Source organism: Prinia subflava, chromosome 3, assembly GCF_021018805.1.
Source record: "Prinia subflava isolate CZ2003 ecotype Zambia chromosome 3, Cam_Psub_1.2, whole genome shotgun sequence".
Classification (NCBI taxonomy): Eukaryota; Metazoa; Chordata; class Aves; order Passeriformes; family Cisticolidae; genus Prinia; species Prinia subflava.
Genome location: NC_086249.1, coordinates 45618837 through 45670524, shown reverse-complemented (window position 1 = coordinate 45670524; position 51688 = coordinate 45618837). Strand labels below are relative to the sequence as shown.

Here is a 51688-nt window from a genome sequence, read left to right as displayed (position 1 = left end):
TTAGCTCATCAGAAAACACGAGACATAACATGAAAAACTGCTGGTGTCAAGAAAAATAAAATTGGATCACATGGAGTCAGACCATAGGGGAAGTGAGATACAGCTCGGATTCAGATAAAATGGAAAAAATGACATTTTGGGGGATGGTCATGCTCTTCTCAGAATATACAATCCTGTGAGAAGAAATATCTTGGCTTATATTATTTTACAGGTATCAGGGATTTCTAATTAAAACAAAGGACTTGCCATGCAGTATGCTTCAGAAATAACCAGGCATTTTGTGTGCTTCTCATATATGTGAATGAAAAGCTCTTCCCAGTTTATATAAAGTAGCTATTGATTAAATATTTAAGACTAGCCTTTAAAAATAAATGTGAAAAACAATAACATGATCTCTAATTATAACATTTTTAACCTAAGTAATATATAAATGGGATGGAAACTAGGCACCACTCCTGAAAACAGATCTGTAGAGAAGAACCCTGGCATCTGTGCAGCTTCACTGACTTCTGTCAACAACCTCAGGCCCCAGGAGCTGCTGTAAAAAAATAGAATGCAGAAATTTTACAATTTTTTTACAGATGAGCACAGTAGAATAAAGTTGTAGCATGGAAAAACAATGCTGTCCCTATGATTGAGATAAAGAGACCAAATCAAGTTTGGGGGTTTTTTCCATCTAGATTCTTCTGTAACTCTGTAGGAGTATCTAAATAGGTAAAACTCCTCAATATTCACATAGTCAATGAAGCAAGCAAAGAGAAAGAAAATAAATCCAAAATGATGTTTGAGAGAAATGGTAAGTAATTTGAATATTCATTTTGTTAGAATACTGTCATGCTGTACTTATCTTCATTATGCAATATTAAATTAAAAGGAGTAACAATAATATATTAAAAGTAATACCTTTCTATCGGTATGAAAAATAGTAAAGAAAACTCAGTTAAAGAAGTATGGTTGAAAAGTCAGATAATATAATATCCCTTGATATAATTAAGCCCTGCTGAATATTATTTGGAAAGTCTGGTAAAATCTGTTTAGGTATGATACAGTTCCAGTCTGGCACTGCCCAAAGAGATGTAAATATTTCTGGCTCACTACCAGAACTGTGATTCAATGATTTAAACAATTTTTTAAATTATAGAAAAACCTTTTTTCCGGAATCAAAGTTCTGCTGTGCTGGCTCATATTCTAGTACACATATTACTGATGAATGCTATTTAGAGATTGTGTATTTATATAGTAAACATGATGGGAATCTAAGAGCTCGCAGTAAAGTTTGTTTAAGGATCATTTATTCAAATGTAACTATCATACCTCAAAGATATTTATACAGCAGCATGCCCATTGATCAGCAAGCAACCCCTCAGCAATGGTACTTCCTTCGTCTTGGTGGGTGAAATTGTTTTTTGCTTCAAAGTGTGAGATTGAGACTGAAGAGCAGAAGCCCTGGGCTGAGGAAAAAGGCAGTGTTTTGTGGTGTTACTGTCTTTTTCCTCACAGGGGAGTGTGGAAAGTGGGGCTGTAACAAAAAGAGGTTGTTGACTGAAAAAGCAGCAGAAATGTCATGGAGGGTGGACTGTGCCCACCTGAGAGCTGGAAGCTGTCAGGCACTGTGGCTGAGGGCAGGAAAGTCAAAGAGATAAGCCAATGGTCCCAGCTTTCTTTGAGAGCAGAACTGTAGCAGAGAGATATAAAGAGTGACTTCTCCCTCAGCAGGTCCCAAGAAATGAGCCTCCCTTGTTAAGGGAACAGAGCATCAACATTGTGGAGCTAAAGAGACTGAGTGAAGGATAATTTACCAAGTATTTATTTGCTGATAAAAATGTTGATAACTAAATGACTGCTCTCTGCAGTGCTGTTCAGAAACAGGGAGTAGCTCAGGATCCAATGGTCCTCAAAAATTAGGTCTTTGGAGATAGCCCTGGTGGCAAAGCCCTGAGCCCAGTTCCAGTGTGAGGTGTATGAAATGAACCTTTGACACAGTGTTCATACTTGGTTTCCATGGCACAGTTTTGGCAACGAGGGGGCTAAAGGAGTATCTTCCACGAGAAGCTGCCAGAAGCTTCCCCCATGTCTGACAGATCCAATGCCAGCCAGCTCCAGGATGGACCCACTGCTGGCCAAGGCCAAGCCCTTCAGTAATTGTGGTAGCTCCTGACCCACAGCCCACATTCCCTGTCCTCCTGCACCACTGAGGGGAAGATGGCAGAAAAATCAGGAGTGAAGTTAAGCCCAGGAAGAAGGGAGGGATGGGGAGAAGATGCTTTAAGATTTTGAGGTTTTTCTTATTACCCCGCACTGGTTCAATTGGTAATAAATTCAGTTCATTTCCTCAAGTCAAATTTTGCCTGTGATGGTAACTGGTGGTCTTTCTGTCCTTACTTCAACCCACAAACCTTTTGTTGTATTTTCTCCCCCCTGCCCAGCTGAGGGGAATGACAGAGTGACTTTGCTGGGTACCTGGCATCCAGCCAAGGTCACCCACCCTGGTGATGTGGGACACTAGGGCTCAGTGCCAGCAGTTGCATTAAGGATATCGAAATTTGGCAGAAAATTAAGCCCTTTGCACTCCAGCTGGTCTTCAGAGAGAGAGGGGCTGGGTGTGGCTGGGTTTAATTTCTGATCATAGCTAATTAGGCACTATCAGCCTCATCAAATTCAGTAAGAACTTTCACAATCCAGGTCCAAAACCAGTGCAGTTTATTGGAGCAAATGGAAAGCAGGTTCAGAATTTCTGATAAATTTATCAGAAATTTATCACCTGCATTGGTGATAAATGCACTAACCACAGAATGTTAGCGTATGTCATTACCAAAGGTCCAGTAACAGAGACATATATATATTACATCTATGTATAATAGGTAGTCGAAGGTGCAAAGCCCACCTAAGCATCCCTTCAGGGGCAGAAGAGAGACACAGTTTTGACAAATCCAAAGCAGGAAGAGGGATTCAGCCCCCCCAGCCCCAAACTTCTTTTTTTTATCTTTTTCTTCTGGTCCTGGAACTCCTCTTGCCTGTACTATGACTTTTGGCTCTTCTCAGTGAGGTGGAGGAATCACAGGTTATAGATGGGCTTTTGGTGACTGCAGTCATAAATATAAGGCATGTTCACTTTCCTTTTCATTTGCATTATTAGGGGAGCAAAAGTTTATATGCAAGTAGGGCTAATGAGGGTGTTTGTTACTTTCAGTCGGAATTTACAGTTGCCACCAGAGGTAAAAAGGACACTTTGATCATCCTCCACCTGCTGAGGCAGCTGTAGAGGCTGTCTGACCTCTGTCAGAGGTCACATCAGGCATGGTTTCATTGTCAGCCCATGTTTGAGCCAGGCTCTAGGTAAGCAAGGGACCCAGCTCAAGTTTGTCTCAACCAGCGTCATCAGCTGTTCATAGACTTAAAGCATAACTGAGAATTTAGTGCATTATCCACCTCATGACCACAGTCATGCAAACAACACCCATAAAATCATAAGAAATTCCCTGAAGCTGCTGTGACTGAAGTTCTGTGAAGTATCCGATCCTACAGTCACTGTTGAGACAATTTCTAGAAGCTGATTCCCTTGTTCCTTTCCCAATTCCCTGTTCCTTGACCACGACTGACCTCACTTTTGCCATCACACTTGAAACACAACCCTTCTATGGGCATTTGCCTGATTTGCCTTTCCATTCAGTAGGATTTGCATGAAGTTTAGGTGATACATGGAACACTGTGGAGCGTAAGGGGAGGAAAACACCCACCAAAGGAGCCCCATCTACTCAGATGAAAGATCTTATTGCACTGGCACATGGCACCCTGCAAATGGATTCAGGATCCCTAAATAGGGACTTGCCAGTGATACAAACAGCCATATTTCACACACAGGGGAACAAACACTGCTCATTCATTCTTCATTAAACTCACAAGGTACCTCTGAAAACCTGTCTTTTCTGTCCTGCTTCTGAGCCAGCTCTTCTAATGGATACAACACATCATTCAGTGTGTAGGAGAACTCCACTTGTGTTGAAAAAAAAGACTAACATATCTTGTGATTGGCAGCACTGAGATGCTTGGTCTTAATTGTTGGTGCATTTTCTCTGAACAAGAAAAATGCATATAGGGCATGGAGAATTTGTCACATGATCTTCTTGTCACAAAGGATGCCAGAGGATTCCTCTTTACAAATGTCTTTTTTTCTCTTGTCTTCAGCAGGAAGGCTTTTTGAAAAAAATATCCAGCTAGAGCAGTAAAGAGTACACATAATGAAAATGGAAAAGAAGGGTCTGGCAGTGCTCAAGGACTAGTCAGGCAAACAGACACTTCCCTCAACAACAAGCACATATTCCACAGTCCCTTCAAAATGCAATGTAAAGATACAGCCCAGACTGTTCATCAAATTTGCTGCGGTCAAGTACAAATCCAACTCAAAGGACCCCTTCTTCAGACCCAGCTGGAGCCTGGCAATGCACAGCCTGTTTGACCCCATTTATTCTTGCCTTATATGCTTCCAACAGAGATATGTCTGTCTCCTTAGCTAAGATAATATCCATGGGCAAATATACTTGCAGCCCAGAACTACAGGTTTGCATGAATTAACAAGAGGTTTGATTCCCTCCCAAGCAAGTTTCCCAACAGAGCAGAATGATGATAGATACTTCCCAGATCTACAGTCCTGGAGGTTGGTCTTTGCCAGTTATAGCTGCAAGCATTCCTGTCTACTCAGGTAGCAAAATGCCAAATCAACTACTTTGAATGGCGCTGACGTAACTTGGGTTGAATTACAATTTCTCAATAGGCGCAGTGCTGGGCAAGTGCCATGAAAATTATGCAGGATGCATCAGCAAGAAGATGAGACACAGTAAAAGTACAGAGGAAATGGCAAAAGGGGGTGAGATGAAAGAAGAAACAAACAATGGAAAATTTAAGGCAAGGGTACAACAGAAAAAAACCCATGTAAATCAGTTATCCGCATGGCTACTCAAATATTAAATTTTAAATCACTAATATTTAGGTTTAAATCATTCTAAGCGCTTCATTTTCAAGCAGTGGTAGGGTAAGAAATACAAGATCATTTTTCTGTCAATGAGGTTACAATTCCAAAAGATACTTTAAACGAAAGCTGTTGTTGACTCTCAAACACAGCAAAATGAGCAATGCACCTTTAAGGAATATACCCTGAAGGCTAAAAGCAATTTTCTGCTACAAGAAGCAACCCAACACTTCCATTTGGGACCTAGACATCAGTTTTTCCTCAGACTGTCTTGTCCATACTACATCTCTTGAATGTTTCACAGCTACCAGTGAGAATGCCTCCATTGGATTTTCATTTTTGCTGGAAATGTTTTTCCTCTTTACAATCACATGTAGATTTTTGTTTACACAAACAAGGATTTTCATTTGGGTTTTTAGTTGTAATGAAATACAGACAATGCTTTCTTCCTCTGACTATAGTTAACTGTTACTGTCTGTTACTACACTGGGAAATCTTCAGCACTGAAGCATTGTTTTCCTTGCAAAGCAGATGCCAGGGATCTAAGAAAATTATGAACTCCAATGCAGGATATAATTTCTCTTTCATTATAGTAGTCTTCATTATTTACACTCATCTATGTATTTATTAGAACCCTTTGATTTTGTCATATTTATTGGAACTCTTAGATTTGTATTTGATAATTTTACAGGGATTAACAGGTAGTGTACATTGCATAGATACACTTTATTGTGTATCTGTTGTGACTAAGTTCTGGTTTCTACTGAACTAGATGACAGATTATATATATTAAAGTGTATTTGAAATTATACAGGGCAATAGTTAAATATTATCTCAGGATCTATGTAGTTTGAGACAGCATATATAACAATAAAAATAAGAATGCAGAATCAGTGTTCTCCTATCAGAGTTTGTGTAAAACATCCCAGGTTAGAAATGAAGGAAAGAATTTGGTAAAAGAGCAACAAGCTGCAGAAGAGTTTCTCTTCCTGGGTTCTGGAGATGTTTTGGATTGCATGTTTGAACGGTTTGGATCCTCTCTAGAGGGTGAGCATAGCCCAGAACTTGACTAGACTTCTTGAGTTCATATATCCAGTATGCCTTAGGAAGGTTACAGAGGGAAGGCTAACACAGTTGAACAACATGGGAGAGTGTTACTTTAGGAAGCTGATTCAATTTATATGCCTCTTTTGGGCCTACTTTTTGTTTCACTTTCCAGACTCAACCCCTTTAACGTTTACCTTTTCTGCCTTAATCTGTCATTCAATAACTTACTCTTCTTTCTTATACAGGTACATGCTGCTTGTTTTCCCTAACTTCACTAAGGTGATGTAAAGCTGAAATTTTACAGTTTAGTTATAGACTCAGATATAAAGCTTTTGCCTGGGAAAAGACTGTCTTTGGACAACAGAGTTGTAGATGGAGGCTGGAAGGGAGTTCTGGCCAAACCCTACTCAGAGCAGCACCAGTTTAGACCTTCAGCTATCTCCCTCAGGAGCACAGGAATCCTGATCTAAAGAAATAACCCAAACTTTGGGGTTATTTGGGTATTTTCCCAAGCTTTTTAAAAATGTGATGCTCACCCTCCCTGCTTTTCTGACTCATCATGTGTATGCAGCTAATTGTATAAGACCATAAAAAGCCACATAATTGACTTAAATTAAATTAAGGTACTTCTAGCAGTCAGACTTCTCTTTTGAAAACTTTCCCTACTCCTTTTGTGAGCTGCAGAGCAGGACTAGATGACTTCCAGAGGTTCTCTTCAGCCTATATTTTTCTGACTCCATGATTCTCTGTCATTTCTAATTTTAATTTCTAATTCCTCATTCTATTTTATTTCTTTTTAGGTTGTTTTTATTAGATCTCTAGTATTTAGATGTTGCCTGTGATGATATTAACTTTATTCCTAATGACATCAAAAACCTCATTTACAGAAATGTACAGAAATGTACAGAAATGTACAGAAAATGAAAACAGATCTGTACATCATAATGCTCTGGACCATACTTGGATATTAATTGTGCCACTGAAAGCATTTGAAAGATTCACTGCCCCCTCTCCCTCTTCTGAATCCTGTCCTATGGGAAAGTCTCATTGAAACAAAACCAGTAGATGATAACTGCACACCAGAAACTGCTGTGGGTAGTGTAGACCCAGCCACTCTTTGCAAAAATCTTGACCATAGCCATAAGTTAAATATTCCTGTGCAAAATATGATAATTCCCTCAATTGACCATACGTGTTCACATACTCTTGATTTATATGGTAAGGAAAGAGAGCATGTATTTCTAAACCATGTATGGCTGTTTTTAAGCAGTGTGAAGTGTTGGTGAGATAAAAATTAAAATAGAGACCTACCCAATAGAACTTGTAGAAAAAAATATATATTCATATGAGACTTGTTATTTGTTAATCTTAATGTTGATGTTATCTGTATATACATGTCTAATACATTCAGATTCCTGTTTTTCCAGACAACCCAGGTATTTAAACTATCATTAGAAAAGTACCGCACATACAATTATGTCTAGTACATGAAGTGTACTATGAGAAACACATAGCATTTATTATGTACAGACCAGCTTGGTTTAATTTACCAATTTAATCCACCAAAGGACAACAACAATGTGATCAAGGTTGGATACAGTGTGAAGAGCCTATAAATGCCTAGTGATCCCTCAAGTTACTTAAAAATCGAGTGTTTGAACACTCAAGAGAGTGCCACCTGCTCTGCCACCTGGGATTTTGAATCTTCCACTACAAGTCTTCCGAACAAAAATAACCTAATACCCCCCTTGTTCTGGTATAATAATATTCAGAATTAGCCCGAGAAGCTCACTCATGTGGCTGCCATTTGGTCTTCCAGAAAGAACCCAAAGGAAAAAAGCCTAGATATTAAAGACAGAAAACAAACAAACAAACAAAATTGGATGAGTAATAACAGAAATATGTCCCATTTCCTTGCCTTCCCCAAGGAGTATTGTGAGCAAGAAATATGCAGAGATGACCCCCAATCAGTAATTATACAAGTATTAGGAGGGTGGACGTTCATTAGTGGTCCATTCTTTCACAGTAAATTAATCAGTTGATCAGAGGTGGCCATTATGTAATATGGGGTACATGGTGGTTTGCACAAATCCAGATATCAAGTGTAACTGAATGAAGGTGAAACCATTTTTATGAGAGATTTATCTGGCATGCAAATATTTCCTTGTATCTGAGGTTCCTAGGATTTTACACTGCCACCTGTCCTCCAAATGTGTGTTGCAGTTTCATGTTGTGGCCGTGTGTCAAGCCAGTCTGTTCAGAAGGGGGATGGACTTGAAGCTCACAGCTCAGACAAAATTATGTCAGATCCATTTCTGGGAATTGCAGAATCATTTTCTCCCCTCTCTCTCCACCTCACTCCACCTTACAGCAACATCTTTCTATTTCTGGCATGCCTGCCTCCTTCCCCACAGGAGCCATGCAGACTGTGCATTCAGGCCAGAGTAATTACTTCTCTGCAGTGGTGTGGGTCTATGCTGAAGTGGAGCTAGAAAGTTTGGGCACCTTCTCTAGTGATGAACAACAGCCATTTTGAGGGCAGATCATTTCTTTAATCTGCATTTGTGAGTGAGGAGGTTGCTGTGGGTGTGTGCACGTAATTTTAGAAGGATGACACAAAGTTTTTGACCCAGTTTCTTTTCCAGCATAGTTTTACTGCAGCGGACCTTGGTAGGGCAAAGGACTTTGGCTCATCATTACAGGAACATACTTAGATTTGGAATACTTCCCTTTTGTTTCCATGCTTGCTCATCACACTCCTACGTAAACCTCATGTCTAAGACTGAGTCTTGTCTCCTGTACCTTGTGAAAAGTGATCTGGATTGCAGCAGAGGAACTGTGAATGGAATAAAATATTTAAGAAATACAGGGTCTCATGTTATCTATTCCATTGTACAACCTGGGACTCTGCTGCAGCAGTGATGGGATCAGTGCTTTCAGCTCTGAAAGGTCTATTTTGTATCAGTGTATATATAGTTGAATCAAAGGCAGCTCAGCCCTATGTAAAATCAATGCAGTTATATGCCGACCCTGTGTTTCCTCCCATGATACTTGGAGAGGGATCAGATTTTTTCTCTCTGCTAGCACTATGTCATTTTACATCATAAAGCTTGTCACTGCTTTAAAAAAAAAAAAAAGAAAAAAAGAAAAAAAAGAAAAAAAAGAAAAAAAAGGAAAAAAAAAAAAGGATGACCTTATTCCTGAACTCCAAATCACATATAAGGCCTATTTGTCAAAACTGCAATATTTTTGGAAGCTATAGAAGGTCTTTCAAATAAATCTTGGTATTTCTTGTATAGTAAACATTTTGTTTACTATAGGAAGAAAACCTGTATTTTTAATGACTTGCAGTTCCCAAATCTGAAATGTCTGATGTTTTTCTAAACACTAAGACCTCAAACAAACAAATGCACATTACCAAAGTGCCTTGATGATGAAGATAGCCTGCAACAGAACATGGATCAGAGTTTCAGCTTCTGATTTGCTACCCCTTAACCACCATACTGCTCAGTAAAGGCTTAGTTGGTTCTTCCTGTTTCCCACATAGTATCTGTACAAGTGATACAACATACAAACATAGTGAAACCCAAATGCTTTTTTAATTTTAAAATATCAAACCCCTCTGATTTTATTACAATTCACTTAACAAGACAGATGATTATTAACTGTGACAGTTTTTCATGTCTTTGTTTAAATTACAAAATTCAGCATTTTTTCACAGCTACAGTTGATGGGGTTGTTCTGATCTCTGTAACAAACATTGTACTTTTGCCTTTTCCAAGGCAAACATTTTCTATATTGAAGGATTTATACCATGGTTCTGTAACAGACTTTGGGCCCTGATGCACTGAATCCAGTGCCTGAGGCTTCCCTGATCATGGAACACTGGCAGCTACAACCTGGACTGAACAGGAGAAAGGGACTTCCCAGTATGGCCCTATGGGACTTGTCCAAACCCGGTGTTTTCATAACCTTCAGCTGGAAGTGCCTTGGTTTTGTAGAGTGTCCTGATTGCCAATAATGCAAATTGTCTTAAAAGTCAATATTGTTTGACTTGAGGCTTGAAAGTGTGGAAATGGTTTTTCTCAGATGCTGAATACACAGCACTATAAAGGCAGACTAAAAAACTGATGGCAGAGGTCTTCTTTGTATCCAAGCACTCCTATGCACTGATGTAAATCTCTGTCCCAGTGATAGGAACAGAGTATTGTCCCGAAATAGTTACTAGATAAATTGCATCAGTAACATCAAGGACAGAGCCCTACACATGGGTGGGAACCGGGATGCTAAAGGACTCCTAGCCATGCCAGCATATACAGAAATAAAGCAAAGAACATCAAAGCCACGTAGGACATTTGTAGATTGCCTAACAGATGCAATAGAGAGTCAATACAAGGATAACCTGGCACATCTTTATCAGCTCCAAAGTTTTGCCTTTGTCAATGCTAATGAAAAATGCCAATGAATAATTAGAGCCTTGCCTGACCCACAGCCTTCCTTACATCAAATGATCAAAGTTTATAGAGACAAAGAGATTTCACAATATATTACAAACACTATTGCTGATCTTAAAGTAACACTTCAACAAAATAATGCAAGAACAACATTGCAGGCAAACACCACCAAGAGACTGTACTACAAATGTGAAAAGCCTAGACATATCAGCAAATATTGCCCAAAAGCAAGAGGCACAAGATCACCTTACCATTGCCCTAAATGAGTGTCTGCACTCAGCTGTGCAGACACAGTTTCCCTTCTTCCCTCTTCCTCCTCAGTCTTGCGTGAACTCAGTGATGTCCTTTGTGGTTCCCACAGAACAGCAACCCACCTGTGTGTGCAGCAGTGAATCTTCAAGTGCCTTAAGGAGCTGCAAGGACAATTTAGGTGTCTGTGGACAAAGGCCAAGCCAAGGCTGCTGCGAGGCTTCACTCTGTTAAAACACTCGAAATCTTGTTTCTGTGGAGCTGAAGGATGGAAGAACTTTGTGACTCTCCACTTGCTGTACTAATCATAGTAAAAACTCAACTGCATATTTCTGCTGGGATTTTCACTGGAGTCATTAATCTCAGTACGAGTACCCAGCTACAGGCTGCCAGAAATAGGGATAGACAGCAGAGGGTACTGGGAGTGAAATTAGAGACATTTAAATGCAGAAGCAGAAAATGATGTAGCATAAAGAGAACTGCAAGAGGGAATTCAGAGTTTTAATAGAACTCATGGACATTACAGTGAAAAGAAAAAGTCCAAAGGAGTTTTGCAAATGGTAATAAGGGTTATTCAAATACAGAAAACAGAGAAATGTGTCACTTGTAAGAAGATTGCCATTGGCTAAGTATTAAAGCTTCACATACAGAAGAGAATGCCTAGTATGGAAATTCCACAGCAGTTTCAATGCCTACCATGGAACAGGTAGTCTGAACAACCACTCCATGATTTTGAGAGGAACAGGAAAGGAAAAGCTCCATGGTACAGAAAAAAGAGAGAATTTTCTTTTCCTTTAAAGTTGTTTGGGATTGATGTCATTCCAGAAGATTTGTGCACGCTGAGGAACCCTTGGCTGAAATTCAAAATAATCCAGAAACTAGCAAGATGCCCAATAAAATTATCAGCGACTTTTGAAAGCCAAAGTGAAAGTCTCACATGTTGCTGCTGCAAGGAAAATGAACTCAGCACTGCAGAGTACAGCACAGAGCACAGAGTACAGCAAGTGCTCCTGCAAAGGGGCATGCAGGCATAGGTGAACACAGATGTGTGTGACCTTCGATGCCCTGGGCTTGGAGCTGGCTGGCAGACAAGGGGCTGGGAGATGGAGTGCTTCCATGCTGCTGTAGTAGTAATAGTAGTAGTAGTAGTAGTAGTAGTAGTAGTAGTAGTAGTAGTAGTAGTAGTAGTAGTAAGAGTATCTCAAGTGCAGCACTGCTTCACTCTCTGGGTCCTAAGTGAGAGCTTGGGCTGTGGCAGGTGCAGGGAGGAACCTGTGTCAGATGCTGCCTGAGCAGATATGCCTTTAAGGAACGGCAGTCCTGTGTCTTCTAAAGAAAAAAATGTTCACTAACACTGAGCTGCTCTAGGGATAACTTTTAAAAATTTCTTCCTTTATTTTAGGAATGGCTGTAAAGCTTTCCAGGATTAATTAATAGGAAGTGTCTCCAGACTGAAAGCGCTCCAAATGCATTCAGGATTTCTGGCCCAGACTCCCGGCCTCTGTGCCAGGCTCCAGGGCCAGAGGGATGCACTCTGCATTGCTAACGTGGCAGCAGCAGAGAGAGCTGGCGTTCAGTGTGTCTTTCACAAAGCGGGAATAATGCAAGGAGTTGAGGGAATATAGGAATAGAAGTGGGCAAGCTTGGAGAAATGGAAGGTGCCAGGCTGGATGTGAAGACACGGTGCAGCTGTGTCCTGGTGGAGCTGCCGGGGGCTGTGGGCATCGCTTCCTCGGATGAGCCTGCGCTCGTCTCCAGCTCGGAGTGGCTCTGCAGACCCGCCTCAGGATCAGAGAGCAGCGCGAACACAGCGGTACGGCACTGCCGAGGACAGCAGTCCGGGTTCTGCCCCCGGCTCCGGGCAGGATTTGCGGTCTGTGTGCTCCAGCTACACCGAGGCACGTTCGCGGGGCCTCGCTCCTTCGCTGGTCCCCGCCGCCCCGCGCCCCGTCCCGCACGCAGGAGCGCCGCACTGTGTGCAAGCATCCCCCTCTAGTGGCACTTGGCCCGTAGGGTTCGGATGCTTTCTGAGACTCGACTCGGTTTTCTATGTATCTTTTTTTTTAATTTTATACTACATTACATAGCATGGTGTGACGAGATAGTGACATAGAATCACAGATTCAGAGAGATTTATGCTGTTGGACTCGCCTGCAGTATCTCTTACCTTAGACAGAGAGCAAGTCACCTTCAGAAGTTTCTGTGGTGGAGTGAAATGAAAATCATGATCACAGCTGCTGCTTGGGAATACACAGCTCTTCACCACTAATGCTTCTCTCATCTCCTCTGTGAAAGCCTTCAAGCCTCATTTGCCTTCCTCTTCACCCAGCCACTCCCCAACTCCCACATTTACACTTTTAAATGTAAAGCTAGTGTTAGACAGATCCATCCCCTGAAAATACATTCGAGTATCTTGCTAGCAGAATTTATTGCAGTGTAACTGAAGGCATCTGACCCACACGCTGGAACATAGGTATTGTATTTTGCATGTGATGGCCTACATGCAGAGCTCATGCTTACACAGTCCCTCAAACAGAAGACTGAAAAAGATTAAAATTACACCCAGTTTGTGATCTTCCTACTAACTCGGGATTTTGAAATTGTGTACTCTGGAGACAGAGGATCAAGTTTTGGTGAGGGTAAAAGTTTTTTTTCTTTCCTTATCAGATCACTAAAAATATAATTCTGACTTTCACACTGTGTTTAGATAGGTCAGAAATTACTTACTACTGAGTGATAAATACACAGCATTCTCACTTCTCAGATGGGGCCTGATTTAAGACAAGATGTAATTTAGTCAAAGTTAAGATTGGCGTTTCTTGATTGTATTGCAGTGGGCCCTGCTCCTTTAAATGTGTCTCTGTGTGTGCATCTGTGTGTGCATGCATATAAAAGCAGGTGTGTGCAGACATACCTGTACAGGCAGGCAGGGCAAGATGGGGAAGAAACTTTTTATTGCAGATCCTTTCTCAATTCACAGCTCTGGTCAGCTGAAAGGAGCTGTAAGAGTGCAGGTAATAAGGACGGTGAAGCAAGACACCCTGAGAGCTCCTGCCTTTGCATGCTGAGGGTAAGGTAGCTGTGAGTGAAATACACTCATGAACTGATTTTGCCACTGGGGAGAATTTGGGCCACAGTTAATAACTGCAGCATGTCTTCTTCCGTAGCTTTCAGAGGAAAAGCCAATGATTGAGGACTGTGTACTGCATTCCCTGGTTGTGTGGCTACACCCATGACATTTTGTACCTGTAAAATACAGACAGGTTTCTAGGCCACTGCACAGGGCTGGTCATTGGACCAGCTGGAGCACGCAGTGTGGTTTCCTGGTCCATTCTGGAGCGTGTCCTCCTCCCAGGAAACAACCATTTGCTGCAGCCCAGTTGAGTGTTAAGCAAGCACAGGAAAGATGTCTCTGTTGGGGGAATGAAGTAGAGCTTACAACAGAAAAAACTGCAACCATCTGTGCCTAACAGCACTGGGATGTTACCCCATCGCATTTACAAAACTCCCAACAGGCTTGCTCCTGCTGTTCTGCACATTTGCTTTTCACTCTGTCTGCTCCCTGTTCTGTCTTCTCACTGAGCTCAGCACACTTGGCTGTTTCTGTCACCTGCAACAGCCCCATCTCCTGTACCATCTCCAGTGTCCTTTGGAGTCCAGCTGAGGAAGAATCTTCCAGCTCTCATAACGAGAGGAAGGCTGAGGCTTCTGCTTCACTGACTAACACTGGTGGGAAGAGAGGTGAACAGATACAAGTCACTGCCTTCCTCATTCTGTGAACTGTGCCAAATCCCTCTGGAGGTCAAGGCACATCTTTCTGATCCACATATGGAACAGACACCTCTTCATTCCTTTCTTGGCCCTCATCTTGGCTTAGGGCACTGCACAGGGTATAAATTTACGTGATGTCTTATTTTTCAGTGTAGAGCTGCCTGTGGTTGAGAAGCCCAGAACCAAGCTCAAGGACATACCTACCTGCAGGCATGTAGCTGACCCTTAAATACCAGACTGGCCACCTGGGGTTTCTACAAGCAACTTACAACCCTCACACATAACTAGAAGCTCAAGCTGATGTATAAATTCCGCTATTTCCTGCAGCCCCAGTGCATGAACTACCACACAGAGGGTGATATGCCACGCCAGAGCCTCTTGCTCAAGTGGGATCCTCTGACTTCCTGCTGGATGCTGGGAGTTCTCTCACTCTGTGACTCACAGGTGTCAAATGTCGCGGCACTGCTCGTCACAGTACAAATACACGGGATTGATCAACTCTTCCTCCTTGCTTCACTCTGATGCCTGATTAGAAGAGAGGAGGGAGGGGGAAACCTGTTTTTTTTTTTTTGTGGTTTTTTTTTTTGGTTTTTTTGCAAAAATGAGGAAATTCCTATGTCATCTTTTATTTCACTGGGGTAGAAACAGAAATGATTCAGTGTCAGCAACTTCCATCTTCTTCCTTCCCCTGACTCAGACAGAACTCTGAAGAGAAGTCCTGTGTAGCCATAAGCCATCTTTTCTTTGGATGGGGTTTTGCACTTGGTCAGACAAGACAAGTTAGCAGCAAACAATAAATACCAGCTGCCCTCTGCCCCTGCATAAGCTGTGCATAAAATAATCTAGAGCACAGCAAAGTGACAGGACCAGCAGGTAGGTTTAATGCCATCTGCTGTCAAATGTGGATGGTAGGTCTTGTTTGAGAAATCTGCCCATAGGCACTGGCATGGTTTCAGTATTTGTTTTCCTGGTCAGATCCAGTGCATACAAAGACTGACAACACCTATGGATGTATTGATTTGGCAAACACCGTCCTAAGGACAGTGTGCTACTGTGGTACATGTGATCATAGCCCAGCTTTGAAGACAAAAGAAGCGTCGCTTTTTCATTACCATGCATTACCATATGTAAATCTAGAGCGCTTGTGACCTCCTGGATCATGAAGTCAGAGGATGCACCATCAGGGTTTTTTTTCACTCAGACAAAAGCATGTCCTTGTGCTCTATCATAAACACGAAAAAGAAGTCTGAGCTCTGTCGTACAGCATCAGAAAGAGGTATTTTCCTCTAAGTTGAATTCTGAATTCCTTGGACTGAGAAGCTATGTAGGTGAGCAAGGGTCATAGGGAAACAGCGTAATGGTTTAATTGTCAACATGTGTTTCAGGCTTCAAGCCTGGCAGGTCAAGCTGGAAGAAAGGATGAGGGGTGAAAATGTACCCAGGAGGGAGCGGTATGGATTTCAGTCCTGAAGAAAGAGAAGGCGCTTAGTAATATCCAAAGGTTAATTCATGTGATATGTGCTGGAAAACCTGGGTTCTTCCAGTTGCTCCTCTGGAGGAGGAACAAGGACAGAGAGCAGGAGAGTACTTGGGCCTGAGATGAGTGCCCAGAGCAGACAGTGGATGGAGGCAATAAACTGCAGGGACCAAGGTGCACCTTCTTGGTAGGCAAGTGTCTTGGGTTGCAATGCATGTAACCAAAAGCATGTATTCTGTTCCCAACCTGTTGAAATTGGTTGAAGAGGTGTTTTTTCTTTATCTCGTAACTCCAGGGGGGAGGGGGGTGGATGCCTTCTGTTAATGGGTCAGCTGTTAAAACCAGGTAGAGCAATGTTCCTTATCTTTCCCATGACCCATCCTCCCTCCAGGGGGATATCTGCTGTTAATGAGCAATTAAGGCTCACCACATGACTGATGAAATTAAATCATCCCATTGTGAGATGTTCCACCCAGTGGGAGGAACCAAGCATTCCTACTTGAATATTCCTGCAGGATAAAACCTGCAATTCAGAACACCAAGGGGGCCTGTTTTTCCACTGGATTTCCCAGAGGAAGACCAGACCCATCTCGCCACCACTGGGCCCTTCTACAGGATCATCTCTACTCCAACAGAACCCCATCTGTTACTCCAGGAGGATTTATTTGGACTGCTTCCAATACCCTAACAGGGTATCAGGTCATATTCTAACTCTGTCAGGGTTTCTAGGATTTTTTGTTTGTTTGCTTGTGTGTTTTTTGTACTACTACATTTGTATTTTTAATATTCCTAATAAAGAACTGTTATTCCTATTCCCGTATCTTTGTCTGAAAGCCCCTAATTGCAAAATTATAAGTTGAAGGGAAGGGGTTTACATTCTCTGTTCCAAGGGAATCCCCAGCTTTCCCTGGAAGACATTTGTCTTTCCAAACCAAGACAGCAAGGGAAGAAGGAAGGATTGCTGAAGGATCCAGACAACCACTGGTGGCAGATGCCAGAAGAGGGAGAAAATGCTAGGGAGAAAAGGTGTGGCTGTAGGAGCTAGGAACCCCTAGAAGGCAGGAGTGAATGAAGTGTCCACAGCAATCTGGAGATGAAAGGATAGGGTAGGATGGCCTGGAGAGTTTCCCTGGAAAATGAAGTCTGAAAAGATGAACATGTAAGGAAAATTGCTAGGAAAATATGGGAATAATGTCATCATGTTCCTTTGGTGAGCACTCAGCACAGTGCTGAGACAAGACTGCCATGGAGACAGGCCCTGGACCCAGCATCAAAAGCGCAATCAGGATCCAGTAGATGGGCTGGTTGTGGATTCCCCATCTCCTGGCTGGAGTAACTGGAAGATTGACACAGGGAAACATCTTGGCCATCAGCAGCCAGCACCTGCTGTTGTGCACATTTGCTGTGTGAAAGGGGAAGCACATGTGTTAAGTAGACAGAATGCAATTTTGAAATAGGAAGTGTGTGGGATATGCTGGTAGCTATTTCTGCTTTCCCATCAGTCTGACAGAAGCAGAAATCATGAGGATTTGGATTAGGGGAATCCAGATCTGGCACCGGCCTTGTGCCTGACTCCTGGGACCTACGGCAGGAGCCCGAGAGAGGAGGCAGTGCTGTTCAACAAGGAGAGTGAGCCAGGTGTCTTTGAAAGCACTACAAGGGGAGGCTGGGGCAACCAGAGCCCTTTGTTGAGCAGACTCTTGAGAGGGACAATTGATGACTGGTGCTGCTAACATGTTGACTAATACACTGATAAAACATAATCCAATTTTTCTTCACTATAGGGAATAGACGGTGTCTCTTCAGACTTCTCTGTGCCTTTCATCCTTTCTGAGAAAGTCTGTCTCCATCACTGTTGTGTCTCTCAGGGTTAGAGATGCTCCTCTACTCACTCTGCTGGTCTGCATCTAGGATGTGCTTCCATTTGAACCATCACCTTCCTCAGGGCTGTTTAAGCCTCAGCTGGATTGCATTTTGCTATCCACGTGTCTTGGTTTGAAAGACAGATATCTGCTAGGAAGGGGCAGGACCTCCCTAGAGATGGAGAATTCAAATCCCCTCCCTCCAAATTATTCCGATTAAAAAAAAATTAAAGGAGCTTTCAGGCAGAGGTATGGGGTAGGAATAACAGTTCTTTACTAGTATATATGACAAAACGACAAACAAACAACAACTACAGCATCAATAATAAACAGAACCAAGAACCTTGAGGGCTTTCTTTTACAAAAGCCCAGAGCAGTTTGATCTCGGCGACCCTGCAGGGCTCCGAGAGGCCGAACTGGAAGGAAGGAAAGTCCCGGGCTGGTGGATGAGATGAGGAGCTCTGCGCTGGCAGCTGAAGCAGCAGGGGTGTCCCGGCAGGGCTGGGCAGTGCAGGGCTACAGAGTAGCAGGAGAGCCTCAAAGCTCCGAAGAAGCAGCGGCGGTGGGAGGAGGCTGGAGAAAGCGAGCTCAGGATTCCCGGGTACACAGCAGATGATTGTAGATTTCCCAGGACGAGGCAGAGGCAGAGGGCAGCCTGACCGTCCTCCTCGGCGCTGAGAGCAAGAGTGCCTCCCCCTTCCCCAGATCTGTCTTTTTGCCTTTCCCAAAGCTCATCCTCTCTTCCCTCTGAGGGACACTCCCAGGGACTCAGAAACAATAGGTGTAGCCTCGTGCTGCCATATCCCTCAAGTACTCCTTTTGTTCTGACTAAGTAGTCATCAAGACTTCTTGGAAACTTATGGGAAAAAATTCTGTGAGAAGAAAAAAAAACAAATCTAACCCCCAACACCACACTTCTCTCTAATTAGACGTAATCTCATCCCATCATATTTTTCCACTTCAGTGACTCCTCAAACTTTTGCTACAGTTCTAAGAAGCCCTGCGGCTCTGTTTCAGTCAGAGACCACAAATATTTTTTCTAGTGTGACACAGCACAACATGCTGGCCATGTTAATGCTGTGCTAACCCAGGAAAATGCTGTGTCAAAGTATTTTCCTGTGAGAACATTGCAGTTGCAGCTAGACGTTACTACAGTCCAAATTAGCTTTTAGGAAATCCTCTGTTACAGAAGCATGGATATATCCTCTGTGCTAAGACATAAATTAATACTCACATTCTTTTGCCTCGTCCATGAAATGCGTTGGAGGCCTAAAAATACATCCTATTCCAGTAAAATCATTCCAGTTTTTAGTTTCATCTTCTGAGAACTCAGAGAGGGGGAGCTTGATTCACAGTGGCTCTTGGACAGACATGAGAGCAGAGTAAAACGGCTCCCAAGTGAGGCACATAAATTCTCCTTTCTCACATCATACTCCTTGATGCACAACAGCAGCATTTTGGCAGTCACTGACTTGCTTTGAAGTGACCACAACACCATATTACTGCTGATTTATGCAAGGCACTCTAACCCCCTTCTTGTAGAAAATGCTTCTTAGTGTTGTCTCCTCAGGCAGGTCTTCCTAAGGACCTGCCAGCACTTTTTCATCTCTTCAAGCTGACACCACCTCAAATGATATGCTTCTCTCTTTCTTTTTTTTTTTTTTGCCTTCCCAAACATCTTCCTTAGTATCATCCTTAGCTCATGGAATAGCAAAAGTATGTTACTACATTATTTATCATAAAGACATTCATCTGGGCTGTAAGGAGGCAAAAATGGTTTAAAAAGTGAATAAAACAAGCAGGCCTAGGAGAAGAGGGGCTGGTAACATTGAGGATTTATCTCTGTTTCATTTTGCCTCTGTGGACAACTGGAAAGATCTTGACTAAAACAACAGAGAAAGGAATCCAAGAGGAACTGCTGCTGCTGCTTGGGGAAGTAAAGTGAGTCAGGTAATTTCAGGTAAGTGACATAGGGACAGTGGGAGCACCTGTCAAAAATCAGTCCAGCTCAACTCCTGCAACTGTCCAAACAGCTCCATGAGCATCCAGACACTGCACTCTTCACAGCATCAGCAACACAGTGCTGGGACAAGACAGCCACTTGAATAAAATTATGTTGCCAGCCAAAAGCTGACATTGAAACATACTCCACAGGCATTTTGCCCTGCTCTCTGGGCTCTCTTGAGCAAAGATCTGTCCATCATTCAAGCTGACTTCACTGTTTGTTAATCACAAGCAGATGCTGGCAGGAAACTGGAATCAAGATGCTCTGACTAGGGCAATTCTCAGCCTGAGGAAAAGACCTCCAGGCAATGAAAAAATTTTCACTGGAAAGGACCTTTGAAATAAGGCCTTCAGAAGGCTGCATTTTTTCTTACTCAGTTCCTCCTAAATACTGAATTCAGCACTTTTTATTGGACCTTGGCCATTGATGGGTGTGACAGACATTCCTGGAATTATATGGACCCATAAAACTGCTTAAGTACTTGACGTACTTGCTTACAGTCGCAACAAGACCTGTATTTGTGAGACCATACTACACCTGATAATTATCATTATTCTGTTGTTGACAGTAATAGCTGTATGATGCATCATGAACAATCCTGTCTTCAATGCACTGCACAAAGCCCAAGTAAAGCACTTCCACCTCCACAAAACTCACAACTGAAACTAACAAGGAAAATAAAACAAATCAGCATAAACAAATAACTATTGGAGAAGCAGGCAAAACTGCTAACTGCAAGAGTGGGATGTTGGTGTTGTATTCCTTTGGAACTTTGTGCCTATGGAAATTACTAATAATACTGTCTTTAAGTGAATTCTACCTCTAAAGTGAGGTGGGCAGTTAGCTAGAGGTAGGTTTCTCTGCCACCAAAGCCCCTGGGAGTGCTCCTCCAGTAGTGTCCTCAGCAGTGCTCCTGGTGTATCCACGTGGCAACATAAAAACTCACAGTAAAGAACAAGCTTTGGTCATCATTGCACACGCAAACAGACAAGTGTGGCAATTCCCTTTCTTCAACAGCTGAAGAATCAGGTATCTTTTTAGCTGTGCTCTGTGAAACACTTTCAGCTTTCTAGCTAGTAGGCAGCTTATTTTGAATGGGCCCAACTCCTTAGTAAGTTTTCCTAACACTTTTATGTCCATTCCTATCAAAGAATTCAGAGCTTACACATGTAAGGACTGCAGGATTTTACTTCCTGCAAAGAAGTTCACTGTAGCCATATAGCTTTTGTTTCCTTAATTCTTGCATTGGATATGCCTTATCATCTGGTCTGGCCTCAGAAATGACGAAACTCAGTACTTACCCATAGAGATACACTTGGAAGAGTGTGGTATTGATCTGAGAAGCTTAGTGAGTCTCAAAACTGGATTCAAAGAACTTTGCTACACCCAGAAGACATTTAGAGGGTTTGTACACAGAAGTCATCCCTTTCTGTCCAAGCCACTTAAACACCCAACACAGAAAGATAATGCATCCTTTCAGTTTCATGATGGTTGCTTTATGCTATCCTAGGATAGCAGCTGATAAAAGACACTCTCACCTCAGCAATGCTGAGAACACCTCGTGTCTACAGGTCTAGTCACCTGTGCCTTGCTTCTCACCAGAGAAGTAGTTCAGGGTGAATAGCCTCAGGGTGTTCCTGTGCTGACACTGGCACACAAGAATGTGGATTTGGTATGACCCTCCTCCAAACCCAACAGGCAAAGGCAGTATCCCCTCAAACACAGAAAAGTGTTATTCCTTCCAACTCGGGACCAACCCGCTGGCATCTCACTACTTAGTCCTTCTTACTTCAGCTTCAGCAGCAGAACTTTTTAACCAGTTTTACTTGCCCTCTAAGCATGTTGATACTCTCAGGCCTTTCACTTCCCAGCTTTACCAGCTCCTCGAGGATCTGCTCTTGCTGCAACCCGTGTTGTGGTATATAGCAATAATCAGTGAGGATAAGCTGTACCGGCCCTGTGGAGACCTGGACCGAACTGAGCGGATGTGAAGGATCAACATTTGATGCACAAAACTTGTCCAACACTCCCTGTCCTGAGCACTGCTACTGCTTAGTAAGGCTTGAACATTCATGAAAAGCACAGTCATAAACCAGACCAGCTCTTCTAAATTAATGAATAGTGAAAAAGGCATACTCAGCTGCCTTGCAAGTTATCCCACAGAAGGATCATTCACATCTACTCCTTCGTAAGCACAAAATCCCTGCAAGCAAGGCCTTTCATGTGATTCATTTAGTTCTGCACCCAACCTAAATGAGAATTTACTCTTGCATAATATTAAATACAGTCAGCTGCAAAAGCAGACTCTTTCTCACCACTTCTTACCCCACATTGGTGATCTTGTGTAAGAGATGCTAATCTTGTTTCAGAGCAGTAAGTAGGTAAGCTGGTTTTGATCACAGGAAAAATAGATTAGTGGAAGTGTTAGTGAGCTTAGTAGTGCTGTAAACATTAATGTGGAGGTGAACTCATGCAGTCCTGGGTAACAGATCCTTTCCTTGCTAAAAGGTGGAGCAAGAGGATGAGAGAGCAAGAAGAAATGCACAAAATGAGAACAAAACATTCAAAATACTAACAGCACATCACTGAAGAGATCAGAACACTGATTTCTACTTTCAGGTCCTGGGATTTCTCTGTTCATTGGTACTTCATAGCACTAACAGAAAAATGGTTTTACAGGTTTGAGCAGCTGCTCTACCTTTCTGAAGGCAAGGGCCTCATTAGAAGTAACCAACCAGGCAGGGAAAGAAAGCTGCTTTCAATTTTCAGTACCTCACCTCCAGGCAGGGACTCGGTCTGCAAGTGTGAGGGTGGATTTAAACAGGAGCATCCCTCCTGATCACTCACTGTCTCTCCTCACGTTTCTAAATGCTCTGGAAAGAAACTTCTAGAGTGGAATAGCTGGTGGAGGTGGCAAGATGTTGGCACTGGGTGACTGCATGGTGGCCTGTGTGTGAAGAGGCCAGGACTGCCCCATGCCAGATACAGCTGCTTCCAGCCGGCTCCGATGGACACACGGCACAGCAGGGCTGAGCACCTCAGCCAAGGCGGTGACACTGATAAGAAAATGTATTTAAGAAAAAGCATGAGAAACAGCAGCAAAAACTCCAAGGTCAGTGAAAAAACAGGAGGAAGAGGTGTCTTAAGCATCAGAGCACAGATTCCCCTGCAGTGCATGGGAAGGACTTTATTGGAGCACATGAATATTTCCTGAAGGAACTACATCTTTCTGGAGAGCCTGTATAGGAGCAGGTTTATCCTGAAAGACTGTAGCCCATGGGAAGGATCCACAGTGGAGAAAGGGGAAAGTGGGAGGAGGTAGAAATAGAAGAAAGGAGCAGTTATGGACTGACAGCAGCCTCGATTTCCCATCTGCCTTGCACCACTTGGGGCAGGTTATAAGGCAGAAAAATTGGGAATGAAGATGCAAAGTTCAGCCTGGAAATTGGGTGGGTGAGGTAAGGGAAAATTACTGGTTTAGTCTTTGCTTTTCACCACCCTACTCAATTTCTAATTTACAATACATTTAACTTTCTCAAATTCAGGGTTTTATTTACCCATGACAGTAGCTAGCAAGTGATTTCCCTGTCTGTATCTCAACCTGTGACCTCTTCCATCTTATTTTCTCTCTCTGTCCTCTTGAGGAATGGGGTGAAAGAGCAGCTGGGTGAAGTGTGAAGAGCACCTAGGAGCAGGCCAAGTTAACTCACCACAGACTGTTGCAAAGACGTGTTTAAAAGAAACTTAAAATTCACTGGTTCACAATAAGCATTTGCCATAAAAATTCAGATTAGCATCTGCCTAAAACTTGCAGACAAGTCTTTTCTATTTATTGTAGAACTTTTCAGAGAACGATTTTGTACTTCATCACTTTTTCCCCCATTTCCAAAATCGAACACAGGCAAAGACTTTGATGGTCACTATCTATACATTATCTGCAGAACTACAGAGATGAATCATTTTTACATGAAAAAATATAGTATTAAAAATCTTACATACAAGGACAAAACATGGCAACAAAAGGCAGCCCAAAAAATAACATCCAGTCTGTAACCAGTTTAGATGAAACTCCTTCATTGAGTTTTCAATGACGATAATAAAGTTGACATTTGTTTTTTGGGTTTTTTTGTTTATTTTACCCCCCACAAAGGAGACATGCATTAAAAACGGTAATGTCTAAAACAACATTATTTAATGCTTAGTCATGCACCTGAAGATTTGGCTCTGAGCACTATCTAAAGTCAGCAGTCAGAGGGACCCAGTATCACTGAAGCACCAGTGAAGGAGTTTCTGAAAGAGTCCTCCGAGCTGAGATCCGCAGACATTTGGGGCAGCCTCCAGACTTGAAGCATGCTTTGTGAAAGCATGTTTTGCACTCTGTTTATACATACGGGAAAAAAAAGGAAAAAAAAAGAGGAAAAAAAGAGAATTTAAAAAGATGAGTCAATAGCTGTGTTCCTTGAATGATGTTCTATCATGTACATTTTAGCACAAAAGTAAACAGAAGCAATGCAAGGCCAGGACAACAACCACCACTGTAACAATTTACGCTGAAAGCTGGCAGGATCTCATGCCTAGACCCAAAAAACAACCTCCCCCTGCAAGCATAACCATGGCCAGGCAAACCCCTGGTTTTGGTCTCTGAATTCACTGATATGAAACAGCTGCCACAGGCTGGTTTTCAAAGATATGTGCTGTCCCTGGTTTCCAAATGCATGCAGATTTTCAAATATGCATGCTTTCAGTGAAGCTAGTTCTCAGTGTTTAAAATAAGTCTAAGTGGTTTTTTACACCAAAATTCCCCCAAGAAGGAAAGAAAAACATTCAGTCTGGAACATACCTGGGCACCTTTTACATTTGGCAGTCTGATGTGGGAAGAGCAAGTCTGCACTCTGACAGAATTCACAGATAAACCCCTTTGCTTGACAGAGCTACAACAACAAAAAGGTTGAATTTAAATCAAAGAAAAAAATTATTTGGGAATGGTAGCAAGGATATTTCCTTACAGTAGCAGCTGCAAGGACACTAAAAGCCCTGTTTTTTGCTTACCTCACAGTCATCTACGTGAGAGGTAGAGCTCTTCAGAATATCTTTAAGGAGGGGCAGTAACTGCCCTCGTTTGATCTTCACCAGATCATCCAATGAGAAGAGATGCAGCTCTTCTGTTAGATGGCTGGGAACCTGTTCAAATTCTTTCAGTACACTGCAAAGAGAAATAAAACCCAATCAAAGTTACAAAAAGTTGTTTCTTGAGTGTATTTCCAGAATAAGCCTCTTTCATGTCCCTAGACACAGGGGGATTATACAGGGCACATTCCTGCTATCTACCTCCCCTCACAATTTGAGATCACTTTAACAAAAATTGGAAGGTTTGGGATTCAGAATGAACTATCTACTCTAAACATACATTCCTCAGGCTTTGGAGTTGCCATACACAGTTACTCCAGCAATCCTTAAATAATGCATAAAGAACTCTCTATTACCTCAGGAAGAGTAGGCAAAATCCCATATAGAATCTAATGTAACAAGCCAGGCTTATTTATTTGCTTTGCAAAGAAGACTTTGAGGGGTTTTATCCTGCACAGGTCACTACTGGGTGAAACTATGCCTGTGCTGAACAGGTGAACACTGGAAACAGAGCTATTGCTTTTAAAATATCACTGATGCAGATAGAAGGCACAGTGACGACTCATACTTATTTCAGTAATAGAATCACAGGGAGTTGAACAAGAGAGACAAAAATCACATTTCTGTTTGATTTTGGTGAACAACATGTAGCTGATACATAAAGAAGAGGTTTATATTAAAAAGAAAAAATGGAACCTACTTTTAAATTTTGTTTTTTTAAAATATTGTTAAATTTATTTTGCTTATACCTGATCTTAAAAAAATCAGCAATTCTGCAGTGATGGTCTTATTATTCACAGGTCTACGGTGAATATGCCCGAAGTTATGCCCACGGTTTGGAAAGGCGAACACACAATCTTTCACTTCTAACAACCAAGATCAAGTTTTGGTCTTCAGCACTTTTGCTTACTACTACTTTCATTTGAATATTTTTTAACATAAACTGAATTGATCATTATGACAGATTTCTGGAAGAAATCTTCAAACGCTCAAGGAACACACTTGTTAGTTAAAAAAAGCCAACATATTTTAAAAGACAAATATTCTCAGAGAGATAAGTATCTTTGACCTTTTAAGAATGAGTGAGAACCTAAGAGAAATGGAACAGGGAAAAATACACACTTAACTAAAATCATTCAACATTTAAAACCAAACTATATTATATACAAGAAACAGCTACCACATAAAACTTGTACTTCACTCAATATTTGCAGCGCAATTTTGTTATAAGAGTTCTCTAACGCCAATATCAACTTATTTAAAACTGTACCCAAATGTCTCTAGAGAAGAAGGCTCTAAAAAGCACATAATGCACATTTTACTAAGCCATTTTTCATGCATAATCATAGTCCATACCTTTCAGCAAACCTGCACGTTTTCAAAAGCTTTTTTAAATGAAAAAGCTGTTCTTGCGCCTCCTAAAAGATGGAGGAGAAAAACAAAGCCATTTTAAAATCAAAAGCATTGTTTTTATATATTCCTAAGTGAGGAACACCACTGTTTGAGTCAGCAACCCTTGCATGCACACCAAACCACACCTAAAAAAAGGAACTTTACACTTAGGCCAGTATTAAACAAATGGATTTTCTAATGCATGAAAGCCTAAGGCAGGCAAAGGCTGTTTTTATTCCCTGACAAGTGAAGTAAGTCCTAATGCCAAAAATGGCTGCAGGTCTTGATGCATGCCAGACCCAGACCTGTGTAAGAACAGGTAAGTATCTCCTCAGCCAAGAAGGGAACACATGCCTACTTGTAGTCTTCAGCAGAACACTCTTCCTGAAGCTGCGGGAGGTACGGCTCTTACATAAGCCAAGGGTGTTTCCCCTAATGGCCCACAAAATTAAGGAGTCATTCAAAAATTACAGAACTTTCCAACAGCCAAAAGCCAGGAAGATGTAAATATTTACTGCAGGAAACCAACTCCCTTATATGCACCAAAAGTGGAAACCACTAAGGAAACACCTCCCAAAGACAAGAGGGCTCAGGAGACCTCTGTCATAGGTTGGAACACCTCTCTTTGCTTTGTTCACCTAAGGGAAAAGAGGGCAAGTCCCAGAAGTGGTGATGGGATAAGTCAGAAAAGAACGACCCTCCTCCCTACCACATAAACACACAGGACATCCTGCCCTAAGGACTTCTTCTTGAAAGTCTCAGACCCAGAAATTCCTACTAAAAAAAGCCACACTTACCCTGACCCTGTCCATTTCTTTACTTTTCGTGTAGAGGGTTTTGTTAATACATGACACATTGAAAATGGGATGCTGCCATATGCTGTCCAGCAGGTGTTTGGAGAAGTTGCACACATAGTATTTTTTGAAATCCCACTTTGAAAGTATTCGGGCAGGAATGGAAGACTGGGCGTAGCTGTGGCAGCAGTCACAGAAGTACTTCCCCAGGTAGTCACAATAGCGGAGTCTCCTGATATACTCTGCAGGCAGACAGCAATGAAATTCTGAGCATTTTAAAAACTTATGGGACACAACTCTTGTCTGTGTGCCTAGTCCAAATAACTCAGATCTAGTGGAATGAAGGGAAAGGGAGTTTTTTTGTTTTATTCTTTTAAGTAGGAGGTTTTATTATTGTGATGAATACATGTACAACATTTGTACTTGGCATTAGAACAGAAAGCTTTCCTCATTTCCGTATTTGTTCAACTGATTATAATTATCAACGTAAGATCTTAGAAAAACCCCTGCTGCTTTAACCACAAAAGAAACACTAGGTAAAATACACAACAAAAATACTTCCACCGATTTTGAAGTCATGTTTGTACAATACTTTTTCATATCAAGAGGTTTGTGGGGTTTTTCTCTGCTATCACAGCATCCCTAATTTGCTCAAACTAACACACTATCATAGATTATTGATACTTTACAGGACACCACAAATGCTGCTCCTGTGAACTGATCAAGAACGAGACCTAAGCACCGCTTCAAAGATTTCTTAGGTAAGATCTGTTTGTCAGTTCTGTAAAACATGGTACTTTCAAGAAGTTCTCACACAGTATCACGAATTAAACAAAAAAACAAGAAAGATTCTGTCATCAAGATCTAAAGAAACAAAAAGTTTGAAAAATACACCCCAAAAGAAGAAAACGACAGATTCCATAAGCTTGCAGACAGTCTCTAAAAAGGAATTTTGGGCATGTCTAAATTTGCACAGGGAAGGAATTATTAAAGGAACAACTGGACTATGCAAAACCAGCACTCTCCAGCCTGGAAGCTTGATTCTTTGGTATCCCTTTTTTTCTGTTTTGCAGTTGACTGTTATGAATTTTTATTGTGCATGAGAAGGATATCTATCAAGTATTGTATTCTGTATTCTATGAAAAATTCTAGACACTGGAAAGATCCCACTGTCTGTTTTACTATTGCAGGCACATCCAACAGTGAGATTTTCCTTCTAGCTCAGATGATTTAAAAACTGTGGTACATCTGTGTTGGTGAGGATCACATTCTGATTGCAGTACTCGTTACAGTACAAGTACTGCACTTATTTGAAGGTTTTTGCCAGTTTTGGTAATACTTACTGCTTTCTATTGGGGTTCCACAACCAACACATGTAAAGTTTTGAGCAGCCACCACTGCATCTCTCCTGTATACAGAGACAAATAGTTAGGACCATTCAGCACCCAAAAGACAGTTTGAATTAACATTCTTCCGAAGTGCAAAAGAGCTACACTGGCACCAGGGAGAACGTCCATCTCGGGAGCTGACTCCTCCACATGAAGAACGGACATTCTGTAAGACCTGTTGAAAGAACTAAATTGTTTTCTATTTCTTAAGGTGGCATCAGTATCATAGGGTTTGGAGAGGGGAAATCCACATTTGCAACTGAAAAAGCAACTGTCCCTGCAGCAACACAGGAATAGCCAGTTTGCTTACTGTCTGCACTTAACAGCATTTGACAGAGGGTGAGACAGCCATTTCCTCACACATGACCTGGTGCCTCCCAGCCCTTTCTGAAAACCAGCTATCCATAAAATATTAACAGGACAGTGGGGAAAGACAAAACTATTCCCAGGTAGTGTCACAAAATGAAATTTTCCGGAGCTAAGTACACTGCCACCATAACACTAAAGAGTACATCTATTATCACAAGGAAAATTGCATCCTCTGTGGTAATCAGGACATGCCAAGAGAGGGAAAAGGATGCCATCTGTTTTCTAGTGAGGCTGGTGACAGACACAGCAACAGCTCTAGACCTGTTCACAAATCATCTGCACATGAACGAGATCTGTTAATCACCCAAGCTCCTTCCATCAGCTTTCCCCATGCTATACTAAATGACAATGTTCAGATCCCTCAAAACTTACTTGACTGAAGGATGAATATTAAATATAATCTGTGATCTTGGTGGGGACCAGCCAGAAGATCCTCTCAACTTGGATATGATCTTTATTTCTTCAGCCAGATTCAAACTGGACTCAAGCTCTCTTGGAATCTCTTCTTTCAGCACAGACTATTGGGAAAGACAAGCTCAGTAAGATAACCAGCCCATCGGCTGGACATATGTTAAATGCTATGGGAGATGTTTATCTCCCTTTATACTCTGGTATTTTACAGTTCAGTTTTCACCTGCATGTATTCTCTCCTCAAACTCCCTCATATCAGTCCCAGAAGAAAGCACATCCTGATTGTTCACAATTACATGTTTTAAATGTGCTGAAATTTGCTGGAGAGAGAAGACATTTTCTAAAAATTTAGATAAAGTGAACTAATAAACTGTAGGGATGCATCTGTATTTGTTTTCTTTTTTTTTTTTTTTTAATGTAGCTTCCTCCTTTTCCTAGCAGTGAAGCAGCTGCAGTGAGACCATGATTATTTGGGGAACTGAATAAAGAGCTCGTTGTTTTCAGATCAGACTCACTCTCTGCTTAGATGAGCTCAGGCAACCAGACAGCTGAACTGCAGAGTCTGTCTGCAACCAGTATTTTCTGAAAGCTCTGCACAACTCCTGGGCTGTTGCTTCAGCAGAATTGCTGCCTGGTTCAAAAGATGATCTGAAAGGTAAGGAATACAGTCAGTAAAAAATAGCAGCATGTCATCAGCATCTCCACTGCCTTTTCTGCATCCCTGAAAAGTTTTCTCCCATACTTCATTCTTACCCTCTTTCTTTGATACACCCAGGCCCTCGAAGAGCCACAGACACCACCCTCCAGCAAGACTAGGGGACCAGAGAAACACTGCCAAGCCAAGCACCAGAGGCATTTGCTGTCAAGCGGCATTCCTTCCCCTTCCTTGAGAGGGCCCGATTTACCACTCCCACAGCTTTCCCTGCCCCAGCCAGAAGAACCACCAGAAAGCTGCTCCAGCAGAAAAGGCAGAGCCACAGGGCTATTACAGTAAAGATACACACCTTTTATCAGGAACAACAGACAGATTTTCAAGGTCTTCAAGTTCTGCAGTAAAGAAGAAAATTTTAGCAAGCCATTTAAGAAACAAAGCGTCTGTTACTCAGGACTATTTTGAAAATATTTTCTGTGTTACCACAGTGTCAGTTTCAAATATATTCATCTTTCCAACACCCTTCCTGAATGTGGGAAATAACCTCAGCCCTAGCTGTCAAACAGGCAAAAGAAGTTTTATCTCCTCTGCATACCTCTGACGTGATGAATAATATTCCCTAATACCTTTGCATCCTATCATCACCATCAGCCTGCCTTCAAGAGCTGAAAGGAGAGACAAAGTGCCTGCTGGTCAAGGTCCAGACAGAAGTCACTCAGCATAAATAATAATGTAGAGAGCCAAGAGAGGCCACAATAGTTTTTTTGGACACTGACAGATGCTTGGAGACACCAACCATAAACATATCAGTTAATGCTATAAACATGTTAGTAGCAGGTGAGATGAATGCAATTAAAGGACACACTTTACTATGTTTACAAAGATACAATATGCTTATGCCAACAAGGTGTCCTCATTGGTAGCACTAGTTTTGACCACGCTTATTGCTCTCAAGACAAATGTTTCCCCATCTATACATCTCAAAGTAACTCTTGCTACTAGAAATGCAGTCTTTTGGGAGCTTGTTCTTCATTTGTAGATCAGGGAAAGATGAGAGCAAAAAATAAAGCTCTAAAACCAAAGAGAACAATAAAAATCCATTTGTTATCAGGAAAAGATAAAACAAAGGTTAAAAGTTGCACAGGCCACTTTTAAGGGTTTCTGCTTCTGCATGTGTAAAAACCAGAAGCAAACTAAATGAAACTCATGATGTCTTAAAGAGAAGCAAAGCACTTATGACTGTAAGAGAATAGAGATATTCTGCTCTAGTCCTGAAGCAGAGGGAGAGACTGCCTAAAACTGAGTCAATCCATTTCATTAGGAAATTATCTCCTAAATTCTCTCAGCCAATGCTGCTATAGCTGACTGAGGTTGTGCCAGTTTCACACTTCCTTCATGCACATTCCTTTGGTTAATCCTTAGACATAATTTCAGTCCCTCTGTTGGGTTTGCATGGCAAGACTTTGGCAGAAGGAGGGGCTATGGCAGAGGCTTCTGTAAGAATCTGCCAGAAGCTTCTCCCATGTCTGAGAGCCAATGCCAGACAGCTCCAGAATGGACACACCACGAGCCAGGGCTGAGCCTGCAGCCATAGTGGTAGTGCCTGTGGGATAACAGAGTCAAAACGGGAGGAAAACAACTCTGCACTGTTGCAGCTGGAGAGAGTGTGAGAATATGTATGAGTAACAGCCCTGCAGACAGCAAGGTCAGTGGAGAAGGAGGGGCAGGAGGTGCTCCAGGGGCCAGAGCTGAGATTCCCCTGCGGCCTGTGGAAGAGCCCAGGCTGGGGCAGGAAGATGCCTGAAGGAGGCTGTGACCTAGAGGGAAGAAGCCCATGCTGCAGCAAGCTCCTGACAGCATGTGTGGGAAGTCCCAGCAGGTAGAGAAATCAGAAGTGAAGTTTAGCCCGGGAAGAAGGGAGAGTTGGGGGGGAGGTGCTTTAAAATTTTATTTAATCTATCATTACCCTACTCTGATTTGATTGGCAAGAAATTAATTTCTCCATGTTGACTCTTTTTTCTGTGACAGTTTTTGGTGAGTGATGTCTCCTTGTCCTTATCTAACCCACAAGCCTTTTATGTTTTCTCTCCAGCAGAGAAAGGAAGTGACAGAGTAGTTTGGTGGTCACTTGGTGTCCAGCCAGGGCCAGCTCACCACACTCCCAAACCAGCAAAGATATTCTTTCCTAGAAAAGAAATCCTGCAGCAGTCTGGTATTTCTGTATGTGTTCTACTAAGGAGCTACACATACATAATTGTTTCCATTTTCTCATGTTATTTCTCCTACAGTAACATCTACTAGATCAAGAGAATTCCCAAACAATGGAACAGATTCAACTGAACAATATATTTATTTCTGCAGTTACAATTTTAAAGTCTTACCAATAATTACATATTCATCCTCTGAGTCACTGTGGCAACGAAATCTGGTAACCTCATGATGTGATGGTAGATGCACTGGTGAGCTGACAGACAGCAAAGCACAGCCTGTCCAAGACAAGGACAAGACCAGTTAAACTTTTCCAGCATTTGTAAGTAGCTGCAATTATGTCTACATTTTTCACCACTTACCAAAACTTGAGCACACAGATTGCACAGAGCAATTTTAATTGTTTTTATACATACACAGAGCAGGCCAGTTCTTGGGAGTCTGTCATACAGTATGTTCCCCAGAATCTTGTAGTGATAAACCCAAATCTTTTATTTTGCCAATGATCTCTCCCCTTCTCATGTCCAAGAATACCATTCATTTTTCCACAGAAGTTTTGTCATTCAGACTTTAGACTTACAATTCATCACTAAGATCTGTACTACTTAAGAGACTAAAATCTACTTAAAAAATGCATGTGCTGACTCAAGCGTAACAATGCCAGGAGCATTTATTATATTGCCTTAAACTGTATGTGAATGAATACTCTGGGGAGTCTCACTCAAACCAATTGCATGGCCTCATCTGCATGCTGCACAAGCAAACACAGAAGGAAAGAGCCAAGCTGCAAATACTACCAAAAAAAAATACATTAAGCAGAGAGAGAAAAACAGCCAGCTACATACTCTGTGGAAAGTCATGCTTGGCTTGTGGCATTTAGACCCTATCTTTTCATTTTAATGTAAAAATAATTATAATTAATAAAACATAGGTGTGAACATCCAAAAGGAAGTATTTGACACACAGGAAAAAGACCTGTGGCATAATGATCCTCAATGGACCCAGCTCTCCAGAGCCTCAAGGAAGGTAAGAGGATTTGGTTCCAAACAATGCCCCCATTTGTTTAGTATTTTCTTGCACAGAAACAAACAGCAAAGGTTTTCAGACAAGACTACATTCTAGATGAAGTAACTTGCCTTCATAACCACTGTCTGAAGAGGTAACAGAAGAATCAGACTTCTTCACTCCAGGGTAAGAAGATGACTCTGAGTCAGTGTGATAGCTGCCATCTGATCCACTTGCTTCCTCCACACCCCAGGACTCTGCTTGTTGCTGGCTTAGGATATTACATTTCATTTTTTCTAGTGATGCTATAATCATATCTGCGACAAAAAAGTGTGCGTTTTCCTGGACACAAAATTGGAACACTCATTATACACAACATATTTGATAGTTAAGGTGAAGTGAAATGTATCATTTTCCCCACACACTTTTTCAACTCTATAAATAAAAATGTAAATCTGTCTGACCTTTTATTTAAACTCAAAAAAACCACCCCAAGGGCAATTCAGGAACAATATGCAAAAGGCAACTGCCCAGATAATTGTCTCATCCTTGATTACAATATACAATCTACTTTTATCTTACCCTAGTATTAGATAAAAATGACTAACTGATGTATATGTATGCATTTCAGAGATGTAGTCTTCTAGTTACACTGCATTATTTAGTATGCAAGCATGCATCCAAGTAACCTATTTAACATGATTTAATTTCAAGTCAATGTGTACAAGCGGTTTTGCACACATGCTAGCTGGAGGGGGCCAGAAGTGGCAAATTTTGAATGGAGTGTAGTAGATCTTCAGGTGGTGGGAAGTACAGGAGCCAGTAAAACATTTTCATGTGTTAAGAGTTAGGGCAGCAAAGCAGGGAATATGCAGTGAGACAGCTTACATGGTCATCTCAATGCTGCATAGAAAATCTGTGATAAGAGTAAGTGGGAACCTGGCTCCCCTGGGCTTCCCACTACCTTAAATAAAAGGTAGCTGTACCAAAGCTTTGCTGTAGCATTTCCAAATCAGACAACACTTCCTTGTCGTGTCCCTTGCCGTCTTGCCTGCTCTGGTCACCTATTTTCTAGGAAAAGGGACCACTGAGACATGGGACCACACACACAAATGGGGCTCCTTCCCTAATAGCACTGCTGTTTCCCTTGCTTTCTGACGTCTAACAGAGCATCCCACCAGCTCCACCTGAGCTACTGCTGATGGTCTGGGCACAGGTCCCACACCAGCTCAGCTCAAAAGTAGATACATCATGGAGAGACAGCTGTACTCAGGTGCTTGGGTGGAAACCCAGAGGTGCCCAGGATACTCTCTCCCCTCAACTGCCATGTGCAAACCTAAACTTACATCTAAAAACCTATGGCAGTATCCAAAGACAGAGATTCTTGAGTTCAGGATAATTAAAGCTGTATAAAAGTGGCTTATGTTCAGAAAATTGTACCACTCGACATCAGTATTCATTACATCCCCTCAAGTTGTGTGGGAACCATGAAGAAAGACATCAGTGTTTAGGAATAGCAAAATCTTAAGGAGCACAACAGACAGCACAGCTTTCTTACTGCTCACAGACAAATACACATAAACAAGATTAATCTCAGCATCAGACAGCGCCCAAGTCCCTGTGGGTGTTTGGAGAGACTTATCTTTTTCCCAACACTAATTAATATTACTTGCTTGGTGCACAGTTTCCCCAGAGACAACTTTCAGTGAACTTTAGGAGTCCAGGACTTGGCTATCTTTCCATTAGCAAAGATATAATTTAAAAGCCTTTTTCCCTTTTGGGAGATATTTCCTACTTTAAAGATACAAAAAGTTTCAAGTTAGTGGCAGAGCACAGCCTGTTGGCATGCCCTGATGATAAAAGCAATTATGAGTGTATCTGAGGGAGCTGCATTGCAAAAACATGAAATAGAACACAGGGACTCCTGTATTCAGCATGACTGTCAGCTTTCAGCTCTGCCTACTGATATCTCCCTCACACTACAGAGCAGTCCCAGCTCATCTGTGACACACCAACCTTCTCATTTCCGTCCTCTCCCACTAACATCAGTGGAAAGCCCCTTCAAGATTTCTGACCCATTTCCTTCCTGGCCCACAACTACAACTCCAGGACCTGCTGACACCACATGTACCTTAACTTTCAGTTCTCATGTTCAAAGAGATTATATCACAAGCTAAAAGTATTTGAAGTTTTGTGAGTTTTTGTTTGGTTGTGTTTTTTTGTTCTTTGAGTTTTTTTTAAAGGCAGCCTTGCTCATAATGATCTGAGCTCTTGCTATCTTTTAACTTGTAATGACATCAGCCCCCAATCTCTGCACAGCAGTAGTAGCTGATCAGATCTTGCCTCACTCAACACTCAGGTTGTGGTTTCTAATCCAGATAACTGCTCACTGGTCTCCTGGTGTCTGAAAACAAATTACTTTTGTTTTAGGTCCCACATTACAGATGGAGAAACATTGTCTCCTTCCTGAAACACCTTTCATAAAAAGCAACATGAAAAACTAGTTCAAGTTCATTTCGTTTTGGTGTGTGATTTATTGAGTTTTGTTGTTTGAAATGCACCTTATGAATGTTGAGATCTTCAAACCAAAGGCAGAACTTGCTACTCCAGTAAAACCAGTGCTGTGCACAAAGATGATGATCACCTCTTGGGCCCAGGACATGGGATCACATGCACACAGCCCAGCAAAAAAAAAATTTCCTTTTCTAGGCACATTTTTAAAGCTCTTTTATATTAAATCCTACTCATTCCAATCCATTAACCCTTCTTTTCCACTGTTGGAAAAGATTAACATTTAGCACACAGAGTTATGTGTGGCAGCTTTAGCTCCTCAGCTTTAGATCTGTTTATAAGTGGACCATCTATCTGGCAACACACCTAAGACTGTTTGGGGCCCTTATCAGAAACCATGAGAAACTGCTCGAATTACTGCAATTATTGTGCTTGTTATTCATACTGTAATTCTTTGACAGTAAATTTCACATGCTCATCATAAGCACACACAAAAAATCCCCATCCTCTCCCCATCTTTTGATAGTAAAAGCATGAGGTAAATCTCATGCATGCAGCTGCAACAACTTCTATGTAACTTATTCTAACATAACTTTAAAGTTACTAATGTTAAAGTTTTCTTTTAAGGAATGTGTGGGGAAATGATGGAATGAAAAGCAGAAACATTGTTCCTGTATATATTTTCATTATTTAAAAAAAATTCAAATATTTAATTAATGGGTCAAGAGTAGAAGACAAATCATGAAACAGGCATTTTATATTTGTAGGTTCACCCATAGAGGGCAAGAAGAAGGAAAATAGAGTATTTGTAAATATTAGTACATCAGAAAGTTCTTTTATTGAGAAACACCCCATGTCATTTGGTTTTGCCACAATAAAATGTAAAAAACATTATGATGATAGCATTATGTTGTCCTCACCTTTTCCACATCCTCTGGAAGCATGCACACGTCCTGTAGTGAACGATTCAAGGGTATAGCACTTATATTCAAAGGAGAAGTAGAACCTGTGGGTGTTAACAGGAACTTTTATTAGTTACTTCTTTCTCTGCAGCTCCCATGATGCATGCAGGGACTTCCAGAAAGCAAAGCAAACTTTTTTTCCCAAAACTGAACACCAGTGGGGCTGGAGACTGTGGTAGAAGCTAAGGGGGAGAAAAATGTGAGAAACATGCTGGCATTTCAACTACGGCAACCTAAAGCATGAACATCAACTACCAGAGAAGCACAGTTTAAATACTGTGCTGGGACAGCAGCACTGCACTCCCACAGCAGTTCTCTCCAAGCTACAGCCTGAGCTGCTGGGGACAACCACAAACAGAACCTGAGGCTGGACTTGCAGTGATGCTCTGCAGTTGGTGACACAGCCAGCTGACACTGCACTCTGCTCACTCTCAGCTGCCGGAAGAAACACAAATCTCACTGCTGTTTGGGCAGGCAGAGAGATGCACCAGCCTTAAAAGACTGCCCATATCATGGCTGGCATCGTGTTTGGAAACATTAGCTTTGGAAAACATTTTGCCATTATGTTTCCATACGCCGAGGAAATGTCCCTCCTGCTTCCAAATACAACCCATACTGAATGGTAGTATGTCCAGCTGTGGCATTAGCCACAGCATTCCTTGCTTCCCAGAATTGCAGTTTTGTTCTCCTGGCAGTCACTGATGAGTATAATGAGTATGTGAAATAAATTTTATCTCTTTTTCCCCAACAAGAACTTTTCACTGTACAGTAGAGCACACATCAGGTTTTTATTGGTGCTTACTACCTCTTCTTGGACCTCGAACTCACACAGTTTCTGTGTCACTCTCGTGATGTTTACAGGGTAAAACAAGTCATATGTGCTGGAAAACAGCCACCACACAGACACCATTTAAAGCTATTCCAAATAGCACAGCTTAATCAATGGGTTTTTATTTTTTTTTAATGCCCTGCCTAAATTTGTTTAAAAGCCACAGTCTAAAGAGCTCCCACAAAACACGATGATAATTTATGTAAAACTTTTCTCCAGCTAAGGGACACCGACTCTCAGGCCTAGTTTGGATTATTTATATTGCCATGCTTAGAGAAACCACGTTACGCTGCCCTGAGCATGGATGACATCAGGCTGTAAAGTCAATACTGTGCTCGAGCGTAGCGACACGGAGAGTTTTTTGTACGGAATTATTAATACCTCCATTGTGTACACCATGAAGGAAAAACGGAAGGCTGACAATATGACTTTTCAAAACACATTTAATGGCCTAATTAAGTTATTTTCATACTTACCTGATGATTCATCTTACTAGGTAAGCTCTATAGCTTGATAATAGACTACATTCTCGCCAGTTAAGATAACAAATATTACTCTCTAAACTAAAAATAATAAGTAGAAATAAGGAAATGGGAAAATTATTTCTTTCTCTTTAAAATATAAGATGCAATTCATTTTAAATATAATTTTGAAATCTAATGAGAGCTCTTTCCTTTTCTTACCTCTTGCATCCCACTTGCATCTTTAAGTAAAGAGAACGTAAAAAAATCACAGGAAAGAAGCCTGGCACATCCAGCAAAGGGATGCAATTCTGGGTCTGATGCAGAAAAGTTATCTGGTTGCCTTTCTGCTCCTGAATGCTGCTGCAGGAAGGCTGCTGAGCTGGGGAAAAAGCCCTAAGAGCCAGAGAAGGAAGTGACCTTGATGTACACAGAGGTTAAAGGCAAGAACAAGCCTGTGAACTCAGTGACACACCAGCCACAACAAAGTCCCCACAAAACACTAAACTCAGTCACAAACTCTTCATTAACAGCAACAGAGCCTTTTCAAAGGGCTGAATAAGGGCCATCCTCCGGTGGCCTCAAACACATGAACAAAGCATAGTAGGAATTTCAGGGGACCAGCAGAAAATCCCACTAAACAAAAATTAAATTCCACTGAAAGAATTGTATTTATTCTGATTTAAGTGATATTACATAGTTCTTTTTTGCATCCCTCATCAATTCTCCTGTGAGAAACCACCATCTCTGAGACAGCAATAGAAAGAACAGCAAGTCAGGAAACCCTACTGTGTAATTCCTGCACTCAAATTAGGTATTACATTTTTCTTTTTCATTTTGCTATTCACTTTTCACACCTTCATAGCACTGGAGAGGCCAGAAGAGAATGAGACCTCATTACCCAAGCTACCCAGTACTGTGTTGATGGTTAAAAGCAACAAGGAATGAAGAAATGCAGAAGTTTTCAGTTTGTACAGAAAAGGCCTAAGGCAGACAGACCATACCCCATTGCGAAGTGTCTAACAGGATCCTGCCACCTGTGAGGAGTATTTTTTAATAAAAGCAAGGATGCTCTCTTCAGTCACCTGGCTGCCGCACTCCTTGCTCCCTTTGTTTTCTGGAGAGCAGCAGCACTGCTGCCCCAGCGCAGGCTGGTGACACGTCCGGCCCGTGCCAGAAGGTCGAGTCACGCGCCGTGTGTTTGTTCCTCTGCACGTGCCCGCAGTCCCCGCTGACCGCGCGAGCCTGGCCTGTGTTTCCAGACCCAGCTCCCCAAACACGTGGGACTGGCCTCAGCCAGCCCCAGCTGCTGGGTGCGGTTTCCTTCTCCCTGAGGGGCACTTCTCGAAGGCACGGAGCCAAGGCAGCACCCAGCAGAAGGAAACAGCCACCATCGTCACACACTAAGTGATGACAACAGCCTGCCCCAGAGGACAGAGGTGTTATTAAGAGCGCTCAGTCCTGCAGCGGCACGTGCCTGTTTGACACCTTGCTGCCAACCCAGACCTTGGAGGAGTTCTGGGTGAATAGCTACAAAGAAACTGGAAGTGGAGGTCAGTGGAGTGCCACTGCCAGGACTACTATTGACCAAAAGGAGAAGAAAAAATCCAAATCAAAACAAACCAACAAAACCTAGACTTTGTATTATTCTTTTATAATACAAAGGCAGGATGAACACTCCCTGCTCTTTGCCTTTATCGCAGTGGAAAAATCAGACCTCAGCTGCAACACTTTCTGAAGAAACTTATCATCGTAGAGGGTTTGGATTGGAATGGACCTTAAATCTTTGTTCCAAAGCCTTGCCATGGGCAGATACACCTTCGACTATACCAGGTTGCTCAAAGATCACTCACAGGACCAGGCTGATCAAGACCCCATCCAACCCAGCCTTGAACACTTAAAGGGATGGGGCATCCACAACTTCCCTGAGCAAACTGTGCCAGTGCCTCAGCACCCGAGGTCATTTTACAATCATAGTAAAAGATTTTTTCCTAATATCCAAACGCCCTTCCTATTTTTTATAAGACCCCCTAAGTGCTGCAGGGCTGCTACAAGGTCTCCCTGGAGCCATAGCCAAGCTGAAGAACAACCCCAGCTCTGTCTGTCTTCATAGGAGAGGTGCTCCATTCATCTGAACATCTTTGTGGCCCTAATTTAAGTCCTTAGGTGCCACTAACACCCTTTATAAACAAAATCAAAATGCTTCACCTTGCTGTACCAAAGGCTGCTCCTGTCAGGTGTTAAACAGGAGGGGACTGTTCTGCTGCCTCAGCCAAAGGGGCAGGGACCCCAGCCTGCAGCCCAAGAAGGCTGGCACATCTCATGGAGGCACACACAGCCCCAAGGCCAGGCCAGCTGCTCCCCCAGCCATCTCAGAAACACATGCTGAACTCTCCCACTGAACAGCTCCTCACCTACAGGCCAACACTGCCCAGAGCCCCCTAACACTGCAGGCACAGAAGGCACCCTGCTCAAAGGGCACCCTCTGCTAGCAGGCCTCAGCCAGTCCTCTTCAAGGACAATATGTGGGATTGATTATCCATATGGCTGGAAACTGGTGAAAGGTATAAAGAACCTGTTCTACATCAGATGGGGGTTTGTGTCTCCAAGACCTCAGGTGCACTTGGAAAGGGGAAAAGGAAAAACAGTCGTGCTCCAGAACAAGCCAATTTAGTAATAATAAACTGTATGATAATGCCCTGCCTCCAAAACCACAGAATCCAAGGACTCCCTCTCCCCCAGCTCCTCCCAAACACAACATGACCCCCCACACACCAATGAATCACTGCCCAATCCCAGATCCATGGTATCTGCTAGTGGGAAAAGGGTAAAAGTGAAGACAAGATAAAGCTGCTAGACAGCTCATCCAGTGGACGTTCTACATTTCTCACCGCTCAGCAACTTTTACATTTTACCAACAGTTGTATATTACAGAAGCATCCTGAGAGATGCCCACTGCAAAAGTGTGAGCATCTCCCATTTTACTAAGACCGCCCCTCTGGTTCTCCTCGGTTTTTAAGCTCTTTCTCCCCTCTCTCCTATTTCGAATGACAGCATCTGTCTTATTTGCAATCACCATAAATAAGGCTTACTTCAATTACAGTTCTTTCCAGAGATCTTACAACAAAAATGCTGTAAAGTTACCTGTTGGATTGACTGGCTCTGGCTGGGAAAGGCCACTGGGAGAATCGCTGTCGCTGCTGCTGAGAGGCACAGGCTCCACGGCACAAGGGTATTTCACTAGATCTGCTTTACCAACAGCTGGGTTTGAAAGCAGCCTTGGGAAAGCCAAGTCTCTTTCAGGGGAGGTACAAGATTCTTTTCTAGAATGCACAACAGCGGATGTGACGGTGCCTCCTGTTAATGTCACCTGGGTAAAGCAGTCACGCTTCACAGGGGACATGCTTGAAAGAGTGAAACCATGCGAGGAGGAAGCAGCAGGATCTCCACCAGTGTAATGGGGACAAGGGAAACTATCTGGCGAAGGTTTGGGGGAATCACAGCTTGTGTTGTCCCAACACGCTCGGGGCCGTGTAAACCGAATGTCTGTTTGTGTACAGGCAGTGGTGTGATGTGCAGAATCACTGTCACTGTCATCATGGCTGTCCCCAGCGCTGCTTTCTTCCCACTGTTCTGCATCGCTGTCCGGATGCTCAGCTCCCTGCATTGTGTTCTGCTCCAACACCAAAGAGGGCTTCAAACCAGATGCATTTAAAACAGACACGAGAATGTCTTTGATAGCTTCAGCACTGCCTGGGTACGATCCAAAACTTCCAGCATGTCCAATCACTGCTGGCCTCGAAGATTCATCTGCTCAGAAAATAGAAGACAACGAGAGGTTAAGCAACAATACTAAGAAAAAGTTAATACACAACATGAAAAAAATACATTGTATTTTTTACACAGATTAGAAGACAGGAAACAGCTGAATTCACTCACCACTCGCTGCTGCCTCTTCCTGCAAGAAAGCTCTTGCTTTCTGCACTCAGGAAGCAATTCTGTCATTGATAAAGGCTAGGTAATAAACCAACAGTAAAGTATTCTGCTGCTATCCAAACACAATTAGCTAAGTCTTTAATGGTGACTGATTGTCAGTGGGCTCAAAAACATCACTGCTCCTCAAAACAGGATAACAAAACTAATACAGGTACTAATCCTATTGCCAATAGAAGAGAAGATTGCATTATAGTAAGTCACATGGAAGATCAATAGAGCAAAAAGAGTAACAAAAAATACAGTCAGTAATACAAGGTCAATGTGTGTTTCAGTTCAGAGTGGAAATGGCTGAAGTAAACCTCAGTCCATTATTCATGGAGTAGCAACATGTAGCCAAAACCATAACAAACTTAGGCCTGTCACAGCAAGATCATTATAATGCCTTTGAAAGAATGAAGAGCACTGCCAAGGTCTTATGTGATCTCCTGCAAAATTGTATTTCAACAGAAAATGGAAAAACTGCTTTTAGTGGCAGACATAGCAACATTAGCAGGAGACAGAAGCGTGCACTACAACCAGTAGCTTATGAAGAATAAACTGAAGTCCTATACCTTGAACAAAAGAAACAAAAGAACCCAAAACCAAACAAACAAAAAGCCTCAGAGGAACTGCCATAATCCAAGTAATTGAGAGATTAGACACAAAGTCTATGTTCAAGAAAAAAACATCAACACAATGAAGTTACCAACTATCTCCTTTGGGGAAGATAAGTCGGTTGTAAAATTCTAAGAATAGATACAATCAAGAAGAATCATTTCCAGGACAAAGAACTCCTAGTTAGGACCACAAGGATTGTTAAACACTGCTAATGAAAAAAGCACCAAGTCTCGCAGACTCCAGACTTTGCCCAGAGGTTCCTCTCCTCAGACATATCTCATTGGAAAACAGTAAACTTCTCCATGAGTGTCTCACCTGGAAGCCTGCATGCACACAAACAACATGATAAGAAAGCTTACTAATGAAGGGATCAAAAGCAAAATAAAAAACTCCCATGTTATTTTGGAACAGCAAGTCCATATAAAGACCAGTGCTCATCAAGAAAAAGCTGGAAAAAAGCAAGAACATCACATATAACTGAAACTGCAAGAGCTGCTAACAAAGCTATCCTAATAAAGCCAGGTTAAAATCAGCCCGAGTATTTCAATAACAGGGATCAGTTACAAGCCACTTACCAGGACAAAGCTCTTGCAGAAATAACAGCAAAAATGCACACTTTACTGGCTGCACTTGCAAACAAACATCTTGTCAATGTAGCCAGCCATGGCAATATAAGGATAGGAATGCAAAAATTAAAACTAGCTGACTGTCAAACAAATACATTTCAAACTTTTCAGGGAAAGAAAGGTATTTTGTTAACTACTGACATTTCAATTGCACAGGAATACCTCAGTTTGGGCTGCAAACATCATTCTTCTCTGTGCAAAACATTTAGTGTTATAATCAAAAAATCGTAAATTTTTATGGGCTGAAAGGGGCCTGAAAGATCATCTAGTTCCAACCCCACTGTGGTAAGTGGGGACACCTTCAAGTAGGCCAGGTTGCTCAGAGTCCCATCCAACCTCGCCTTGAACACTTAGAGGGATGGGGCAACCACAGCTTTTCTGAACAACCTGATCCACCCTCATACACAAAGGTCAGCATTAACTAAAACGGCCAAACAACCATTAAAAGGCAAAAAACACCCATACTTGCAAATTATATAATGTATTTTGGTGTTGTACCACCCTCAAAGCCACTAAGCAAGGAACCCTCTTCAAACAAACTAGACTTGTTCAGTACACACAAACACCAATAGCTTTTGCTAGCACCACAAGCACCAGCGAAATTCCCCAGAGGAAGGCAATTTGGAACAAACTGGTATTACCTGAGAGAACAGAGATTTGAGGTGTTGGAGCAAGGCAGCTAATCCTCACTGAGGGATTTGAAGAACACGCTGAGCCGGTGAACGCCACCTTTAGGCTTTCGTGGTTTAACTACAATGAGAACAGAGAGGCAGATAATTTGGTTATAAGATAACAGCACTCTGCTAATGACACCATCAGTCCCACAGTCATCCCAGCAGGAAGAACACTTTTCTGAGGCCTGCTGACAGTCACCTAACCACTGCCTACAGTTCTGGCAGCCTGAAAATCTTCCCAGAAGCATGCACTGTCTGGAGAGTACTGGCATCTCAGCTCTGCATCTCTCATTTCACTCCAAAAGGCAGGTGACCAAACGAAACTCTCCACAGCAGGACAATTAAACATGTGCATAAGGCACAAATGAGACAAAATGCTGAATAGGATGCCTGTGTGTCTGCCAAACAGCAACAGAGTGGAAAAGAATTCAAGAAACCACAAATCGGTATCTGGAAGCATGGATCTATTTAGACATACACAAGTTATAAGGTAAATCTATGAGGATCCAATCCCACAAATATCTGATCAATGTGCTGCTTGATCTCCCAGCACTAACAACTGGGAACAAGTGTAGTCACGTCACCTAATTTGATAGAACACAGTACATGTGGTTCATATCAGCAACGTGACTGACCCAGCATAATGCAAGAGGTGACACAGATACATAATTCTCAGCCTGGCACAGGAGCCTGCCAGTATAAGGGGATCAAAATTTTGAATGCATCTGAACTGCCTGAGCAGGTTTGTACCAGATCAGGTTTGTACTTCACTTTTTACAGTCATAATGCTTCCAATTCAGTATTTTTTCTGTCAAAGATGGATTTACCATTACCACCATTTACCATTATACTGTCGAACCAGTGTAAGCTGAACCAGGGAAGCAATTTAGTGTAGATACTCAGGGGCTAATTCCAACATGAGACTATGTTACATTTAGGATCATGGCAAAGCAACAGGTATCCTCCCTAAGCTCAAAAATTCCTTGTGAGAACCCAAGATTTGTCCCCTCCCCTCCCTACTCAAGTAGGCCTCAAGTACATCATGGACCTGCAGAGCACATCACAGAAACCAGGGAAATGAAAGGGATGCCCTGCACCCACATGCACCTCGTTAAAAGGCACTTAACCAAGGTGTTGTGCCTTCCCCCCCACCCGCATCAGTGAGAACGTCTGCACGCTGAAGCACGACCAGGACTCCTCTCACCCTCCCCTGAACTCTGTGACCCCATACAAAGAGAAAGGAATTAAAGGTGTGCTGTTCTCGCCCACCCTGGGTTGTTGACCTCTACACTTCCTACGTGGAAGAGTGAGGTGACTCAGACTACAGCTCTTGTCCAGATACCCTTCAGACTCACAAAAAGCAGAAGAAATTAAAACCCACACAGAATTTCCCTTTCAACTGAAGAATAACGTTTCAAGCCAAAAATAGTATGTTTAATTTCAAATATTTAGCATTTGATTATGCCAGTTCTTAGAAAAATACTCTTTTCAGTATCTGTTAGGGTTTTCTACTTTTTCCCCTCTCTGCACTTCTTTAAAGAAACTGGCATGTAGGCAGGTTTTATACATATAACTATCATATGGTCAATATCAGTGGATAAAGTAGGAACGATTTTTAAATAATTTTATTAAAATTTAAAAAATTGTTTTCAATACAGTTAACCAACTCAGCAATTAACAGATTCTACCTCTTAGGATGCAAGCATCCCAACTGCCCAGCAAGATAAATACAAGTACTTTATCAGTAAGGACAGCTATTAAGGGTGCTGAGTTTTAAGACTTTTATCTTTTTGTTTTAAACAATGCTCCCATCTCTCGGTTCTTATCAGAATGGTTTGAGAATTCAAGTACGATTTCCATTTACTTTCAAGATGCTACGATTTCAACTACATCACAGGGGGGAAAAAAAGCTACATAACTATAACTGTCTGCTCCAACAACCAAAAAAAAAAGGGGGGGGGGGCGAGAAATCAGCAGTAATAAGGAAATACAACAACAACAGAAGCACATGGAAAGCACAACACACTGCCATAAGAAAAACAAAAAACACCACTAAACCCACACTGACAATCTGACATCTTCCTACTATAAAGAAGTCTGCCTTTTCCTCCCCCACCTCCAGTATTGGGACTGTGTTTCCCAAGTTAACTCCACCAGCATTTAAAAAAAATTTACTACGTCCACTGATGACAACTAAAAGCTGGTTTTCTAACCAAGACATCCCCCCCAGGCTAACGAGCACACGGAGCCACCATTCAGAGGTCTCCCTGGCCTCACCTTCTCAGAGCAGGGGTGCTTGAAAACTTCTGTTCTGCTAAAGCTGGCGAGCGCTACCGCATGGAGAGACATGATGGGAAAGCTTTCATTTTTTGGTGTTGTTAAGTACCTGGAAGCATAGAGAGAGAATTACAGTCACCACCACATTATCCGTGCTTCTCCATCTGTTTTGCAGACTCTACAGTTAATATGCTGAACTGTTTTCCATCCCGACTTGGCATGCTTATAGAAGCTTACCGAAAGGCACAGCTCAGCAGCAATGGAAATGTGCTTTTAAAAAGCGCCTAACTGAGGGACGGGAGGCTGTTTGCTCGCCTGTTTGTTTTGTAAGTAACACAAGAAGAACGCTTTCCACATGCATAAGAGGAAGATTATTGATCTGCGGTACTTCACAGTTTGCTGTAAAAGGAGGAAGAGCGGGAGCGGAGCAGGCGGGAGCGGAGCAGGCAGGAGCGGAGCCCCCGCGCTCCGGCTCTGCAGCAGAGGCTGCTCCCCCCGCGCCGGGCGCGGCAGGGGCAGGGGCAGCCAGCGGCGATGGCAAACACGGGCGATGGCCCCGGGACGCGGCGCAGCCCCGCTCACGGCAGGGCTCTGCTGCCATCGCGGCTCGGCAAGCGCTGAACCCGGAGGGACCCCGGCACCTCCCGCCGGCCCGGGCAGGCGTGCCCTGCCCCGCGCCAGGCACCGAGCGCTCTCCCGCCCCCGCCGCCCCCCGATCCCCGCTCCCACCTGCGGCCGCGGCTCCGGCGCCTCCTGCCCGCCCCGCCGCCTCGCCGAGGATACTGATGCCGCCTCCTGCCCGCTCCACGTCCGTCCGTCCGTCCGTCCGTCCCTCCCTCCCTCCCTCCCTCTCTCTCGGCCCGCCCACCCTCCGTCCCGAGGCGGAGCTCAAAGCAAATGACGCCGAACAAACCTAAACAACAAAAGAGTGCTGCCGAGGACAGCGTGGGGCTGTGCGCTTGTTTGGGCTGGAGAATAGGAGGCTGGGGGCCAGCGACCTCGTTGCTCTTTGCAGCTTCCTGGGGAGGGGAAGAGGAGAGGGAGGGGTTTGGTTCTTCTCGCTGGTACCCAGCGACAGGACGTGTGGGAATAGTTCAGAGCTGCTCCTTAAATTTATACTCTCATTTCTTTGCCGAGAAGAATGGCGTTCCCCAAGGCTGTCCGTGTTCGAAAAGCATGTGGACAACGACCTTATCAACATGCTTTAACATGATCAGCCCTCAGTTACCCAGGCAGTTGGACAAGGTGATCATCGTAGGTCCCTTCCGAATGGAAGAGTCTATCCTACAACCGAACAAAGCCTAGAGGAGTCCATTGGGAGTGAATGGAGCGTGTTCGCTCAGTCCTGTGACCTGGGGTAGGATACACAGAGGCTTCTCGGTAACAAAGGCAGACACGAGTCAAGAATCAGCTATATCCGAGCACTTGCTATCAAGTGGCTGATTGGAAATGACAGGTCCATTCTCACTAGGCTTTTGGAGAAGAATTGAGCCATCTGCCACGCTGATCTACGAGTCAGCTGCCCTAGCAGGCTCAAAACTAGCAGGCTGTTGTTCCTAGTAGCCAGTCTGAGCTAAAAATACAGTGAAGGAATGCTGAGCTGTATTTGTGAAGCTAAAAAATTGCTGATTGTCCATAAAATGCAAAAAAATATGTGCAGGAACTTAGGAAATTGCAAATCATGAGGAAGTAGTAAGGAGATAGAGTCCAGATGGTACCATGCAGAAATAAGTAGAAGCAGTAAATAGAATGTAAAACAGAGCTGCAGCTGAAAATGTGGCTTTCAGATGTTCTGGAGTAATTGTCTCCTTTTTAAGCACAAATGATGACTTAGCCTGTAAAAATAGGACAGTGGAAATGGGCTGTGGAAACTTAGAAGGAGCTGCTGGCCACGCTGCAGTTGCCTGAATTTAGTCTGGATGGGGCTCTAAGCAACCCTGATCTCATTGAAGATGTCCCTGCTTATCCCAGGGGGGTTTGACTAGATATCTTTTAAATGTCCCTTCTAACATAAACTATTCTATGATTCTATGTTATCCTATGGTGTGAGTTTCTCAGATATAGAATTATTATTTGTAAAACTAAATTCTACTTTTGAGACATATTCATGTCAGGAAGGGCAGGTAGTAAGATGGAAAAGTTATAGATTTATTTGTAGTTTTACTAAAGCCTGGCAAAAGATGTGCTAGGGAATTTGTGTTTTACTCCCATAAAGTTTTCCAAAATCTTTATGGGAAAAGAATTATACAAATGAAAAAACCTAAATATATCTGAAAGCAACACAACACCAAAAAAAAAAAAAAAAAAAAAAAAAAAAAGTGGTAGCATTTTCATGTCCATTTTGTGCCTTCCCCCCCTTTTTGCTGCACTTCTTGTACATATGTGTATGTGTGTGTGTGTGTATTGCTAGGAACGCTTGTATTGTATCAGACCCCTTGCTCAGGATATGGTTAAAAACATTTTTTGCACATGTCACCAACAGAAATATTAGAAAACTGGACAAATGCAAAATCATAAGGCAAAAGAGGAAGAAAATGTCAGACTGTTATTAGATGGAAACTCAACAAAGCTAGGGTGCACCAAACTGGCATCTCACCCCAATACCAGTATCACCCACACTGGCTTAGGAAGAGGCAAACCCAGTCTATTTTGTCTGGTGTATATGCCAAAACAAAAAGCATCAGCAAAAATGTGTCCCAAACCTTACAGCAGAATGTCAAAACCCCGAGGCTGGGAGCAGAGACAGCAGACTAAAAGCTCATCAATGGGCTTCTGTAGAGGAATCTTTCCTACTTTCCATTTCTTGGGCATTTCCATTACATATCCTGTAAACTTCAGGGTATATACCACTGAGATCTTTGAGGTGCAAAAGAATACTGGGGAGAACTAAAGCAGATTTACCTGGTGTCTCTAATATAGTTTATTTTTTTTATGTTAAAGGTGTTGTTCCTGACAGGGACCCAAGAGAGTCCTGACTCTGTAATGTTTGCATCAAACTGCCTGGAAGTAATCAGGAAGAGGAGAATTTTTCATCACACCTAAAATAGCTCAGAGTTGGAAATTATTTGGAAGACTTTACACAGGAGCCCTAAAGACTTTTTGTTTGTTTGTTTGTTTGTTTTTAATTTTAAGGCTAATGGTGCAGAATGACCCAACTGTACCTTTTGAAAATACTCAATATTCATAGTTCTCTGGAAAAGAGCTACCAAGAATAGCTTTAAAGTTAAACATGTAAGCAATATAAAAGGAGGAAGTAGGCAAGTAATTGCATGTAAAACCAAAATAATTACAAGGATAGGAGAACTATTCCAAGCCAAATGTACATCCAGGAAATTGGTGGTCAGCTGACCTTCTAAAGAATTCCAGACATGCTGATTTACAGGCATCCACTCAAAATACAAAATATGTCTGAGGGTGTTGGTCCCCTGGCAGAGGATGACAGTTTGAGACATTGTCCTCAGCTTCCCACCCAGCTGGGTGCCTGGCCACTCTGCTCCTGCGCAAGCTGCCAGAGCCTCGGCGTGCTGGCAGACCTTACAGTCCTGTGGCACATCTCCATCAGAGCAATGCACACCCTGCTTTTTTCTTTTTTTTTTTTTTTTTTTTTTTAGATACTTAGTTACATATATGTAGTAAATTCTAATGCAGCCAAAGCCCATAGTTTCTGTGGCAATGTCATTAAATCCTAGTAGCTTAATAGATGTTGATGAGTGGCTCGGTCACCCAAGCAGAAGGTCAAGGACACCAAAGGCACTTTAATCATTCTTGTTCAGATACTCTGACTCTGCATTATTGGTACTGTGCAACTGCCATAATTGACACATATTCATATTTTAGATGAGTTTAAGCCTTTTTTAAAACCCTGTAATGAGCTAAATGATTCTCAGAAGAAGACAGAGTCAAGTGTCCTTCTACACATCCTTTTAAACATTGAAAATGCAGCAAAGGATAAGGAGCTGCTTTCAGGAGGAGTAGAACTGGATTCTGAAGGTTAAGGAAAGAAAAAAGGGAAAGACCTTGCAGTTTTCCATTAAAATCAGTCTGTAAAGGCTTTCCAGTATTATTCATTTCAAGGCATATGGGAAAACTTGGCATCTTGGGAAAAGGCTAATCCTTACAGCTATGAACTGAACATCAGAAACAGTTGAAAAAACATCACTTTTGGATGTTTTTAATAGTAAACTTTGCACCAGTACAACTGCTGAGACAAGGATTATACAGGGTATTTAAAGTCAGAAAGATACCATATGTACATTCATATTTCAGTAACTTCTGTTTTTAACCTCTCAGCTGAGGATGCAACTGTTCCTCATGAGTACAACTTTAAAAAACCCTCAGTAATGTAGGAACATAAATTGCATAGCAATTTCTGAAGTGAAGTCTGTGTGGAAGGATGGATTATGGAGAAAAAGGGAGGAGAGTGAATCACAGGTTAAAGACTGAGGAAATAGAGACATTTAAGAGCCATCTCTCTACTGTGCTAGGTTTATTTGAGGTGGAGAATCAAGCTCACACAATGCTTACCAATGACAATGGGGTTTTGTGGCATAAATGTGTGACAGAGAGAACAGGTACTGTTGAGGTGGATCATACTTCTCCATATCCTATCTGGGTAGAGACATCAGATATTTTCTAGGAGAGCAAAAGTGGCTTAAATAGTTCTTGTCCTTGCTGCCAGGTATCTTGTCTCATAGCTCTGTGTTCCCAGATCTAGTCTGCAGTGCATTGCTCCTTCAGTTGCCAGTGCCACTGTAATTCAGACTATACATTGCAAGGAAGAAAACTAACAAGAATTATGGCTTATTATTAAATTTAATTATTTGGCAATCCAATGTACAGCACAGCTCCACAGGACTGATACAGATGAGAAAGAACATATATGAGAAGAAAACACAGATGAGGGCAAAATATGGGGCTGATTGCTTGTTAAATCAGTTTTTTAATAAAATAAAATGGATCAAGGGGCTACAGCTATATCTCTAGACCACTCACCTGTAAAGAGATGGTTTTTCCTCTTGCATTTTGCTCATCACAGATGCTGAGTGATTTACTATGAGGAAAGAATTGTTTCTCCTCATAAAACTTCAGTAGGAAGTCATTTCACCTGCATTAAATAATTCAGAAAAGCACCTGAAATAAAATGCTGAGAACCATAGTTGTGAAGAGGAAAGGTGAAAGATCAAGCAGAATTAGTCACTGAAAGTCACTGAAGTAGGCATGCCTGATAGGCACAGCTGCTTTTCTTCCGGCCCTTGCTGGGAAAACTGTGAATCAAATGAAAATGTGAAGCTGATGCCCTAAATCTACATTAAGGTCTCTCTTTCATTTAAATAGAGGAAAAGCATGGCCATGGCTCTTTTTGATTCAAATGTTTAGCACTCAGATAAGTGATAGATGTTTCATTCACAGAATCGTAAGTTTGACTTCTGACATCTGTGCTGTGTAACCACTGTAGTGGACAGCTGCATCATGAGGAAATGATGCTTCATCTCTTCTGGTGAAATGCAGTTGCCAGGCTGTGTGCTAAAAAACTTGAGTATTTTCACAGGATGTCTTACCCTGAGAAATGTTAGAGGGT

General features: G+C 42.3%; 1 protein-coding gene across 2 annotated transcripts; it reads right to left on the bottom strand.

The window, feature by feature from the left end:
- Positions 1-24001: 24001 nt before the first annotated feature.
- On the bottom strand, positions 24002-47064 carry RUBCNL (rubicon like autophagy enhancer). 2 transcript variants are annotated; one of them, XM_063392119.1, is made up of 16 exons: positions 46840-47064; positions 46111-46219; positions 43801-43909; positions 41085-41750; positions 36609-36694; positions 33309-33519; positions 32346-32450; positions 30317-30359; positions 29828-29960; positions 29274-29419; positions 28488-28552; positions 27148-27386; positions 26315-26376; positions 24881-25034; positions 24672-24762; positions 24002-24208 (listed from the first exon to the last, which is right to left on the bottom strand). In XM_063392119.1, exons 2-16 carry the CDS (start codon positions 46180-46182, stop codon positions 24096-24098), a joined length of 2295 nt encoding a protein of 764 aa, XP_063248189.1. In that variant the 5' UTR covers positions 46183-46219; positions 46840-47064; the 3' UTR covers positions 24002-24095. The 2 variants fall into 2 exon arrangements, with proteins under 2 accessions (XP_063248189.1, XP_063248187.1); XM_063392117.1 differs by lacking the exons at positions 43801-43909; positions 46111-46219; positions 46840-47064 and adding an exon at positions 41880-43785.
- Between the last annotated feature and the right edge of the window lie 4624 nt (positions 47065-51688).

Bases quoted from the DNA above. Each gene is read 5' to 3' on its own strand.
- RUBCNL (XM_063392119.1), bottom strand. From the start codon at position 46,182: ATGTCTCTCCATGCGGTAGCGCTCGCCAGCTTTAGCAGAACAGAAGTT. The intron at 32,451-33,308 runs GCAAGTTACTTC...TGTCTTGGACAG, and splicing joins TTCAGACAGTGGTTATGAAG to GCTGTGCTTTGCTGTCTGTC. The intron at 29,961-30,316 runs GTGTGTATCTTT...CTTACCTTTCAG, and splicing joins TCTGTTGTTCCTGATAAAAG to ATCATCTTTTGAACCAGGCA.